This window comes from Diceros bicornis, chromosome 15, assembly GCF_020826845.1.
Source record: "Diceros bicornis minor isolate mBicDic1 chromosome 15, mDicBic1.mat.cur, whole genome shotgun sequence".
NCBI classification, from domain to species: Eukaryota; Metazoa; Chordata; class Mammalia; order Perissodactyla; family Rhinocerotidae; genus Diceros; species Diceros bicornis.
The window spans coordinates 14,976,871-15,040,807 of record NC_080754.1 but is presented as its reverse complement, the minus strand read 5'-3'; the positions used below and the strand labels follow the sequence as shown (position 1 = coordinate 15,040,807).

At 38.5% G+C, this 63,937-nt stretch overlaps 1 protein-coding gene across 1 annotated transcript; it reads left to right on the top strand.

Moving 5' to 3' along the window:
- The first annotated feature begins 6,174 nt into the window (after nt 1-6,174).
- Nucleotides 6,175-38,397, top strand: BTLA (B and T lymphocyte associated). The gene is made up of 6 exons (XM_058555779.1): nt 6,175-6,476; nt 21,526-21,849; nt 28,146-28,181; nt 29,328-29,468; nt 30,979-31,025; nt 34,023-38,397. The coding sequence occupies exons 1-6, from the start codon at nt 6,389-6,391 to the stop codon at nt 34,296-34,298; spliced, it is 912 nt and encodes a 303-aa protein (XP_058411762.1). The 5' UTR covers nt 6,175-6,388; the 3' UTR covers nt 34,299-38,397.
- The last annotated feature ends 25,540 nt before the right edge of the window (nt 38,398-63,937 follow it).

Here is a 63,937-nt window from a genome sequence, read left to right as displayed (position 1 = left end):
CAGAATAAATTTAATGTTTTACTTTTAAAATTCTGATGATCACAACAAGGTACTACTAACGGTGAGGGTGTGGTTAACCAGATCTGGATACTCTCACAACTTGTGTCCAGAAATGTTGGTCTTTCTTGGAAGTTATGTAGTACTGGGTATCAAGACTGCTAAAAATGTTCATATCTTCAATCCAGTAATTCCACTTTTGGGAAATCATCCAAAATACAGCAGAGCAAAAATGTTCATCTTTATGTGAAAAAATGGAAAACTCTAAATGTCCTATAATAGGAAAATGGCTAAATAAATAATGCTATAATTATAAGATGGAATATTATTCAGCTATTTAAAGATGTGTAGCTTGAGAGTATTTTTTCTAAATCTCTTGGAGGAATGCCTATTTGACAAGGGCGGGGAGAGCAGTCCCACAAGGCAGACAAGCAGAATCCTGAAAGTCTGCTCAAAGGTGGTGAGAACGTGCCTCCCCCAGACCTGAGATTTGTGAGTCCCGTTTCAAACCATTATGTTGCACAATTTAGATATATAGTTATTTGAGTTGATTAACACTGACTCCAATCAGCATTAAAGGAATAAACAGGACCAAGATTCAGTCAACTACCATTGGCGCGGCTCTACCAGATGTTAAAATATGAAATACCGCGCTTCTGAACTGGTTGGTGAATGGCAACTAGGTGCTGCCCTAGCCCTCGAGTGCCCGCTGATTCTCTGGCCTCCTGGGACCCTTCCTTGGAACTCCACATTTGGATCTCCTCATTATTGAGCAACTAAAATGACTGGTACAGTTGGGACCTCCAGGAAGCTGCTCTAGCTCTGTGGCCAGCATATGGCCTGACTGGTACTATACTGGTTACTAAATATATATATATATTTTATTTCAGGACAAACTTCTCCCAAGTTCTTTCTTAGATCTTTCTCTAAAATAAAGTTAACTCCATTTTGTTTTGCTTTGAATTACTATTTATTTCATTTTCATGTTCTTTTCCTCATAAAGCCATATAAATAAGGAGAGGATTCTACACTAAGACATGTGTGAGTGGATCCTGTGCACTGGGGCTCTGAAAAAGCCTTTCACTTTATTTGGTCCAACTCCCACTACGCTCTTAGCTACTTTCACTTTTATAGTTAAAACAATGTGGATTTTGCATGTTTCTGCCTGTTTTCTATGCCTGCGTTTTCACTATTTTTCCCATTGATTTGTTTGATCTTCACAGTTTCTCCCAAAATGACTAATTTAATCCTGAAATTTCTATTAACTAGCTTTCATGCCTTCCTACCTTCTACAAAACAGATTCCTCCTATGAAGAATATTATTCATTGAACAAGGGGTAATTGAAAGCAAAATAAAAAGTTGTATATTCAATATTGTCATAACTATGCAAAATTAATGTGTTAGACTGGGTTCTCCACAAAGCAGACTCTAAAACAGGATGAAATGTGCAAAGATTAGATTAGGAGAAATGCCTGTGAGAAAAAAATGGGGAGATGGTAGAGCTGGGAGAATGATTAGACCACAAAGCAAGCTTGACCCCAAGTGACTGAAAGCAGGAAGCAGGCTGGGAGGAAGCATGCTAGACTGCTGTGTACTCTAAGGAAGGTTTGGCAAGGCTGTAGGGAGTCCTTAAGCCAAAGGCTCCTCAGTCATTAGAGGAGTGTTGTGTCTCCCAGAAATGGACCTGCCTTGGTATTTCTGTTGTGCTAAGTCACTGTCTGGGAAGCACCAGCCTCATGGCACAAATGAATGGTGAATTTCAGAGAGCAGAACCTGAGGCTCCTGGTCAATTACACCCCTTGTAGTTGGGAATCTACAAGGTACGTCACTCTTCTTTTCCATATACCCCGCTAGTCCTTCCAGGAAGAAGAAGTTCATGGCTTCAGATCCTAACATTTTGCTGAGATCTGAAGCTGCAGGCACATCAAAGCAAGTGCACATCCACAAAAGTAAAAGATAAAACAATTTGCAAAGCAATGAGGCATGCTTAAGTTGGTTTCATGAGGAAATCAATGAGGTAAACACACACAGTGGCACAAAAATATACGCATGTACAAATATAGTACACACTGGTGCAGAGGATATAAGGGAAGTCAACTCTCTCTGTCCACGCTTCAAAGATACAAATAAATAAGACATAGGGATTCTGTACTTTTCTGAGTGAGAGGAAAGAAAAGAAAATGCATTTATCAGGATCCCTGTTTTGTGCCAGGCACTGTGGTACGTAGTTTCATGTATGTTAACTTAAAATATATAGTACTATTTATATCCCTTATTGAATACTAATAACAACCTTCCAGGAAGGTAGTAATGAAATTCAAAGAGGTAATAGATTTAAAGTTAAGTAACATGTCTAGGGTCATACATCTGGGTAAATAGTAGAACCAGAATATATTTCAAGCCTGCCAGTAGAGAAATAACGGGAAAAGGGCATTCTTGGGAATTCTCTGTATATACGTTTTTTATTGCAAAGAATTTTTTTTTCCTAAAGCATATTTAGTCTTCTAACTTCTGCAGCTGAGGGTATTTTTATACTATCTTTTTGGATCAGTCCAATCCATCTCACAGTATGGGACCAATTCTCTCACCAAAGGGAAACTTTAAGGACCCAAGGCGAGGAGCTCAATATCAAGTCAACATCCTCGTCCATCTCAGGTGTGGTGCCGTGCCAATGACTGTGATTCTTTTCGGTACCCCAGTTTCAATAGGTGGTCCCCACCTTGGTTAGCTACCCAGCCCTCCAGTCTTGTTGTGACTGCACAATGGCTTTGACTTCTTTGAGTCTTTTAGAAGATTAGAGCCTTTTCCCTGAGGGACAGTCCCGATGGCTGGGGCCTTTTTTAGATGTCCTATCCTCAGGCCTCTAATTCATTCTGCACTTTACTTCTGAAGCCTCCCTGCATGACTGATCCATCCTTGTGAATCTTTTTGGAATTCAGACCATCTTTAATCTGTTACATTTCTCTGTTAATCAAAGCTTTGTTACGACACTTACTTCAGAGTCTTGATCTCAATGCAACAATGACTCCTATTAGCAAATAAACATTTTCAACTTGCTCCACCATCATTATTTTTTGGCTTATTAATTCAGGGCTTCCTGGTGTCCATCTTGTCCAAAAGAAAGCCTTTGTTTCAAGCATAATTGTAGAAGCAATTTACTGATCACTGCATGCATTACCTCAGTTAACCAACACAGATAAATATTATTACCAATTGTTTTCTACAGCACAGGAAATTGAGTGTGGAGCAGATTTGGTTCTCTGGAAGCAGACGCTGAGATAGATTATGGATCAACACCTGTGAAAGGAAGGGGGCAGAAGCAAGACTGGGCAGTGGAAGGAGTCAAACTGTGATATAAGCCTGACATAACCTTGGTTGACTCAACTAGGAGCTCTGGGTCAAGTATTGCCCATCAGCACCCCATGCGAGGCAGAAATGGCCAGCCCTTGACACACTTCCCTTGCTCCATCACTGGATGCAGGCAGTCAAGGAAAAGCACGATCTTGGACAAGATGAGTTTCAACTGAGCAGACAGAGAAGGAATTTACACCTGGAAGCTATCTGCTAACTGCATTCTCCATAGCTAAGAGCAAAGCTGTCCTTGAAGGGGGATCTGAGTGGTGCATCTCTGTGTCTACCACAGACTCTAAGAATCTAGGAAACCTATGAAAGATTCTACAGCTTGTAAGTAGCAAAGATTTGATACCAAGTTTTTGTGACTCAAAAGTCTACCCTCCCCACCAATGCATAAGTGGTTTCCAAATAGCCATTCGAACCAGCTGTATCAGAATCACCTTGGGAGATTTCTTTAAAATAGGGATGTTTGACCCAATCTTGTGACATTCTCATTCAATGGATGTGGATGTGATCCAGGAATCCCATCCAGTTTATAAAAAGTTTCCAGGCTGATTCTAAAGTACAGTCATACACAGAAACCTTTGGTCTCAATAACATGGATGGGGAGAGGACACCAAGTAGAAGAATGGAAAGGTTGTAGACACTGGACTACACGAGTGGCAGAAGTTGTACAGTGTTTGTGGGGTGTTAAAAAATTCAGAACCAAGATTCATTCCTCTGGGCTGACGTTGTTTAATGTAAGTGGCAAGACCCCCCCAGGACACTTCATCTTGATTTGTAATTGCTGTTCCTCTGATCACCCTGGACTGAAAATACTGGAGGAAGTGCAGCTGCTTCATGATTCGTGAAAGCAACTGAGTCTGTAAGTGAATGGAAGAAGTTGCCCTCTGAGTAGCTCCTAAGATGTTCGCAAAAGAATTTGAAGATGCCAAATTCTATTTTGCTTTTTGTCTTTCACCATAAAATTGGAGATAGGTTCATGTTTTTAAAATTGTTTCTAAAATACCATACAATCACTTTTAAGAACGTAGTAAATTCTTTAAATTTAAACATTTAAATAAAGAGTATAATTTTCTGATCAAATAGTACATGATTATAACGGGACAAGGGTCAAGATAGAAGCTTAATTCTAGATGAGGTATAGATTTGAAGGAAAATTCGTTGCTGAGCTAACAAACTTCTGAGCCAGGCTTCTTTCAATTCTTATTTACTAGAATAAAGACAGGAGTCAGATTCTGAGGGAGGATTTGTCTACAGTGCTGCTCTCAGGACTCCAACTGTCGCAGAATAAAGGGCCAGTTATGCTGATAAAAGTAACAAAATAGATATCTTTTTAAAACTACATTAGATGTTACATAAAGTTTTTTTCCAGATTTTATCTAATTAGCATGGGCTTTTTTATATGAGAAAATCTTTAAAACAGTGAATCATAAGGGTTTTATGCTGAGATAAAGTTTATATGACTTTTCTCTGGTTTGGGACAATATCTATGAGAAAATCTTTAAAACAGTGAATCATAAGGGTTTTATGCTGAGATAAAGTTTATATGACTTTTTTCTGGTTTGGGACAATATCCTGAGATCCTTGGCTTATGGTTTATGGCTTTTGACCTCTGGAACTGCTTTAAAGGGACAATGAGCCTTGCGTCAGCTGCCGCGGGATGTTTGCACTCTACCTGGAGCACGGGAAAGAAAGTTGTATAAATGCTGCATAAATATTTCACAGGATGTTTACTTGATAATAATGGAAGTTCTAAGAAGCTATGTATAGTTACTCTATGTTAACGCTGTGGTGTTTGAAATGCATAAATATTTAAGTTCCAACACTAAGGGTTGATATGAGGAAATTATAGTACGGGTTGTTTGAGCTCTTTAAACTCAGGAAGAGTGGCTCATTCATCTTTTTGCCTCCAACCATTGCACAATGTCTATTTGAATCAATGAATACCTAATTGTTTTTTAACCTTAGGTATTTAAAACTATTGAAGTTTGGCCTTGGAAGAAAATCACCAACCTCTGAGAGAAAGACTTACAAAACAACTTCTGTCAATGACCACAGATATCACAAATTTCGATTTCTCATTTGGAATCTTAAATGTGCAAAGTTAGTTAGCTTCTATGATTAGAAGATAAGCTATTTATTAAAAGTAGCCTTGGAGAAAACAGTCCCACGTCGACCCTGAGCTATCTGATCTTGAACTTTTCCATTTCTTCCTTTATTGTTTCTATTCTATTTAATCCAGATAATAACCACATGAAGAATGTTGAAAACGGAAGTTTCCTTTAACTGCTATTCAAGATGTCATTTAGCTCGGAACTTTATTATTTAGAGAGAACATATAGCCAATACTAACGATGATCTTGTTCCACTGATATTTATCTACAGATTAAAGACACTTGCCCTTCCCTCATCTGTTGAGGAAGTGCTTCCTGTCACTCATATTCTCCATAACCTCAGACAAATCTCCACTGGTTTAATGACAATAAGCATTCATCTTACTGTGACATGATATTTGGGAAGAAAAATCTAAAATCTTTTACATAAAAGAAGTTTCGTAATCACAAGCTATGAGAAGGGAGAAAATGTATACTTACCATAGGTACTTTTTACCGTGAATTTCCTGACCTTGATTTGATTAAAATCTCAACCTAAAGATTGCAACAATAAAGATTTCTTTAGAGTTTAATTGCTCATTTCACTGAACTTTGAATGAGAAAAACCTCAGTGTGGGGCAAAAAAGGTGGTAAGCGGAAGGAGAAGTTAAGGACTGAGCTGCTTTGCAGATCAGAACACTTGAAAGTGAACAGCCAATGCGACAAGAAAGAAAACCACAGAGCAGAGTACCACGTAGTCTTTCTGTTCACTTTGTTTCAGAAACTCTTCAGGCTCTTCCTACTGTCCTCTTCCACCTCCTCTCTTCTCTATTTCACAGATGTCGCTGAGGCAGGTGACCTGATCCAAACCTGAAGAATTCAGGGGAGGAAGGGAAGCCTTCTGCTTGAGAAACTTTTCCATCCTTGATATACACAGGAAATGAAGACATCACCTGCCATGCTTGGAATTGGGAAATTGTTTTGGGTCCTCTTCCTGATCCCACATTTGGGCATCTGGAGTATCGACGGTAAGGCAGCTACTCAGATTATGTCTTGTTTTATTTCTCAGGGGTTGTAGGAGGCAATGTTTCCCTCTTTTGATCTCAGTAGGATGTAGTGTTTAGGTCAAGAGGATAACGGTAGATGAAACCAAGTAGTTAGATTTTTTCACTGAAGACGTTATAGGACATAAACCAAATTAGAACATGGTATTCAAATTATGGCTTGGCTGATTTTCTTAAAAAACATGTTCTGATGATAAGAAAAGAGAATTGGGTGGATATTATAAATAGTAAAGTACAAATTTATCACGACTACTAGCAAAAATACTCTGGATGCCGTACTGGTGGTGAATAAATAGCTTGTTCTTTCCAAACTGAGGCTAGCAGAGTGTTGTAGTGCTCAGTTGTGTAGGCTAGGTGTTGGATAACTGGGGTTATAGCTGACTCCATGGTTGCTCTTTAATAATGTCGCTAAGTAAAATCTCACGACTTGCTTCAGTGGGGTGTGTGCTTTGAGAATACTGAATGAGAAAATGCTGAGAAATACAGGATTGGAGCATTCCGCCATTGCTTCTATTATATTGAAAGAGAATGGTCCCTACTTGGGTGCCATTTGATGCAGAAAACAGCATGGATTCTGGATAGATGACGTTTGGCCACTTCTACAAAGATTTTATGCAGACAAAAAAGCAATTTCTTCCTTCTGGTGAGTTCACTTGCTCCCTTACATTGACACAGGGCCCTGCTTATCGTCAAGGGGGAAGGACTGCAAATAGCCAGCAGAAATTTCTGATTTTCCTCAGGTCTGGTTTCAAATACCCTGTCTTGTGATCCCCACAAGGACGCATAGTCGTATCAGTTTGTGTGCTATGGATTTAAATCAGAAAATATGGTTGCTGAAATCCTATAGAATGTCATCTTCAATTCTAGAAGTGTGTGGTTTTAAATTTGTCTTCGTGATGCCAAGATAGCACACAACTAGATACAAAGTAAAAATTCCCTCAATCATCTAAGCATTTTTATGTTTGCAAGTATTTGGTATTTCGTTGCTTAGGTGCTTAGATGGCTAACTGGATTTTTCACTTTCCATCAGATGCCTACAATCACACAGCTACAATTGGAGTCAGATATTATTAAACAGAATTCATACCAACTTGAAGAATATATAAACTATTCTCTGTGAAGTGAAGTAAAAGAATTTTCAGTGCTATATCACACTGGGAATGGGATACACCTTCTATTCCTCCTCCCAGAGTGCTTACAAAAATGGACTCGGGTGTTAGGATTGGGTTCATTTACTGGCTCTGCTGCTTACTGTGTGACTCTCGTTTATTATCCTTAGTTTTCTCATTTGTAACAGAGAGATAATAATTGTACCTAAATTATGGGCCTATTGTGAAGACGATAAATGTAGTAACACGGGTAAAGTTCTTGGCAGAGTAAGTGCATATACTGAAAGTTTGATAAGTGTTAATGGTATTTTTGCCAATATTCTTTTCACCAAGCAACTTCACAAAATTCAATTAAATGAGAAGTAAGTTTTAGCCTTATCATTTAAAATAGTTGAGTTTTTAAACAAAACAAAATGAATAAATCAAATAAATTGTGCAATATATTTAGCCCAAAATATAGTGAATCAAATTATTTGGAAAATGAAAATTCCTTTGTCCAAGGGAAGGCTTGGACAAAGTACTGGCCAGGTATCTTAGATAGTAGTTGATGGCTTGCCACACTACTTGCATTAAATTAAGGATACAGGTTGAGATAAATGTTTGGTGAGATTTGTTCTCCCAGACAGAGCTGATGGCTCTATCCCGTAAAACCACATTAATTTTAATCTTTATATCTTGGGGATTTTCTATGATTTACTCAATTATTGCATCATTTACACTGGCAAAGTTTCAAAATAGTTAAAAGAAAATTTTCCTGCCCCTCTTCAAAGCAATGTGAGGTCTGTGTGCCTCTTTTCAGGAATGAGGCTGCATCCATAATAAGGTTGGGAAAAATGTAATTTCTACAAACTCCCTGTTCCAGGTCCTTCTTTACAATGAAATTATGCTTGCTTGCTTTTTGTGTTTCTCAAAAAAATTAGAGGGAACTCTGCCCCTCAATATCTAGCCTAAGATTTCTGTCCTGAAGAAAGTAATAGAAGTGTCAGCACCTTCCCTTCGTGGACAGATGGACAGGCTATGCTGACAAGAATTAGGCTGCAGGAAGAGACATCCCTACCCAGTCGTCAATGAGCAGCTCCAGTTGTGAGGCTCTGGACCACTTGTTCAGTTGAGGATCAACCGAGGAGTCCACCTTCCATCAGGCGGGAGCATTGCAGTTAATGTCTGGATATTGCCTGGAACTATATATGATCCGGAATGAAGGCAGTAGGAAATATTTGATGGATCACTACTTATTGTGATAAAAAATAATCCTAATATGGTCTAGTACCGGAGGACACTTAGAGTTTGGCTCCCTGGAGAACACAGTAGTTAGAGCCAAGTGTCCATTTGGGTTTTGCCTGTGTCCTCTTTCCCCTTTATTGCGATGGTTCAGCATGGTCCATGGATCCACACCCCACCTCCCATGCAGATTGTGTTGCTCCACCCTGAACTGGCCACATCCTTGGGTCAGAGCACAAACATTAGGCCAGAAAGTGCTTTGCATCTGTCTATCATTCTGTGAAGTTCTAGTTTGTAGCACAATGTCTTTATCAGGCTTGTTTCTATGGCTCTAGCTATTTATTTCTATTGAAATGTGCGCATGGTATTCTAGAGATAGAGCTCTCTTTGTCTTTGCCAAATGCTTGTGCATTGTTATTACGAAAATGCCTGCCACAAAATATGACCCCCTTTTACGTTAATGTCTCGGAATACATTCTGCAGCTGCATGATTTCCTGGATTAAGGTGTGAAAAGACTAACCCCTGCGCTGATAATAACCTTGAATAGACTTTCCTCACACTGAGAAGCTCTTCAATTAATTGCTGCTTCCTCTGTCCCGCTATCAAAATTTCCTCTATTGTAATGTTGAAGTCAAATGTTGTTTATTTTGCTTCACTGGGACTTTCCTACTTAATTTCCACTATTTGTGAGTTTCACCTTTACTTAGAATTCAGAATTGTTGAAAGAAAAATGTTCACAGGCATCTGTAATCAGATCCAAAAATGAAATCAACCTTTTGCTTTGTTTCTTGGAGAGGCAGTCGTGGGGTGGTTAGGATCAGAGACTCCACAGCCAGACTGCCAGAGATCACTATCCCATCTCTGCCATTTACTGGTTGTGTGACTGTTACCTCTCTGGTTCAGTTTCCTCATCTAAACAATGAGGACATAGTGATATCGACTTTATAGGGTTATTGTATTAAGTGAATTAATTCTTTAAAGCACTTAAAAGAGTGCCTGACACATTAAGTTCTGTGTAAGTTTAGCTAATAATGTTTTTTTTTCCTTTTAGTCCAAAATTTAATTTGCTTAATAATTCCCTTAAAACAGTATTGGGAGACCATCTTTCCTTTGGGGTTGACAAAAGTAGTCTACAAATAACTCTTGATATCATTATCTGCTATCATCCCCAACCACCAAGAAATGATGATACTTTGGGAATCATGCGGTTTGAGTTATTGTGTCAGCGAATTGTTGTATCATATGCAATTTGCTTCACTTTTCTAATGTTCTCCATCCCCTTACCTCAAAATAAGCTCAATATTATTCACCTTTCTAGTATCCTGTCTTGGTTATAGGCTCTGATTTACATGCTTATCTCTATAGAAGAAATTGTGTGCGCATGTCTCTGTGTAGACATGCAGAGGTATCATTTTAGTATGCTCAGAATCTAAGCATGTAGCATTTCAGGTTCCCTTTAAACAGAGTCCAGGAGCGTGTTAGAAGGGCCTTCTAGGCCAGTCATAAGGAAACATCAAGTTTAGCTGGTGGAGCTCTCTAACTTCTCTTTTTCTCCTTCCTGATGGCCGTCTTTATCTAATGAGCACAACCTGGAACTCACATACGTCACAAACAGCCCATTGTCCAGAAGTGGCTATCAGGAAGGCTGGGGCATTTAGGTTCTAGCTGGTGGTAATGGCCCCGTTTAATTTTCTTCTACGATAGTAGAAGAGGAGAATTAATATTGGGGGACAATTGGCAGTTTCTACCCACATAGATATTGTTAATTATCTTCTACGGCTTTGAAAATGCTGGTGAACTTCAGCGTGATCTATGTAGTAGAATGTATTAGGAAGGCAAAGAAGTATCTATGAAAGAGGTGGGGATGGACTTTCTCTGTGTCTTTCCAATAACACATAACTTACACTTTACTGTGAGCATCATAAGTAACCACTCTATCACTGAAGGCAATATTTAGAAATACCCATGTTGGTTTCTGATAAAATGCCAAATGCTCTCTTTGATCCACAGCTTGTAAGAGATGCTCTAGGCTTTTACTGCCCTACTTTTCTTCCTTAAGGCACTGTGACCAAGGTGGAGGGCCTGGCATATCTGAAGGACAGGGCCCACCTGTAGTAGGCAGTCAAAGTCTCCTCTGGCCAGAACTAGTCTCTAAATTGTCAACACAGATCATCGTTCTTTAGGGCTCATTAAATTGGCTAAAAACTTTTGCTATTTTAGGGAGATAATTACACATTGGCCAGTGAACACCCCAATGGATGCTCATCCTTGTCACATAGGGTGGGCAGGACTCTGAAGGAATGGAACACATGTGAATTCTCTGGCCTGGGGAGACAAAGGCAGTGACCAATAGGGTAGAACTGCAAGGGGACATTTGTCACTTGGTAGAAATATAATTAAAAACTACTGAGAGAAAGCTTGGAAAAGTATCCAAAGACAAAGATTTTTTTATTTCCCAGTTTTGACCAAGGCCAGCCTTGCTGGTTAGTATAATTCTATAGAAATTCATCTCTCAGATAAAAGGACATTTTTCTATGAGATGTATTGCCTTTTCTCTATTATATTTGTTTGCCTGATGTACACACCAGTCATTATGCATCACTGCTGATCCCTGAATGCAGCTGGGAATAACTGTTCAGAGCAGAGGGACTTGGGGCAGACTTTCTGGGTTTCCATCTTGTCTCTGCCACCTACAGGCATTTCTCAACTGCTGTTCTCAATTCCCTAAATTCATCCTATCTAAGAAATAATAACACCTGGCATTTACTGTTGTTTATTATAAGCCAAGCATAGTGCTAAGAACTCTTCCTATATGTTCCATTTACTTTCACAATTACCCTGCCAGATAAGAGCTTGTGCTTTGGAGTTAGCCATGCCTGGGTTCACATCCTGGTCCTGGCTCTGCCTCCCACTGGCTGGTGATGTTGAGCAAGTGGCTTAGCTTGTCTAATACTTGGTTTCCCCAACTTAAAAATAAAGATGATAGAGCCAGCCACGGTTGCCTAGTGGTTAAGTTCCATGTGTTCTGCTTTGGTGGCCCAGGTTCAGCTCCCAGGTGTGGACCTACACCATTTGTCGCTCAGTGACCAGGCTGTGGCAGTGGCTCATATACAAAATAGAAGAAGATTGGCAACAGATGTTAGCTCAGGGCGACTCTTCCTCAGCAAAAATAAATAAATAAATAAAGATAATAATCGTAACTAACCTCGTAAAATTGTGAAGATCAAATGAAACAATATGTATGGTACCTAAAAGTAAATAGCACATAATAAGAACTCAAAAAATATTAGTCATATCCTGTAATTTCTTCCGGTCAGGAGGATCTAGAATGGATCTATAGCACTTGGATAACGCGAGATGCGGTGTACCTGTGAGCAAGTGGCAATGAATGTGAAGCAGTGATTCTGGAGGTGATCTCCCAAATGTGACAAACTACCCATGTGCTATCTGACCTGATGATCACTAAAGCTCTTGGCTTGTCCTGTTCTTTAATACCTCGAAGAGAGGAAATGGCACAGGTGTTTTGTAAGCTTTGCTAATTGTGAGACAAAACTATGGCAAACACTAGAATGACTGTTTCAAGGCAAAACAATTTCAGAATTATCCCAAACTAGATAAAACCAAGAGATATATGGTTTAAAGTCTTAAATTGCTCAATATAACTAGATTGAAAAGATAGTCTTCAAATTTTCCCTCCAAATAGTCATATCACACTGTGAGAAATTCCAGCCCTAGAATAAACTGCTTCAAAGTGTGCTAAATAAGTACTACATGAAAACGAACTTAAAGAACAGTTTCACATGCCATTAAAAGGAGATTTTTAAAGAGGAAATAGTAATAATATAGAAAATGATTGTGAAAATTCTCTCAATTTTCTTGTTTCGTGGTCTTTGTTTTTTAAGTGAAGGGAGTAAATATGGATTCATACCATGTGTATGCTTGGTGTGAAGTTAATTCTTCCCAGTTCTGTTTTTGCTAAAGGAACTTTACATTACATGAGTGTCTCTGTGTGTGTGTGTGTGTATGTTTGTGTGTATGTGTGCATGTGTGTGTGTGTTTAGACAAGGAGGAGATGCCTAACCCTGTCTAAAGACCAATATCAGACAATATCCACAGAGAAGAAGAAAAACTTAAACTATTATCTCACACTGCTTCTATATCTGTGATCTGTATTACATTTCATGTTGTCTGTCAGGTAGAGGTATGTGAATATCTTTCATCTCACAGTAGGGACTAAGGCACAGTCAGTTTTCATTGTACCCCTGATATCAAGTCACAGGGTTTTCTTTAAACTAACAATGGTCACCTTTTACAATAGAAGCTCTGATTTTAACATATATATGTGTGTATCAAATTTCCCCAGGAATTCCTAGCACCTCTGGGAATATCTGTCTTGTGTGGTGGGTTTGTTTACCACAGAGTTAGAGTAATAAGTTTAATCAATACTACATAATATGACATTAAATTAGTGGCGTCTGTATGAGTTGGAACTCCCCCACCCTCATCTCCTGTCACCACATTTCTGATTTTCTGAGTCTACGCCAGCTAGCTTATGATGGGAAGTGTGCCGTGTGGGCTCCTGCTGCTGTGCGTGTGATTCCCTAAGGCTGTGCAGGTGGATGTCCTTCCAGGATCTTTGATGTGTGATTACATGGATGCTGTTGCTGTGCGTGGAGTGGCCCTGGCTATACTCAAGTCACTGCCTCATGGGACCACTAAACCGGCACCAATTTGCAAGGGAAGAGGCACTTGTGTCCCTTCTTGCTGGTCATCATATCTCCCCTGCCCTTCATGCCAGCCCTGTGAAGTAAGACTCATTACACCATCAGCATCCTTGGAGGCCTGTTTTCCCCCTGAGTCTGAAGATTCTCTCCTTCTGTAGCCTCCCCACCACGTGTCTGAAGTTTTCGTTTGTTGTTTGTCTACCATAGTATCTTCTAATAGAAGCTGAAATCCAGGTTCACGTCGCAGAAAATTATTGGTATATCGTACCTTTCATAATCATTTTAGTTTTTTAGAAATTATTTGTTTACACTTTTATGTTCAACTCTAACTCTGTCTAGCTCAAGTTAAGGCAGTCTACATTCATTAGTCATTCATTTCTTTCAGAGACTGTAACTAACCATTTTGAACTTTTCATAAATATGGAAAGATTTTTCAGTGGAGAGTGAGTCTCAGTTGGGATTTTCCTCATGGTAATAGTTATAAACAAGGCATATGCTCTTTAAAATATGAAATAATTAGGGCTGGCCCAGTGGCGTAGCAGTTAAGTTTGCATGTTCCACTTCGGCGGCCCGGGGTTTGCCGGTTTGGATCCTGGGCGTGGACCTACTCACTGCTCATTAAGCCATGCTGGCGTCCCACATAGAAGAGCTACAACTCTACAGCTATGATATACAACTATGTACTGAGGCTTTGGGGAGGAAAAAAAAAAAAGAGGAAGATTGACAACAGATGTTAGCACAGGGCCGGTTGTCCTCAAAAAAAATGAAAGAATTGTATTTTATCTAAGATTCATAAACACAAACCCCTTTTTTTAAGAGCTAATAGGTTTCACAAGTTACCTACCCTCTTCAGCTCCTGATGGTATTTATACCTGCAGCTACCCTTGCTCAGCTGGAAGGTGCTAGATCGTGTAGTTGTTTGTGGCTGGCATGCCTTTCTGATTGACTGATCTGAGTGTCTGGGTGACCATGGAGTGTCGCTTGTTAAATTTTTTATTTTTTTTTGGTGAGAGAGATTCGCTCTGAACTAACATCTGTTGCCAATCTTCTTCTTCTTTTTTTTTTTTTTTGCTTGAGGAAGATTAGCCCTGAGCTAACGTCTGTGCCATTCTTCCTCTATTTTGTATGTGGGTCTCCACCACAGCATGGTGGACAAGTGGTGTAGGTCTGCACCTGGGATCTGAACTCATGAACTGGGGCCACGAAAGTGGAGCATGCCAGACCTAACCGCTGTGCCACGGGGCCGGCCCCTAAATATTTTGAATATCACACCTGAGTGGACATAAATCAGGCCTTCCCACACTGCATACTTGTGAGGTCTAGTTTTTCTTTAGTGGTTATAACTTAACCACTACCGGGTATGTTGAGGATACATACATTCTTCATCTCAGTGCCTGTTAGCCCATCTCTCTAAGAACTAGGCTGTGTCTGCTCTGTGCCCTCAGTGCACAGAGAGCATTAGTCAGAGTTGTGAACAGGACATTTTTCTCTTCATGTAGCTCTTTCTGTTTGGTCTCAGAGTGCTTCATACCTTCTCACTTTTATACCTTTTCTAAGGCTATCTCCTTCTGCAGAGATATGTATCATCCCATCAAGAAGGTCATAGACCAGATAGAAATACAGATGCACAAACAAATATTTAATTGTAATAGAATGACGCATGTCACATAAAATAGCACGGGACATTCGCCAGGGGGAATATCAAGAGGACTTGGGTTGCTGGAGCATGGGGGTGGAGTAAGTTTGCATAAGAAAGCAGGGGCTAAATGCCATTTGATGAAGTCTGGACATTTTCCTGCAGGCATTAAAGAGTCTCTGCAGGGTTTTAGGAAAAAAATCTTGCAATTAGATTTTCATTTTAAGAATGCAAACTGTGATAGTGACGTGGAGAATGGATTGGGGTGGGGGGAGGGGAGCAAGGCCACGTTTGGAATGTAGAAGACTAGTTGGTAGGCTGACAATAATCCACGTGAAATAGAATGAGTCCAAATTAAGGCAGTGGCATGGAAACAAATTTGAAAGATATTTTGGATGCTGAATGAACTTGGTGACTGATGGAACGGGGCAGTAAAGGGGAAAGAGACCAAGCTGGCTCCCAGGTTCTGCCCCCTGTGATTAGGTAGATGATGGTATTACACTGTGATCATGGGAGGAGAACTAGGTTTGCCCCAGGGTGGGGTTTGGGACAGAGAAGATTGAACCTCCTCCATGAAGCCTGTCCTGATTGACCCAGCCAGAAGGGCCCTCTCCCTTTTGGAGATTTGAAAGCTCTGAGAGATTGCATCTTATCCAAGATAATCAAAGAAAAATCTGATGGGAAAATTGAAGAGCAATGTAAGCCTCTTTCTGCATCCCCTTTGCACTAGAAACTGTCACATTACCAGCCATGGACAGTGGGATGTCCACACTCCAGGATGTGGACATTAAGGAAGTACATTGTCTGTACAGAATTTAAAAGCAATTAAACGTTGGTCTACTTTTAATTATCACCATGTACCAGCAATTCTGAACAATATTAGTGATAAAATACTCCTCCTCCTAAAAATATTTTTGGTCTAAGTTCTAAAAAATTACTACGGTTAGTGCTGCGTTTTAATAATATGTATGTAGGATTCAAATTTGCACATTTTTCAGTACTTCCCCTTTGATAAATGTCACATTCTGTATGAAACTTAACTCAGAAAACTTCCTAGTTTTAGAGTTGGCCCTGAACACATACAAATTCAGCTGCATATGTTCCATTTCAGAGCAAATTCATACTGTTCAGAATCACTCGAGCTTGTCCCAGGCAGTTAGTGCCCCCTCTCCCTGTGGTCGTACATGTTCCTGCATTTAAACAATAGATTTTAAAAAAACAACACCACCACAGTGCTTGTAGAAACAAAGAAACAGAATGTGAGCAGTTTTATTGCTTTCATTCTATGCAATCATTTTGAATATTTACTTGTTCAAAATTTAGAACAGTGCAACAGTATCAACTGCGAGGTGTAATTTTTTATTGATTAGTATCTTTGCAATCGAAATAGAAATACATTCTTCTCTTTAAAGTGTTAATTGTTTTAAAATTGAAGAATGAATCCAGAGAATAAAATTTACATCAGTGGCACAACTTAGTAGTTGCCTAAATTGTATCTTTTGTATAATTTCAGTTTTAATAAAATTTACTTGTTGGTTACTAGAAAATTATTTATGTAAATTAGTATTTCAGACTTTAACTAAAGGATCAAAGTTCATACTGTTTAGGTAGATATAAAAATTATTAAATAAATAGCTGTGAATTTTTCCTTTTTTTTTTTAACTTACATGGGTTTATATATGGAGTTCAATGAAAGAAAATATCCACAGTCTGTGTTTCTTTTCTGGCCATTTTATTGCTTGTATCACTTCATGGTTATTTCTGAAAATATTTTTCTGTATAAAGAAGAGAGTTGTTAAAAATGATGTAGTCTGGGCACCAAATATGCTAGGTACATCCTGACCGTGAAATATACATACGGTAATAATACAGTAGTGATTTTCATAAGCATTTTTAAAATGAGAGACTTCCTAAACCTACAGTCAGTGACTTAAAAAGGGATGCTTCATTGTATGAGAGCCTGGGGATAGTGGACGTGTCGTCCTTTTACTGCACGTATTTATTTAATTATTTTTAGCATTAAAATTCCCTACCGTTAGATATGAATGTTTAAGAAAAACAACAGGAACAATAACAGCAGGGACAACAATAACTAATGTAGGCTGATAAGTCCCAGCCCAAAACAGGTGTGATCTTCATCCCTCTTCAAAAAGTGTTTATTTGGCAAGACAAATCCCTTGGGGACAGCTTTGGCTGTCCTGAGTGTCATGAGATGGATATACATAATTTAGGATAAGCAACAAATTGTCAACTGGCTTGTCAGATGGAAAATTAGAATTGTGCCATTTAGCTGAGTGCATCATTCCTGCACTCTAAACATTAGTTTTAGTCTGAGGGAGATGGTAAGTGTTAATAACTTCTTTGTACAAAGAGAGGGTACTCTTGATGACTTTTAATGCCTGCTGACAAGCCTGCATTCATCTATTCAGTCCTCTGTTCAAGAAAAATTCCTAGGGGCCGGCCCCATGGCTTAGTGGTTAAGCGCGCCAGCTCCGCTGCTGGCAGCCCGGGTTCAGATCCCGGGCACGCACCGCTTCTCCAGCCATGCTGAGGCCGCGTCACACATACAGCAACTGGAAGGATGTGCGGCTATGACATACAACTATCTACTGGGACTTTGGGGGAAAAAAATAAATAAATAAAATCTTTAAAAAAAGAAAAATTCCTATGCCAGTGAATGTGACAGTCAATGATCCTCACCCTGCTGATAGGAATATGCGAGAACCACAGTGATGTTTCTATAATCCTATCGCAAGTCAGTGATGTGGCCAGGACTAACAGCTAGCTCTCTTCTCCACTCCTAACCCATTTTGCGCACTTCTCCCAGGCATATAGTCATAAAATGCTGAAACTAGAAGGGATGCTCAGTTGTGCTATTAGCATTGCGTAACAGCTCAATGGCTAAATGAAAAGGTATCACATTGTAATAGTAAGACTCAGAAGTGGTTTTATAGTGTCGGTCACACACTGAGGGAAGTTTCTTGTGTAAGAAACTGAGGGCCAGTGAGACTGGGTGGCTATCTCAACATCACACAACGAGCTAGCATTTGAACAATCGTGTTCAAATGAATATTCTCATTTTCAGCTATTTACATGACCTTTATAAATATCCCCAAAGAATCAGGCTCTGTTTTCTCATGGAGAATCAAAGCTTAAATTTCTCCCACCTAATACTTATTCATTTATTCTGAAACAACCAGTGGTCTCCATGTCACTATTTCAGAAAACCATGATCCATGTGTGTATCAATTCCCTAATCTGCCATGAGATGCCTGGCCTCTCTGCATTTGATCTTCTATTACCTCAGTCTTAAAATACCTTCCCTGTCCCATTCACTGCTCTGATTATCAAAAAGCTACTCATTCATTAATGTTCAGCTCAAATATATCCTTTCCATTAAGACTTGCACCAACAGTCTCAGCTGAAGTTAATCTTCTGCAAACCCAAGCAGAGTTTGCACCTATTTCTAGCGTTATTTCCTTCTCCCATTTGTCAAGCATCTTTATTTCCCATTAGAAGGCAAGTCCCTTGAAAGGAGGCATCTTGTCTTATTTATTCCTAACAACTGGCGTACAAGAATCCCTCTGAGCCTTGCTTTAGGTTCAGATAAACTTGAAGAAAAAAAGAGTGGTAGATAGTAAATTTATTCCAGAAAAGTGGACTTGTTAGTTAATTTTGTCTCACCAATTTAATGGTAAGCTCCCTGAGGGCAAGAAGGTCTTTGTCTGTAATGATCTTGTTGTTTTTCACAATGCTGGCGCAGAGTTATAGGCTCTATAAACTATGATTGACTTATCCAAGTAAGTGAAAGTGAAGTTAGGAGGCTAAGACAGTCTACTAACTTTTGGTAGAAAAATAGACTTCTGGAAACCAGAGTTTCACTTGGCCTATCCAACTCCAATCTTATTGCTTTTTTGTGATTAGTCTAACCACATCCAGGTGTCATATTGTTAGGCACTTCCTTTTAGTAAGTTACCTCATCCTTTCTCTTCAATTTTTTGAAAACCTCATCCTCATAACTTGGCTTTTCATTTGCTTTCATTTTTATTCCGAATCTTCAGATGCAACTGAATTAGGAAGTCTTAAAGTGAACTTGTTTGAGATCTCAAAGCAGTTATAAATATATAAATACACAGAGATTCTAACATTTTTCTGCAAGTCTCTTGTCTCCATCTAATTCCTGAAGACTCAATCAGGTTATAATTATTCTGAGCAGGGATTGATGAGATGTAAGCAGAAATTATAGTGAGAGGTTTATTGGGTGTTAGGAAATAGTTAAAAATGAGAATATTCATGCTGGCAAGGATGCAGAAATCAAGTGGAACATTATAAGTAGAGCAGTGTGTGGAATACAAGGCTAAAAGTTGTCTCCTGGTTTAACATCTGACTAGCCCTTAGCCCTCTTTGCCTTTAAGAGCGAGTTTTGTCTATAATCTCAATTATGCTTATGTCATTATAACCTATGATACTATGAATCTATTAAGAAGACTGCTTGAAGATTATTGAAAGAAATGAATGAAGGGGATTGCTTGGATATATTGCTGAAAGAGCAGATCAAAATAGAGGAAGACAGAGCCAAGAAAGAACTATAAGGATGTACGAAAAGAAACTTAAAGAGAAAACATTCTTAAGACTATGTGCTTAGCCTTAACTCTACTGGAAAAATAAAAAGATATAAATCACTACAAAGTCCTTAACTAAGGGGAATCTTGGTCTATTTTAGTTATTTTGTTTTCCCAGTTCCTGAGTAGAATATTCCATGATTTATATACACTCATGATGTAACTGATGCAAAAAGGTTAAGTGGTTGTCAAAATGGCACCATTTCTCACGCTCACGTGCATGAGTCTCAAAAGAGGCAATACAGACCAGCAATTATCAGAGAGTGAATAACTCCACATAAATGTACATTCCAAGTAACTGAAGTTTTCTCCTTTGGAGGCCAAAACATTTTTTGAAGTATAACCATTTCTGATGAAATTCTTTGTAAGACATATTGAACACTTCCTTGTTTTTAAAAGTGGATGATATTAAACATAATTTAAAGTTTTATTGTTGATTCAATCTTATCATTATGAATGTAGATATTACTCTGTATAACACGCTTATGCCCTCTGGGCTAATTAGGAAGAGATAATGGAATTGTAAAAATTATGTACAAAAAATGAGATAAAATTTGGATCTTGCGATACTTATTTTGTTTGCTTTTTCATGTATCTTGGTTCTCAGTTATACTCCAGATGTTGAAGTTACCAGGTACATACATTCATGATAAGTTAACAGTAACAGAACTTATTCAATAATATAGAGAATTAAATTTTTTTCTATGCTGCACATTTTACATACAAAGATAATTACTAACTGGAGGTGCGTAGAAGATAATAGAAAAATCTGTTTCCAGGAAAATCTCTCCCTACCAAAGCAAAGAAAGGCGTATTTCCTGTATGTTGGGCCAGTAGGCAGAACTTCAAGAACTGGTGGATCGCTGCTTCTCCTCCCACTGGGAAAACATAAAAAATTCATGTTATCTCAGAACATCTTATCTTCAGAAAGTTATCTTGAGTTGCCTGTCTCCCGTGGAAAAAGTCATGGAAAAAATTGCAAGGCAATGTTAAAGCCATTGAAAAACAAGTAAAGAAAAATTTTAATGCCAAGTATTATAGAGAAATAGTTGTCTACAAAATTTCTCTCTCTCACTTATTGGAATATACCAGAGCTAGTAATAGAAAATGTGATTACTACTCAAGAAACATTACAGAGGAATGGTTAATGAATTATAGAGTAATGGACTCTAGTACAAGTTTAAATCTTGATTCTCCTAATTATTAGTGTATAACTTTAGGCAAATTCTTTATTACTTCAGTTTTCTTATCTGTAAAAAAGCATTCATAATAACACATATTTTTTTGTTGTGAGGATTAAATGAGTTAAAATATTTAATATGCTTTACACAACCCTTGGAATGTAATAAGTAATTAAAAACAAATTGTTATTATTATTTGCTGCCTATTGGGCTAGTTACAGAATAATAAAATAAAATGAATAAAAATAAAACAAAATATAATTTTATAATAAAAATATCAGTAATGTTTTGGAAATTGAGGAAATTATTGAACAATTGGGGAAATTATTTATTTTAGTTTTTTCCAACAAATATTTATTTTGTGCCACTATGTGCTAGATATTCTGTTAGCAAGGGTTAATTACTGAAAAATGTTATCTGGGAAAATTATAGAATCATGCTTGAAAAATCTTTGTTGAAGTGGCAAATATCTGTTCCTTCTAGATCAGATTTGATTTTAATTTTGTTTTCATCTTTCAGGGGAAAAACCATGTGATGTACAGCTTTACATTAAGAGATATTCCATACACACTGTGTCAGCAGGGAATCCATTGCAACTGGAATGTCCTGTAAAATACTGTGCGAACAGACCTAACGTGACCTGGTGCAAGCTCGAAGGAAAAAGCTGTTCATATCTGGGGAATACACCTCAGAGACACACGAGTTGGGAAGTAAGGAACAATAGTTCCATTTTTGTTCTTCATTTTGATCAAGTGCTTGTTAGTGACAATGGATCATACCGCTGTTCTGTGAATATTCCATCTGGACTCATTGCAAGCCACTCAGTAACCATTAATGTGACAGGTGAGTTCTCGACACCAAGACTATCTAATGTTTTTCTCACTATGTTTCAAGGAAAAAGAGGACCCAGATTCTCAAGTGATTACGTTAGACACTGAACTCATAAAACATCAGAACGTTGCCATACCACACAGACTGTGATGTATGTGCACATATGTGTGTGTGTGTGTAAGTGTTTTAGGGGTGAGTGAATTAGAAAGGAGTAGAGAAAAATATAATAAAAGCTATTGTTCTTGCCTTTATGGGGTATACAATTTATTTGATAAGCCCAAAAGTAGACCACTGAAATGTGGAAAAAATTACAAAGTGAATACCAATAGTAGTAGACGGCTTTCTATTCTGTTTTTGTTTTCTTTTCTTTTTTCTTCCATTTTTATGTCTTTGACTTTTACTGAAAATAATTCCTTGAAGTTATGTTCGTGGAGCTCAGACAATTATACACTTATTAATAGTTCACAGCTTGCACAGAAGGCAAACAGCACACAAATAACCTGACTCCCTGATGAGTTTTGGGAATATTCATAGCGTTAGCTGCCTCACCAGTCCCCCTCTAGAGGCCCTCAATAGGCTCAAACAGCAGAGGAAGGACCGACTGAGGTTTAGCTAGGCAAAACCAAGCTGAATGCAACATGGAAAAAAAAGAGAGAGAAGTAGAGGAGAGTAAAAAAATGTTTGGTTTATGAAAATCCCACAGCAAACATCATACTCGATGGTGCAAGATTGAAAGCTTTCCCCCTAAGAACAAGAACAAGACAAGGATATATGCTTTTGCCACTTCTGTTCAACATTGAACTGGAAGTTCTAGCCAGAGCAATTAGGCAAGAAAAAAGAAATAAGAGGCATCCAAAATGACAAGGAAAAAGTAAAATTATCTCTAGTCACAGATGACATCATCTTATATATAGAAAATCCTTAAAAATCCACGAAAATTATTAGAACTAATAAATGAATTCAACAAAGTTGTTATATGGTCAACAGAAAAATCAGTGTTTTTTTTTTTTTTTTGTGAGGAAGATCAGCCCTGAGCTAACATCCTATGCCAATCCTCCTCTTTTTTGCTGAGGAAGATTGACCCTGGGCTAACATCCATGCCCATCTTCCTCTACTTTATATGGGACGTGCCACAGCATGGCTTGACAAGCGGTGCATCTGTGCGAGCCCGGGATCCAAACCTGCGAACCCTGGGCTGCAGAAGCAGAGCGTGTGCACTTAACTGCTGCACCACCGGGCCGGCCCCTCAGTGGTATTTCTATATGCTAGCAATGAACAATCTCAAAAGTAAATTAAGAAAATAATTCAATTTATAATAGCATCAAAAAAGAATAAAATACTTAGGAATAAATTTAACCTAAGAGCTGCAAGACTTGTAGACTGAACAAAACATGGCTGAAACAAATTAAGGAAAACGTAAATAAATAGAAAGACATCTTGTGTTCATGGATTGGAAAATTTAATATTGTTAACATGGCAATATTTCCCAAAGTGATTTACAGATTCAATACGATCCCCATCAAAATCCCACCAACCTTTTTTTCAGAAATGGAAAAGCTGACCCTAAAATTCATATGGAACTGCAACAGACCCAGAAGGGCCAAAAAAAATCTTGAAAAAGAAGAACCATGTTGGAGGACCCAACACTTCCCTATTTCAAAACTTACTACAAAACTACAATAATCGAAACTGTGGTACCGGCATCAGGATAAATATACAGATCAATAGAATAGAATTGAGAATCCAGAATAAATCCATACATCCTTGGTCAATTGATTTTTAACAAGAGTGTCAAGACCATTCAATGGGAAAAGAATAATTTCTTCAATAAATGGTGCTGGGACAATTGGATATCCACATGCAAAAAAATGATTTGGACCTCTACCTCACACAATATACAAAAAAATAAGTAAAAATGGATCAGATATTTAAATATAAGAGATAAAACTATAAAATCTATGTTTATGTAAAACTATAATACTATGTTTCCTTAGAAGAAAACATAGGAGTAAATCTTCATGATCTTAGGTTTGTCAATGGTTTCTTAGATACGATGTCAAAAGCATAAGCAATAAAAGAAAAAAATAGATAAATTGTACTTCATCGAAGTTAAAAACTTTTGAGAATCAAAGGACACTACCAAGACAGTAAAATGACAACCCACAGAATGTGAGAAAATATTTGCAAATCACATGTCTGATAAGGAACTAGTACCCAGAATACATCAAGAATTCTTACAACTTGATAACAAACAGACAAGCAACCAATTAAAAAAAGGGGAAAAGATTTGAATAGACATTTATTCAAAGAAGATACAAATGGCCAATAAGCACATGAAAAATGCTCCATGTCAATACTTATTAGGGAAATGTAAATCAAAACCATAAGATACCACTTCCCATCCACTAGAATTTCTTAAAAATGGAAAATAACAAGTGCTGGCAAGGATGTGGACAAATCAAAACCCTCACACATTGCCAGTAGGAATGTAAAAGGGTGCAACTGCTTTGGAAAACAGTTTGACAGTTCTTGAAAAGGTTAAGCATAGTTGCCCCAGACCCAGTAATTCCATTCCTAGGTAAATACCGCAAGTGAAATGAAAATATATATCCACACAAAAACTTGTACATGAATGTTTATAGCAGCACTATTTACAGCAACCAAAAAATGGAAACAACCCAAATGTCCATCAACTGATACACTGATAAAGGAAATGTGGTATATCCACACAATGGAATATTATTCAGCCGTAAAAAGGAATGAGGTACTAATACATGCTACAACATAGATGAACCTCAGAAACGTTATTCTAAGTAAAAGAAGCCAGACACAAAAGATCACATATTGTATGATTCTGTTTATATGAAACACCCAGAAAAGGAAAATTCATAGAGATTGAAAGTGATTAACAGTTAACAGGGGCTGGGGGAAAGGGAGAATAGCAAGTGACTACTTAACGGGTACAGTGTATCTTTCTGGAGTGATGAAAATGTTCTGACACTAGACAGTGGTGATGGTTGCACAACACTGTGAATGTCTTAAATACCACTGAATTGTACACTTTAAATTATTAAAATAGTAATTTTCACGTTATATGTATTTTACCACAACAAAAAATATATTTGGATCAAAAAAGATCACCTTTTAATTATAAGAAATGAGGTGGAGTTTCTTTTGTGGCTTGTAAACTGACCTCGAAGGTTATTACAAAAGAGAAATATCAAAGAAGTTTGGGGCAGTGGTAGCATGTCTGAATCTATATGCAGCCTCATATCATTACTCCTATGTACACCATTTACTTGAATGCAAACATTTTGTGTTTCTTAGAAACTAATTTATTATTTTATACTCACACTTTGGAGTCAGTTTTTAAACTCTCTTCAAGTAGCCCCATGAAGGAACCCATTTAAATCCCTTTAAAATGCTTTAAATCACTTTAAAATCTCTGAAAGCAGCCCCCTGAGGGAATGCTCAGTACTCCAGTGCTAGCTGCAAACCTCTGCTATGAGGCACAGAAATCTAGAAGGGATTTATGGCAGAGTTGGAGACTCTGCTTTTGCAAATTTGCGGTCAAACTCAATGCTATTGCCTATAACCATCCGTGCACTGACTTATAAAGCTCTCTAGAATAGAGGCTCTGTCTTAAACATCTTTGCTTCTCTACAAATAGATGGCATAGTGTCTGGCACATAGTGGATGCTCAATAAATATTTCTTTGTAAATGAATTAAAGAACACAATCTATGCAAAGTGAAAAAGTTGCCTTTAACAATCTGGAGAAGCCCATATTGAGCATGTATGGAATGAATGCTTTCTGGAGAGAATTGCAAGATTAATTCACATAATGAGATAGAATACTGATTTTTTTAAGTATTATTTCTTTTAACTGGAAAAATAAATGATAAAAATAAGCAAAACCTACAAAACATTACTTCCAGGATGATATTAGTTATCCTATTAAATATAAAATAATTAAGTGCCCTTCAATAATTTATATAATGTACATTAATATAATGCATAATAAAATTAAATGCAGTGGCATTGAGTCCACCTCCCTTGGAAGACAATTCTTCTTGTGTAATGTAGTCTTTCTTCATGGGAACCAAACCGCTTCTGTACAAGAGGGAGGAATTTAGCTGGGATCAGAGGCACGCTAATAATCACTTATGACACAGAAGATTGCCAGGAGTATTATGGTTTCTCTTCTGTTACATATTTGGGTTCTTCCATGACGACTACAGATAGTTGCAGAGTTTATAAAGTTTGCATAAAAGTGCACGTTCTTGTGATCAAGTCAGGGCTGGAATTAGGATTAACCATGTTTCCTTTGGGGAGGAGGGGGCCTAACTTCAAGGGAAAGGGAACCGGTGTTCCCTCTTAAGCCTGTGCCCTGAGGGAATGTGCTTATTAGGATCTGAACGGAACAGAGTGTGAGAGGGAAAGTCTAAGAGCTCAGTGGGAGACATTAAGGGCCTTTGAAGTTTTCCTTTGAAGATTTCTACTCTCCTAATTTTATACTCTCACATCTTTGTTATCACTTTGTTAGTCAATGCTCCTGCCTCCCATTGGGAATTCCCCAGGACTTGGCTTTGGCCTTCTACTCTTGTCTGTCAAAGGCCTTCCACTCTGTGATTTGTTCCCTCCTACATCTTCTATGAGCATCTTAGACCTTCATTATCTCCTTCTATATATTCCAATTAATTGTATGGACGCCTTGTTTTTAGTGTTTCGCCATTTTGGTCTATTTCAGCCAAAAACCTTCCTAATACACTTAACATGCCTAATAAAATTCTTTCATAATGTCACTCTTTTATTGGGTCTCCTGCAGAAACTCCTCAGTGCTTATAATATTGGTCTCCTATTTGTTAACCAGCATTCAAGGCCTTCCACACTCCATCTTCACCTGGCTTTCTGGATTGTTTCCAGATTCTGGATAGAACTCCTCAACTCCAGCTTAACAGCCCTACTTGCCATTGCCAAACCTCCAGCATGGTCCTTCCTGTGTTGCTCTTACCCCTTGTAGGGCACTCATTCATATGCCTACACCTATCAAAATTCCACCTCTCCTGTCAAGCCCAGCTCATTTTGCAAGTTCTTAATGAAGACTTCCATGTTAACCCTAGCAAGAAGTGACATCTCTTTTCTATCAATTTTTATACCATTTAAGGTCTCTGCCTCTCATTCATCACTTACTGTAGTAGTGTGTGAAAATGTCTTTATGAAGGATTATAACGTCCTGGCAAGCAGGAACTGTGTCATATTTCCTGGTCATTGCTTTTTCCTTCACAAAATTCAAATGAGTTATTTCGGAAGTGGCTTTGAACTAGGTGTGGATTTTCCTTTCATGAAGTGATGAAAACAAACATAACAAGGGAAGGGTCGAAGAAAACTTCTTTTTCCTTCTGTACCTGGGAGTACTCAGTGAACCGAATGTGAGGTGAGGAGAAAAATATACTCCTAAATTATGGACAGTGCTTTCCGTAAATCAGTTTTGGAGGTGTGATAAAAAAATATTTCATTTTCTCCCCTTGAAATATCTTTCACAGGGCATATTGGAAATTTTTCTGTTTTGTATCTGACTCTCCTTCACTTTTTTATGTTCAAGAATTTATCCATGTAAGAACAGAGCTGTAACAGAGTGGGGGCTTGGATGCTGTTGGGAAAGCAATATTCTCCCAGAATGAAGAAAAGCACTTTGCAAAGCAAAGTCCCAGGGGAAAAGCTGACAGAGCTGGGAACAGTCACTGGAACATACATTGGCCTGCAACTCGGTCCTCCCCAACCTGCGCTTGGTCAGTCCCTGATTAGGAACTTCACAAAGGCAGGTGGTCATCATCTTAGCAGGAAAGTGGGGGCGGTATGAATGGGCAGGGAGTGAGAGGCACAATCTTTGTTTCCACATGTCGTTTAAAGCATCCTTTCCTCCTGGCCTTTCACATTCAATTGGAGCACCTGCTGAACGTGCGTCTCATTCCAAGTGCCGGAAGGTGTCATACAGGCTGTATTATGTCCTTGTACTCAAAGAATGGGGAAGAGGGAACGAAAGCAGACAGATAAAGGTTGTGTTGTAATTATATGCTCTTTCTCTGAGCCTCAAAATAAACCCAGGATATATGTTGTGTCCATCATCTTGAGGTGGTGATCTACAAATTATGCAAATTGCCTTTGAGCTGGATTGTTGGATTCTCGGTTAGTGTGCAAAGGCAGGCGATCTCTCAGAGACTGGCTCTGATTTTGGACATACCTGAGTATATACCTTCATTATCTCCACAACCAATTTCAATTCTTTACCTTATTTTTCTATTTCAGAATGGACTCAAAATAGTTCAGAGCATCCTCTAATAAGTAAGTATCAAACTAGTCAAATAAAATTAAGGGCACTAGATTGTTTGCTGACTGGAGAAGTAATAAAAGTTGGATCTTCTTAATTAGGTGGATTTGTTTGTATCACGTTGTCAGTTGTGGGAACCTTACCACAGCATACCCCTCCCCCAGACAGCTGTGTCTGTCATTCCTGACAATGACTTGGCTGCTCCTCCAACATAAGCAACAGCTGCAGCATGAATAATGCAACATTTGTTACCGCTCTGAATTACCAAACCCCTTTACGCCTGGCTCCTGTAGCTCCTAACCACCTTTACCCTAAAACCAAGCGTATGGAGAAGTGAATATATATATGTTAATATATTTATAAATAAAGATTTCTTGCATTAAAAAAATTAATGCAAGTATAAAATTAAAGATGTGGTGCTTTCTAATATTTTCTATTCTGTTATCTTTCATTTTTTTCAACGTTATTTGAGACCTATTAAATTGTTTCATGACCCACTAATAACTTTCAACCTACCATGGACAAACAGTACCTTAATGCACATAAACATTGATCAATAATAATGAGCACCACCTGTATGCCCAGCAAAGCATATCTTGAGATACTAAAGTTATTTGGAGATCTCAAAAGTATTTGGTATTTGGAGATACCAAAGAGTTATGAGACAACAAAAAAGCATTGTGTTAAAGGAATTTTAATTTAGTAGCAGAAACATGTTGACTTGAGTCCCAGTTGCCACTCACTAAGCTGGCTGATTTTGGGCAAATCTTGGAACAATAATACCCTTCTCAAGGCAGGGGACTGGATAAAAATAACGGCTTCCTTACTTTTCTTAAGTGGTAAATAAAAGAGTTAAATAAAAAAATGTAAGTGAAAGGGCTTGGTGAAGTGCTTTCTGAGAGCTGTTATGGATATTGTTTTACAGAATAAAGAATTTTTGCAAAAGATAAATTATAACCCAGAGCCACCCACACATGCTCAGGAAGAAAGCAAGAGATGGTTGAGAGTGCTGAGGGTGGGGTTCTTGGGGAAGGCCTGGAAGGGAAATGGAAGCATCAGCTAGAGGTCTCCTTCATTCAAGTTCTGACAATGCGGAGCATTTTGCCAATCCTAATATATCTCAAATTTCCTAATGTCTTTAGAATTGACTAACATTTCAGATACAACCAGTGCCTCAGGACCACCCTTCGTGGAAGAGATCGTGGACAGACGATGGATCCTCTATGGTTTTCTTCCTTTGGGGGCATTGCCTTTGCTCATTACCTGTTTCTACCTGGTCTGCTGCCTGAGAAGGCACCAAGGTGGGTTCCATCTTCCCTCTGCTGTTCTGGGCCACACATTTGGGGTTAAATTACTAGGGATGATAGATTTTTAGTCTGTTCCTATTGTTTTCTTTCCCAATATTGTGCGACAAACCATGGATAATGATTTCCTGGGGGGTAACTCATCCTTCTACCACAAAGCCAAATGGATTAATTCAGGTCCCCTCTAGTCATGGTGAGGCATGCTCACCACAGCATAGTGCTCCAGCCAAGGGTTGTGGTAAGAAGGGCACATTGCTGGGACTTACTCATTCTAATTGTGTCAATCAGGTGTGCTTGACAAGAAGCTCTTCTAAACTTTAACGGTATTGAAAGGGAGGTGGAAATAATCTCAGATCAACATGTCTGATTTGAGTTAGTCTGTCTCATCCTCTTTTTCACAGCCACACCACATCATGCCAGTCGTACACACCCTTGTTTAAATGAAGACTCAATGTGCCCGGAGGAAACTCATACGTCTGTACTTTCTGTTGCCATCACAAACACACGCTTTAACCGAACCCTCACCCAACAATAACGCATTTGAAAAATGTGGGTTTGGCTATGATGGGAGAGGTGTGATATTTTGAAAACAATTCCTTTCTGCTTTTGTAAGAATCCCCTCAACGTCATGAGCGAACACTTAAACACAGTAAGAGAGAGATGTATGGAGAATTCTGACCTAGCTCTGGTCTAAATCACCTCAGTTCTCTGTTTTTTTCTTCTTCTCTGCCATCTTCTCCCATCCCTTTTCCCACAATAGCAGCCACAGTGTAGCTATAAAAACTAAGCTAGACAGAGCAACCCTTGTTTTTGCCACAAGAGAAAACTTTGTCTGGGCAAAAGTGCTTCTGGTGTTTTGTGGTGAGGACTTCCAGACCTTCTCAGAATACTGAGGGAACATTCTGTAACCCCAACTCCACATCTGCAACTCCAAGGCTCTTTCCATGGTCCCTCTCCACGTTTTACCACCTTTCTTAAGGCTGCTGGAACTTCTCTCAGAACTTCAGAGAAAGAGGCAGGAATAATACTTTGATTCACCACATCCAAAGTGAACTGGCAGTAGGAGATCCTGGCTATGTAGGTGATAGGACAGCAGTTTGTCTAGCACTGAGTATAGAATGTCCCCAGAACAAGGATTTCCAGCCTTTTTAAAATGATGTGCTGGATTCTGCCCCTTCTTGGATGTGCTGTAGGTCTCTCTGGAGTGAGATGTGAAGAACCAGTGAATAGAATGGGCAGCATAATTCTCACAAACTGAGGTGTATGTGCCATGCTAGTCATAGCAAATAGACAAGCCGAAACTAATAACAACGCTGTCTCTCTCATGCAAGTGGGTGAACGTGGGCGAGGAGGCATCCCACCTCTGCTCTAGGGACTGAATTTCAACCAAGCAATCTGATTTCATAACCCATATTCTTACCACAACTCTAAGCTACAGGAAATTGGGGAAGAATTTTGTGTTTTTCTTTACTTCTTTTGGTTTCTTATTTTTCTTTTTGAATTCCAGGGAAACAAAAGGAGCCTTCTGATACAACAGGAAGGGAAATTAACCTGGTATGTTCAATGTATCTGTTAGAACAAATGCAATCTGTGTTACACCATGTGAATATTTATATATTTTTTAATTTAATGAGTCTATGTAACACTCACCATGTGCCAGGCACTGTTCTAAGTGCTGCATTTCTTGACTTACTTTAAAAATGTGTTTATTTTACATTCACCTCCATTTGCAACAAAGATTCTTCAGGATTAACAATAAGTGGTCCATGGGTGTCATGGGTGGCAGTGTAGATTCTAAGCAGAAAATTCAGAGACTGAATCATATAACCTTGGCTCTACTCTTGGCCTGTTATGTGACCAGGTTATTCATCTATTTTCACAAAAATATCTTAAAGTGTTTCAAGAAGAGAGTTGGGAGTTAATGAGAGAATAAGCTATAAATAACCTCGTAATACAAGGTGTGATTTCTTCATAGATCACACCAGCAGATGAAGAGGCAGGATCACAGGTCCAGTTACTACACAAAGTCCCTCGGAATGTGTGTGGGCTCATCAAGGAAGAGACCTCCCAGACAAAGGAAAGGGCGTTTTGGAGACAGTGCCAAGTTTTCCTACAAGTTCTTGAAATATAAACTTAGGCCTTTCTTTTAGGTTTAATGTTGCGTAAATATTGGAACTCAAAAAAGAATGCAAGATGAGGCAACATATTTCTGAAAAAGATTTTATGAAGCTCTTTCATTAAAAACAAATAGTTGTAAACGAGGTACTGCAGAGGAACTTGGTGTGTGTGTGGGTGTTTCAATAAGGAAGAGTAGAGATCAAGTTGCAGTAACCTTCTTGAAAGTTCCAGAAATGCCAGAGGCAGATACAGCCAATAATTCTGCAAATAATATTAAATGGCATTCAGCATTCACCGCCAGGTTGCCTAATTTTAAATCAAACCAAATTCATTCAACTTGATACACTTGTATTAAGTTTTTAGTAAGAATCAGTAGGCATCACTGCATTAGATGCTAAGGTTTTGTTTCCTTAAGCAGGGAAATGTTCTTAAATATTATTTCCTTTCTTTTTATAGTGAAAAACAACAAACTACATGTTGTTAGAGTCAGGCCTGAGAGCTTTGAAACCATTTAAAACAATAATTTAAATAATTTACTGTGCAAGCAAAGCCCAGGTTGGTTAAAATATAACCATATTTCTTCCTGTGTAAGCTGGACAAATTATTTATGATTTGAAGTTGAATTCAAGAGGGATTTTTCTGTGTGTGCAATTATTTGAGAATTTTGTTTTAAGATGTTCACGTTTTTCACAGGAATTCACAGTTTTGCCTTCATTTGAATTGTCAAACATTTCAGAAAATAATCAGAGGTGACATATTAGATATTTGAGACCAAAGATTTCTTAAGAAGGAACTTGTATGGAAACCAGTGGAAAAGAAATCCAAAGCAGAGAAAGGAACTGGTAAAAACATGGCAGGTACATATAAAAGCCAAAGTTCCCAACTTATTCCAGAATAGCCCTTCAAGGGTATAAAAGTGCTCATATACTAAAAACCACTGAATTGTATATATCTTTTAAAAAGTGCTTTGTAAACTGTAAAGCGCCAAACAAATGTAAAGTAGGATAGTGCCTCGGTGTCTGTCATCTGTACCCACCACAGCATGGTGCACTAGCCATGTGGCACTCACTCACTTTGACGAGATGCCACAGGATAGGTTCACCCACAGAGCACCATGTTTTCCTTCACTCCATTCATTCTAAGAATGTTTTCCATGGAAACGAGCCATTTTTGGGGATGGGAGCCAGGAACTTGAGTTGACAGACTTATCTAGATTGAAAAGTATGACAGGGACCTTGTTGATATATTGAGGATTTATGGCTATGTGTTAGGTCACATGACAGTCTTCTTCACTGCTCCTCCAGAGACATTAATCAGGCCCCTTCAAGTGGAAGTGGGGGCACTTTCCATCTGAGTCAAGAGCCTGGGTAGGTTAAAGCAATCCCTGCCTCTTTCAATTATCCAGCCTTAGTGTTATTTCCTGGGCAGTCAACTCATTGGAGAGAGGCAGTGTACTCTGCAGTTAATACCTAGTTTCTCAGGATAGAACCAGATGTGCTTGTGTGGTAGAACTCTGCCAAGGAGGTGTGATAGATGTACTACTGCACACATCACAGTGAGGATGACAAAGGACCAGATAAAGCATGTAGACTATCAAAGACTGTGGACCTGATACCTTAAAGGAGTTAGACTTAACTTCAAGAACATAAATTGACTGGCAAAATTGGGATTAAAAAATTTCAAATAACAACCCTTAGCACTAACGTGATATCTTCATTTTTATCAGGTGGATCCCTTGTTTAGCTTGGAATGGCTAACAAATAACTAAAAAGAGTGAAAAACATCAAGACTCATTTTATTTTTACTTTCCATAAATTCACCTCTTTCTCAGAAGCGTTAAGATATATGACTCTCTTTGGAAATATAAGAATTTTCTTGTGATAGAAATAACAGTTGGAATATTTTAGAACTTTTTCTAAGCTTTGGCTGCCCCTTCCTCAAAACTGACAGCAATTTTCCAATTCCAGGTTTCAAATCATAATAACACATCTTGGATAACTCATAATATTTATTCTTTCTGCCCCTTAGAGGGTATCTGTTCTGCTTTATCTTTAATTGTTTTATTTTAAACAATATTAATACTATCCATTATATTATAAGCTGCTTGAAGTTCTTGTGGAATATTTTATGCTTTTCTCATTAATTTGGGCTGTGTTTTTGATCCTGAAGAGGGATTGAAAAGTGTGATCTCAAAAGTGACTAATAATACAGCACAAAATAACATTCAGGAGGAACATGGTGGTCTTTAGCCTTCTATCCTTTAATCAGTAAGAATCTGCTAAAAAAGTACATGTCAGAAGCATATGCGAGGAGGAGTAGATTATTTCTCTTGCTGTGCAATGACTCGGTTTAGCCTACACTCATAGTTCACTAACAGATATGCACTATTACATCCTTAAGTGGGACTTAAAACACTCTTTTCTTCTCTTATAGGTTGATGTTCCCCAGCCCTTTAGGAGTGAACACACTGAAGTGGGCACCAGGCAAAACTCCCAAACACTGCAATCAGAAACTGGAATTTACGATAATGACCCCTGGTTCAGAGTCCAGGAAGAGCCTGGGGTTTATTCTAACCCGTGTCTGGAGGAAAACAAACAGGGCATCGTTTATGCTTCCCTGAACCATTCCATCATTGGAATGAACCCAAGACAGGCAAGAAATGTGAATGAAGCACCTACAGAATATGCAGCTATATGTGTGAGGAGTTAAATTTGGTCCTGCTCTCCACCCAGTAACCATCAGCATGGCAGCACCATTGTCTGAGCCCACAGAGTGTCAAAGAATATTCCTTGACCTGAGAAGTTTCACTTTAAGAAGGTTCATGTTGGTGCTTGGGTCTTAAGGGTCCATAGGACAAATGACTAAAATTTCTCCCAGAAACTTCTTTGGGAGGCTTTTATACTATAGTCTTAACAAAATCTTCTCTCAAAAACTGAGTGATATCCTGAGTAGCAGAGTAGTAGAACATTTAAACTTAGCTACATTTTACCCAATATACAAACTCAATATTTTCTTTGGAGCTATCAGAGACACATGTAGGGAAGTGAAGTTTGTGTTATCTGGGTCAGTTCACTACACTCTCTTGAAAAAGAAAGAATGTCCCGATTAACTAACTAACCATAAATATAGTAATGGTAGTATGTTTATTTCTAGTCAATCTTCCATAATAAGAAATTTTCTTCTGTCAATCTAATACCGGGGTTTCTTAAATGTAAAGGGGAAATAACTTTAGATCTGATGATATTAGAAAAGAATGGAAAGGATAAATGGTGCAATAAATATGTGGAATACACCAACTGGATGTGAGGTAGATGTTCCCCATATCTGACAAACAAATGCCTATATCTATCCTATTAGATTGCTAAGCAAATATAGATAGTAGTGGAGCAATTAACGTATGGTGCACTTATAAACAAAATGGTGACTCAGTGTTTGGGTCACATAGACTAACGTATATGAATGTGACATAATGCTGCTGAATTAATATACTCGTGGGTGTCAGAATAAATGCAAAAATCAGTGAGAATAGTTAGTGTCAGGCAAGGGAAGGTTGATGGCTTAAACTGTTTCATAGTTAACCTGATAGCAAACTAAAGGCACAATTAATGGAATGGAGAAAGTCCAGAATATTTAATTGGCCAGTATGGGTCATCATACTTTCATTCACCACATCCGTACCTTGCTGTTCTTCTTACTAAGGAATCAGAGAAAATCATACATAGTGAAGTAGTACAGTTTGGTAAACATTCCTTTAAAAATATTAAGGTTGCAGCCACTTATGAGTATAGCGAGAAGAGATGGCTTCAGATTTTCTGAATTTCCAGTGTACTTGAGTCTATTCCAAAAACAGCCTACAACTTTTTTAAACAGCTTGAGGCTATTAGCGTTCTCGGGTGCTGCTACAAAATAATGCAATAGACTTCATACAGAGTGGATAGCAAAGGTTAGGACTCATTTGAACAAATATGTGAACTCCTGCACAAACGTATGTGGGGTGTGTGTGTGTGAGTTAGTATATAGAAGGATGGGTAGGTGACTTACAGAAATGGTAAAAGAGAAACTGACAAGTTGACATTCCATTTCAGCTTGCTAAACGAGCTCAAAATACTAGAGTAAATGAATCATTAAGGAAAATATATGAAAATATTGTATGAAATTACGGAGACGGGAGTATGACATCCCATAAAATTTTTGTCCTAAAAGATAAAATTTGAGATTTTGTGGCAGAGCTTTTCTTATGTAACATTGGCATTAAGATTTTGCCCCTTAGATTGGGGCTGTGAGTGCTGTTTTAGAGTCATTGTTATCTAGTCAGTGTGATATCATTACACCTAGAGTTTTGAGTAACCAATTCTATGTAGGCTCTTTTAGCCAAGCTGCATTTATGGGCAACTTAGATACAAAAGATGTATTAGAATAGCTTCTTGTGGTATTCTTAAAAATAGAAACAGGAAGTATGGGGAGGATCCATTTTGCTGTCCTTATCAGATAAACACACAAAGCTGAACAGTTCCTTCAGAATTTTCTTGAATTTAAAAAAACAAGAAAATTTTCTGTCTATTGTTTAGAATATTCTTTTTTTTCTTTTTTTGGGGGGAAGATCAGCCCTGAGCTAACATTCATGCTAATCCTCCTCTTTTTGCTGAGGAAGACCGGCTCTGAACTAACATCTATTGCCAATCCTCCTCCTTTTTTTCCCCAAAGCTCCAGTAGATAGCTGTATGTCATAGTTGCACATCCTTCTAGTTGCTGCATGTGGGACACGGCCTCAGCATGGCAGGAGAAGCGGTGCGTCGATGTGTGCCCGGGATCCGAACCCGGGCCACCAGCAGTGGAGCTCACGCACTTAACTGCTAAGCCATGGGGCCGGCCCTAGAATATTCTTAACATGTCTTATAGTAAATACAATGTTGATAATGATTCACCTCTGTAAATGATTTATATATATATATTTGTACCATGCTGCCAAAATCACAAATCATTTATGTTTTTATTCCTTCTTAAAAAAAGGTGTCAGGATTATATATGTATTTCCCAAATAAATCTATTTCGGTATTATTTATGTGGTTTATTTCACTAATGAAATGTATGAAAAAGAATATGTAGATAATTTAATGATTTTCCATGGATTTTAAGATTGTTGATTGTTCCTAATAGGAAGGTACAGTTATTAGAACTTATTTAGAATCAATTTGGTATTGGCTTTTGTTCCAAAAAATGCATGGACATGAAATAGAAGAGTGATTCTCAAACCTTATGGCACATAAAAACAGCCTGAAAAGCTTGCTAGATTACCAACCTATAGATTATCAACTCCCAGCACTAAGGAGTTCTAATTCAGGAGACCTGGGATATAGCTCTATAATCTTCACTGTTAAAAGACACTCCCGCCCCCGATAATTTTGATATGGGTTTTCCAATGTAGAGGCTACTTTGGTATATGTGGTTTATTCAGTTTTGCCCACCAATCAAGACTTTCTAGCCCCCAGAATAGATTCTCTAGACTGAGCATATCTCTATCTATCTATCTATCTATCTATCTATCTATCTATCTATCTATCTATCTATACTTTTTTAAAGAGCAGGTTTAGATTCAGCAAAGTTGAGTGCAAGGTACAAAGAGTTTCCATTTACCCCGCCCCCCCCACACACAGCGTCCCCCATCATCAACATCCTGCACCAGGATGGTACATTTGTTACAATCAATGAACCAACATTCACACATCATTATCAACCAAAGCCTATAGTTTACATTAGGGTTTACCCTTGGTGTTGTAATTCTGTGAGTTTTGACAAACATATAGTGACATGTATGCTTTATCACAGTAACCTACAGAATAGTTTCACTACTCTAAAAAATCTCCTGTGCTTCATCTATTCATCCTTCCCTCCTTCCCAAGTCCTGGCAACAACTGATCCTTTTACTGTCTCCATAGTTTTGCCTTTTCCAGAATATGATATAGTTGGAACTATACAGTATGTAGCCTTTTCCAATTAGCTTCTTTCACTTAATAATATGCATTTAAGGTTCTTCCATGTCTTTTTGTGGCTTGATAGTTCATTTGTTTTTAGTACTGAATAATATGCCATTGTATGGATATATCACAGTTTATCCAATCACCTACTGAAGGACATCTTCCTTGTTTCCAAATGTTGGCAATTATGAATAAAAGTGCATAATCATCCATGTACAGGTTTTTGTTAGACATCAGTTTTCAACTCATTTGAGAAAATACCAAGGAACATGATTGCAGGATCGTATGGTAAGAGTATGTTTAGTTTTGTAAGAAACTGCCAAAGTATCTTCCAAAGTGGCTGTACCATTTTTCATTCCCACCAGCAATGAATGAGAGTTCCTTTTGCTCCACATCCTCATCAACATTTAGTGTTGTCAGTGCTCTGTATTTTATCCATTCTAATAGGTATGTAAGGGTATCTCATTGTCCTAATTTGCAATTTCCTAATGACATATGATGTTGATCATCTTTTCATATACTTGCCATCTTGTGTATCTTCTCGGTGAGATGTCTCTTTAGATCTTTTGCCCATTTTTAAATCGAGTTTTTTTTTTCTTATTGTTAAGTTTTAAGAGTTCTCTGTGTAGTTTGGGTAACAATCCTTTATCAAATATGTCTTTTGCAAATGTTTTCTCCCATCTGTGGCTTGTCTTCCTATTCTGCTAGTGGTCATGTCATTATGTTAATGGTCATATCAACACGTATTTGTTATTATGTTTGCTGCTACATTAGATTGTGGGCTTCTTATGGGTGAGGATTATGTCACACTCCTCTTTAGTTTCTTAGCCCAATGCTTGGCACACAGTAGAAGTAAAGAATGTTTAAAGAATGAATGACTGTGTTTGTGAAGTGAGTTATCTACTCCTTTGTTACTCAAAGGATGGCCCTCAAATCAGTAGCATGGGCATCCACGGGAGTTGTTAGAAATGTAGAATCTCAGGCTTTACCTACTAAATAAGAATCTGCATTTTCATAAGATCCCTCAAGTGATTTGTGAAGCTTATGATCCATTTAGCCTTTATGAACTCGTATCTCCCCACCCGGAGTCAGGTGTGGCAGGAAGCCAAGTCACATTCATAAGACAGACTCATTTGGAAAGTCCTATTTTAGGTAGAAACAGGAAGGGCCTCACCACCCAGCCCAGAAAGTAAAAATGGCAAGTGTAAAAGAAAACATTACTGCTTTATAGAATGTTTGTGCTGAACTTGAGAACACAGGAACTGAAAATCCTGTGCTAGAAATCAAGTTACAGGTTCAAAAGCAAGTTCTGGGGGATTATCTTTAAAATCAGGCCCTATTCTGAAGCTAGTCAGGGTAAACATTCCATGAAAATCACTTTATCTGCAAACAACCTACGACCACATGCTAGGCACCCAGGTTTGTTAGGTTCTAAGGTGACATGGTTGCGAGATTCCCTTCCTGCCTATCACTGCTTGCAGTACAGATGAAGAGGTAGAAACTAAACCAAAAATTACAACCCCCTGATTGAATTCTATCTTACAGATAGGTGCAAAGTGCTGTGGAAACACCATAACTGTAACTTCCTTGCGTGTAAGGACAATGTCTTATTCTCTTTAGTAGAATCGTGTTCCTAGTTCTACTAAAGGGGTTTTTGAGGGAATCTAATGAATCACAGTCCTCTGTGTCTACAGGTTCTTAACCAATTGAAAAATAAAGGAGTCAAGTTGGGGGAAATATTAATATTAACAGGAAAGGTTAATTGGCAAGTATGTCTTGGGTCCAAAGACAAAATAAGTTTCCTACCAATTTCTCCACCTAAATCCTATCTGACTTTGGGTCCCATTTATAGGAAGAGTTAGGTCAAAAGAGAGATACCCAATCAGGCATGTGGGAGATGTCAGTCTGCCTCAAATCTCTCAAATGAGAGCCAGGGATGTGAGGACAGCCTCCTTTGCCTTTAATGCAATGGCTCCTTCCTGGGGTTAATGTGGTTAAAAGGGTGAGAGGCTGTTGTTGTGCAACCTAGGGGGCTTCCTGGGTGTAATCTGAAACCAGTTTCCCTTACTCAGAGGGCAGAGAGAGACGGAGGAAAGAGTCAGACCATGGCAGGTTGGTAGGTGGCAGGTTTAATAAGCAAGAGAACTTACTTATGAGGCTTATCTTGGGCACCACAAGCTAAGTAGATTTCCACACCTGCCTGCCAGAATCTTAAAAGTTTATATACAGGACTTGCCTGGGTTCAGTCACACATACAGTCCAGATAGTCTCATCACCACATTACTATCTCAAGACTGTATCTTTGGGGCAGCTTCTGGGAGTGGATAAGTCTAGCAAAATTTACATTCCAAGGGCAGGGGAAGAGGTGAGGAACCTCCAATTGCCTGGGTCCAGTTGGTGGGTCAACTAGCAGTCACATCTTTTTGATGACCTCCTCCAACACTTTAGCCCTTGTGACCGGCTCTTAGAATCTTATCCACCACCCTTTTCAATCTTGTACCGTCCCCTTTTTGTAATGTGCCCGGAGCAGTCAGCAAAGGGTATTACTAGCATGGAGGTCGCTCATTAGGCAGATATCTGGCTGCATTTGGAGGCAGATGCCACAGCAACAATAGAGACACATGTAAGAGAAAACAGATTAAGAATGATTTCCAAAATTAGTGACTACTTTGTTCACCAAGAGCCCTATGATCCAAACCACTGATTTATCAAGTCCCCTAGGCTAGGAGTTAAATCACTTAGGGCATTCACTTGTGTTTTTATGTGATTTAATAAAGATAATACATTAGCAGACTCATCAGGTATGGATACACAACAATCTGGATAATGGCATGGGTGCCTCCTTGTGAGGCAGTGATAATGCCTAAGGCCAGCCTATTTTGGAGGACAGCTTTTCTCACTAGAGACATTTCAGTGTTCGGTAAGGACAAGCTTTGTTGGCTATCATTTAAGGGTGCTGGGTGAATTTAATAAGGGCTTCTATGTGTGCTATGACGTCTCCCAGGCCAATGGAGGGAAAAAGACAGTGGCTGAATGATAATACCAGTGGAAAACAGAATGTGCCCATCTGGCTTTGAGGAGACGGAGGTTGGCAGCTTTAACAACTTGACCTGGTTGTGCATGCCATACATGTTGGCTGGGGAGGCAACACTGGCAGATGTTAGGAGATGGACTGGGGGTGGAATATACCAGACCAGGACCCCCACCTTTTCCCCTCTTTCAATGTGCGTGTTCCATTCCAGGTATAGTGAGTTTCCACAGGTCTGGTTTGCAGCAAGACAATGAGATTCTAGTGGAGATTGAGTAGTTCCCCTTCACTCAGGGGTTTGAAGTAATTCACCCATCTTGCCAGGACATCCCATTGCAAATTCCAATAGATAATTCCTTTCCCAGGTGTGATGGGGCTTGGTGTTTTCAGCAGCACAGCCGTTGATCCACGGTGAAAGTTGGAGCAATGGCTGTTTCCCGAGACTTCTATATCCTTATGGTATTGAGTACATCGGCTGGGGTCCCCAGACTGATATATGGAGAAACAGGCCCTACTGGTTGATCATTCAAATGCATTAAAGCCTGGGACAGTACTTTAGTCCACCCAGCCAAGGTGATTTTACTTGTTAGTAATTTAATTTTCTGCTTTCTTTTTTCTTCTTCTTCTTTTTTTTTTTTGTGAGGAAGATCAGCCCTGAGCTAACATCCATGCTAGTCCTCCTCTTTTTGCTGAGGAAGACCGGCTATGAGCTAACATCTATTGCCAATCTTCCTCCTTTTTTTCCCCCAAAGCCCCAGCAGATAGTTGTATGTCATAGTTGCACATCCTGCTAGTTGCTGTATGGGGGACGCGGCCTCAGCATGGCCGGAGAAGCGGTGCGACGGTGTGCGCCCGGGATACAAACCCAGGCCGCCAGTAGCTGAGCGCGCACTAAACCGCTAAGCCATGGGGCCAGCCCTAATTTTCTGCTTTAACATTCCATTTTTTGTTTCTACCAACCCTGCTGCTTGCAAGTTATAGGAGAGATGGAACCTCCATTCAGTGTCACCTTCTTTTGCCCAGTCTTGCACATCATGACCTTTGAAATATGATCCCCAATCACTGCCTATTTGATGAGAATATACATACATGGTACTCAGCTTCTCTCATTCCCTAATGGTGGCAGCCTGGTTTGCACAATGACAAGAGAAAGCTTGGGTTAAGCCAGACCTGGTGCCTACATAAACCAAGGCATATTTAGAACCCCATTTGGAGGGAGGGGGCCAATATAATCAATTTGCCAATTCCTTGCTGGTTGGGAACTCCAGTGGATGACCCCAGGCTCCTTTGGCAATTGTCTTGGATGTTGTTTAGAACATACAAGACATGCTGTTACTGCATTAACCAAGTCATTGTATTTCAAGGGCAATTGAGCATCCTTGGCAATACACCATCCCATCTGGGCGCTACAGTGACCGCTCTTCCTATGCACCCAATCTGCTGCATCTACTGGAGGGTCAGTTGCTAGGGCTCGTACCTGGGCTAGGGTATCAGCTTCCTGATAGCCGGGGGGTGTCAGTGCCTTATGAGCTGGGACATGAAAGACAGTGAGGACTTCCTCAAGCCCTTGCAGGCAGACTCAAATGTCTTTCCACACACCCTGACCCCACAGGGGCTTATTCATGATCATCCACCCCTCGGCTTCTTATTGTCCAAGCCGTAGGGTTAATCCCTTTAGAACAGCTCAACTGTCAGTGCAAAGGGTTAACAGCCAGGGTTCATGAGCCATCACCAGCCAAACAGCTCTGAGTTCAGCCCACTGGCTGCTGTGGCTTGTTTCCGTTTCCATTCAGACAGTGTCAGTATTGGGCTGAATAGCAACTGCAGTCCATGTAGGTGAGTTACCTTGACCAGATCCGTCTGTATGCCAGGCATCAGTGGGAATTTCCCCAACTCCTCATCTACAGGCCACAGGCTCCACCACAGGAATAGGGGCAGGGGTATCTGGAGGATCTACATACTCTAAAAGGCCTAGTATCCCCGCATTTCTAGAGATAGTAGGCTGGTAGACAGGATACTGCTCTGCTACAAATAGGCATGCTGCTTAGTCAAAGCAGGAGTTTGAGCTATGGCAGAGGTGGGTTGATGGAACATATTCTCAATCTACCCCTTGATAGGAAGGGAAGTTCTTACTATGATATGCTGTTCCTTTGTGAGAGGCTTCACCTGGAGGAGCACTGTGGACACTGCTAGGAGCTATCTCTCTATGGGGATATATCAGATTTCTACCTCCTTCCAGAGCTGGGACCAAAATCCTAGGAGTACTCTCTCCTTTTGTTGTCTCTGCCACAGTGCCCAACCCATAACTTCCAGAGTCACAGACACATCTAACTCAAATGTAGCCCTACTTGGGAGATGCCCAGAGCTTTAATCTGCTTCACTAGCATTTTCGCCTTCTCAGGCAAGGTGGCTTGCTGCTCTGGTCCCCAGTCCCACACGTGCCCCTTCTTTACAAGGCGGTATAAGGGACAGAGCACTGTGCCAGGTGGGGAATAAATGTCCTCTAAACCCCCAAAATCTCCGCAAAGGCTTCCATCTCTTTCATGTTCTTAGAGATTGGGTAAGCTTGCGCTTTATCAATCACAGCTTTGGGACAATGCACGTGTTACACAACCAAATAATTCCCAAAAACTTTATGGCAGTGCCTGGGCTTTGAGTTTTCTATGGGTTCACAGGCAAACACTCAATAAATGGTAGATTATGGTAGATGTCTGTTATTATAAACATTATTTTATTATTGTCAAGACTTCATCAAGAGCCATGAAAGGTAAAGTATTATGGAGTGATTATTAACACCTGGTTATAAACCATAGGAAGCCCTAAAGCATAGGACTTTAAAAATAACACACAAAAAACTCAAAAAACATCACTACCACTACCCCCAAACCTGTTAGTATTTTTATTAGTCTGGCATTGTTTGCAATAGGTTGATTTAGGAGAGCTGAGATTTTGTAACAATTTTGTTTCTTGTTTTGTCATTTCCATTTACTCTTTGTAATTTTGTTTCTGATACTCTTTGCTGTTTAAGGTTTCTAAATTCTATGCAGTTAAAATTAATTTTTTCTTTAAAAAATATTACATAGAATTTAAACCTAATTGTACGTGTTATATACTATTACAAAGTCCTCATCATTATGCATATTATCTCCAATGTAATTATTTAATAACTAAGTATCAAGAAACAAGCAAACCATTCACATAAGATCCTTCTCCTCGATTCCATAATGAAAAGTGGCATCTGGTTTGTTCTTCAGGGACTTATTTAAAATTTCCCATTTTTCCTCTTAACTACAACATAACAATGGACTAATGACAATCAGTTCATGATCACACTTAATGGCAGTGGCTTAATTTGATATATTTAAAATTAGGATGGGCAATCTCAGCCATGGCCTTTTCATGGCTTTAACACAGTTCAACATCTGTAGGACTTTAATTAAACATTTTTTATTAGCAACATTTGGTGTAAGATGTTATTTAATTAATGCCTAATGGCACATGATTTTTATGTATGTTTCTTCCAATAATACACATGCACACATACCATTATTCATGTGCATATGTAATATACATACACATGCAAATACAAATGTAATAATCTTGGATACACGTTTTCACTGAATGTTACATGTGCATGTACACATGTAACACACATATACATTCAAATACACAGGTGATACATACACTCATAAATATATATACACATATAATAAGAAACAAGTAGACAATTACAAGTTGAAATACTAGTATATTTTAATACAAATTAATATTTAAAACTTAATTACCTTTAACTAGATTTAACATCTTTAATTTAAAATAGCATTCACAAATTTTTTTAAAAAGGCTTAATAAGACACATTTTCTTGACACTTTAATATTAGAATTTATATCCCAAATATGACAACTAGTTGCTAGCACTTAATAATATAAGGAGTGATATAAGTATTTAATATAATATTTTTTTCCTATGGCAATTATTCAAATTTCATCATTAATTTTTTTTTCTAATTCAAAAGCTTCAATTTTTTTTCCAAAACACTTTTAAACGTATAAAGACTAAATATTTTATTATGTCATTGTTGCCATACCACTTAAAGTCCTGAAAAGCCCTCATAAGAGATATTTTCTGTAATTAAAAAAAATGAGTTAATATAGCTTAATCTGCAACTAGGTGCTGAAAATGCTATTTTATATCTATAAACATAGAAGCCTGGTCTTGGCCCTTTTATTAATAATGTTATGACTTTTCAGTGTCCATCACCTTTAAAAATACCCTTGGGTTTACGAAAGGTCAAATGGAGCTGGCCTCATGCCCTCTTTGAAGTGGTTCACCACACTTGACTCAACCACATCCCCACGGGGTACCGCAGTGACGGAAATTAGGAAACAAACGAAAATTTGACCAAGTTATACCAAATAAGGACTTGGTAAATTTTGGGCCAGGCACCAGAATCATATGATAAATTTTAATTAACAGATCTAGTCTACTAATACTAAGAATATCAACAAATATGTTTACAATATATGAATAATGAAAAGACATTAATTATTGTCATTGCTCTACAGGAGTTTGTGTAATGTAGCTACAAATCTATAAATACTTAAAACACCATTCCACCATTTCCAGTGGTATGTATGGCTTAACATTTTTTGAGAGATGAGATTTTGTGGTTTTATATAATAGGAGCAACATTTCTAACATACACTTAAATAATTAAGGATAATTAAATTATAATTAAATTCATATAATTAAAATTCATATATATATGAATTCATATATATATCCCATTTTGGTTTGGAAGTTATTTAATATTGACATTTTGAGGATTTAATATGCATCAACCTATTATTGAGATTATATTCTTCTAGTTTAATAGAGCTATGATGTCATCATGATTAATTTTGTGTGGACTTGACTGGGCCATGGGGTGTGTAGATATTTCGTCAAACATTATTCTGGGTGTTTCTGTGAGGGTGTTTTTGGATGAGATTAACATTTAAATTGATAGGTTAAGTAAAGCAGATTGGCCTCCCTAATGCAGGTGGGCCTCATCCAATCAGTTGAGGGCCTGAATAGAACAAACATGATGATCCTCTCTTGAATTCTTCCTAATGGCCTTCAGATCGTGACATTGGCTTTTTTTCCTATATTCAGACTCGGAACTGAATATTGGCTCTTCCTGATTCTCAAGCCTTCCAGCCTTCGTACTAGAACTACACCATTGGCTCTCCTGTTTCTCAGGCCTTCAGATGCAGACTGGAACTGAACTATCAGTTCTCTTGGGTCTCTGGCTTGCTGACTCACCTTGCAGATCTGGGACTTACCAACCTCCAGAATCGTGTGAGCCAATTCCTTATAATAAATCTCTATCTATATATCTAGATTCTATCTATTATATCATATATAATAAATATTAGAGTATATTATATGTACTATACATCATACATAATATCTTATTGGTCTATTTCTCTGGAGAACTCTATTAATTACACAACAAACTTGCAATTAATTATTTTCAGGTTAATTCAGAAAAAGAATAAACTTACAAGTAGTATCACTATCACTCATGAACTATTAGCCTCAATGTTAGTCCTTATTGTATTCTGACTATCACAGTTAAATGCATATACAGAAGAAAACACTGAACGTAGATTTGATTAGGATCTACATAACATTTATTTCCAACAATTTTTTTCCTAGTACCGATCACATTTCTGCCCTTTAACCCAGAAATTGCCTTTTTATTATCACTACCTTGAGCACCCCGGGCATCCTCATTTTATTGCACTTTGCTTTATCATGCTTCACAGATACTGCATTTTTTGCAGGCCCTCCACCAGCAAAAAGATTATGACTCACTGAAGGCTCAGATGATGGTTAGCAATAAAGTTTTTCAAAATTAAGGTATGCATATTGTGTTTTTTTAAACATAATGCTATTTCACACTTAATAGACTACAGTATAGTGTAAACATAACTTTTATATTCACTGGGAAACCAAAAAATTTGTGTAACTCACGTTATTGCAATAGTCACTTTATTGCGATGGTCTGAAACCAAACCCACATATCTGCGAGGAATGCTTGTATATAATTTACAAATTGTGCTTGCTCTGCTATCTGCTCTTATAGTATTAACCAAGAGCTGGTTCTTCAAAAGACTTAAATGAATAAAATAAAGTAGTATAACAACAAGCAAATGATACTGACTGATATGGCCTAATGCATCCCCCCCACATATACCATTTAAATGAACTTCTCACTAGTTTTGTAGTAGCTATACTGTGACTTTTAATCTACCAGTCCCAAATATTATCTTCACTATTAAGTTTAGAATGCATAACATTATCTCTATATAACTTTGCTTGCCCTAAATAAACATTTAATATCATTAACTTCAATATCACTCATGTTATTAGCATTTGTATCTTGAGATTCTAGTGTAGGTTTTGCATTACTGGTAATAATGTCAAATGTATACAATCTTATATGTCCAAAATTTTAATCTACTTCAATGTTAATCGTTTTTATACCCACACTCATATTATTAACAATAAAATGATCTATCAAAATACTTAAGTTCTATATTAGTTATTGTTTATATAGCCTCATAATTAGCTTAAATAGCCCTTAATTATTTAAAAATTAATTGAAATAAGTCTACATTTCTAATTGATTTTGACAGTTTTATCTTCAACACCATTGTCAACGTTAATGACCTAATCTCATTTATTAAAAAATTTAAAAATAAAATATTTTATCTCAATACTATTTATATTACAAATATTTCTAATTATAACAAATATAGCCATAAACTTATTTTATATTATATTCTTCCAGCATTTAACTTTATCAGGATTAATTATAGCAGCATCCATAAAACCAGCTGAAATTGGCCTCCATTCATAATTTCCTTTCTTCATAGATGATCTAATTCCAGTTATAGTATTATTTCCTCTTAAGTAACAGCAGTCTTCCTACTGATTGGATTTTACTGTATGTTGGAAAACAATGCTACTGTCCAAACTATGACATCATGCCTACTCCCATAGCAACACAATTTCCCACTATCTATATTTGATCACAAATTGGCACAAAAATTGTTACCTTCTCAGGGGCCAGCCCAGTGGCATAGTGGTTAAGTTCACATGCTTCACTTCTGGCTGCCTGGGGTTCACAGATTCTGATCCCGGGTGTGGACCTACTCACAGCTCATCAAACCATGCTGTGGCAGGAGTCCCACATAAAGTAGAGGAAGACAGGCATGTATGCTAGCCCAGGGCCAATCTTCCTCAGCAAAACAGAGGAGGATTGGCAATAGGTGTTAACTCAGGGCTAATCTTCCTCACAAAAAAAAAAAATTGTGACTTTCTCAATTTCTAGATAATTAGAACTAGTGATAGTACAATAAGAATTAACCATTGACATCTGGCATTTTTACATATCTGCATTAATGCATTCTTCATGGCTAACTTATTCATGTATTCAAGATTCATTATTGGGGCTGGCCAGGTGGCATAGCGGTTAAGTTCGCATGTTCCACTTCTGTGGCCTGTAGTTCACCAGTTCGGATTCTGGGCATGGACCTACTCACCGCTCATCAAGCCATGCTGAGGTGGCGTCTCACATAGAAGAACTAGAAGGACTTACAACTAGGATATAGAAAAATGTACTGAGGCTTTGGGGAGAAAAAAAGAAAAAGAAGCAGATTGGCAACAGATGTTAGCTCAGGGCCAATCTTCCCCTCCCAAAAAAAAGATTCATTATTCACAGTCTAATTAATGAACAAGCTATCCCATAAAAAAGTGGTCTTTTAGAGGAGATATTTACCATATCATCATTATTAATTGGAAATTTGATGTTAATAAGAACACCATTCTTTGCACACTTTTGTTCCTAAAATCTAATCTGGAAGCCACAAACACATATTAATGGTGGCATCCAATTATTCACATTACTTGCCACATCTGTTTACAGCACTAAAAATATTTTTTTTACTTTCTTGGATGAGCTACAATTTCTAATATTAATTTTAATTTATGGGAATCACTCACTATTTTATAAACTCAATCAAATATATTCCAGAAGTATTTTTCTGGGATTTTTATTAACAATATTATTCTAACATTGGTCAAGTCATTCCCACAACTATGCAAGATTACATAAACATAACATTCCTCACTATGAACGTTCTTAGTTTCACTCTAACCTTGGTTTCACATCTAAGACCAAAAATTACTCATAAATCTTACTGAAAGTTCCATAATTTCTCTTACTGACTTGGATATTTTTCAATAATTAAGCATCAATTTTCATACTTAGTACATCTCAAAACAGGTCAAAGCTTGATCACAAAAAATTTGTTCATTTCAATCTAATTTACTTACTGAATTTTATTCCTGTCTTTTCTCAATGCTTGTCTCTTGGATTCTCATTAATTATTTAATATCCACAGTAATATCAAGAATATCAAACAAGGGGCCGGCCTGGTGGCATAGCAGTTAAATTCATGCTTTCCACTTCGGCAGCCCGGGGTTCACTGGTTCGGATCCTGGGCGCAGACCTACTCACCACTTATCAAGGCATGCTGAGGCAGTGTCCCATATAAAAGAACTAGGAGGACCTACAACTAGGATATACAACCATGTACTTGGGCTTTGGGGATAAAAAAGAAAGAGGAAGGTTGGCAACAGATGTTAGCACAGGGCCAGTCTTCCCTCCCCCCCACCCCCAAAAAAGAATATCAAACACGCTGACAAACTTGACTTGAAAATACAATAATTAACCATCCCACCCACACAATAAAGGTCAAACAGCAAAATTATCAAAGAAAGCCAATTTTTCAAAGTAGGATAAACTTTCTAAATCCTCTAAATCCTACTACAACAAAGTTTTAACCCCTCGTAGTGACTGAATTATTCAAACAAGGAATCTCTAAAATTAAGCCTAAAAACACAATTCTCCAAATAGCTATGCTTCAACCATAAAACTTCCAGAAACTCTTCAGTAGCCATAAAAGGAGTATAACTAAAGAATACAAGCATCACACATACACACATACATAGCTATTAACATGAAATGAATCCCCCCAAATTCATTACAATATCTCACCCAAGTCTATCACTCATAATTAACATGAAATGAATCCCCCAAAATTCATTACAATATCTCATCCAAGTCTATCACTCCTAATTAACACAGGGTACCAGAAGCAGGGGGTTGAAGGGAAAAAAAAACTAAAACCAAGAATAATGTTTAATAAAAATATGAGATAGTTCCTAAACTTTAACCATAACCAATAATATGAAAAACTATGATTGTTCTTCAAGAGCTAATAGCGACTAAAATAGTAACTCTAAGAGCTAATAGTGACTAAAATCTTAAGAAGTTTTCCCTGTTCCCAATCATTAACTACTCCTTCATTGACTCCCATGCCCTGTGTAAAATTTTAGCCTGATGAAACATAGACTCTCTACCAGGGGTAGACTTAATATAATAAATCTTACAGGATTCTGCCTAGCTAAATGTTCTTACAGAAACAATCATAGATTTCTCAGAGTGACATTAGCAAACGGCAGAATAGGTGGTCCTTGGCTCTATTTCCCTTCTCAAAAATACTGATTAGCAACTATCCACAGACAAGAATGCTTTTGTGAAAATCCCAAAACCTGGTGGTGAGGCTGAGCTCACATGAGGGGCGCAAAGAACAAGAAAAGCCACACCGTAATTGTAAGATGGGTGGTTTCACTTTGACCACATATACCTTCACCTGGCTGGCACAGCACCATGCCAAGCAGAATCGCCTGGGCTTATGGTTTCTCCAGTGAGGAAAAGAGAGCCTGAGGCAGATACCTAGTTTCCCTTGGGTTCCAGAGAACTTTATGGGAAGTCCACTTCTGTCCTGCCTCATGAGAAACACTGTAGGAATTGGCAGAGATAGACAACCTAGGGTCAGCTAGGAATAAAGAAGGGGGTATGGGGCTCACAGTGACCAGTACATGGATCTTAGAGGTCACATCACATCTCTGCTGGTGACCTTGTCTGACCAGAGTGCCCAGCCAGTGGCTCTGCCCACCTGTGAAGCTTAACAGGGACCTCTTCTGGCCAGGGAGCATGATCAGCAGTTCTGCCTGGCTGAAGTCCCAAGCTAGGAGTCTGGCCCAGCTGAAGAGACCAGCCTGTGGTTCCACCTAATCACAAAGCACAGCCAGCAACCCCACCCAACTGTGGAACACAGCCTGCAGCCCTGCCTGACTAGGGAACCCAGCCAGAGGTCTTACCCAACCAGAAAGCCCAGTCGGTGGCCTCACCTGAACATGGAGCTCAGCCAGTAGCCCTGCCCAAACAGGGAGCACAGCCAATGGCACTGCCTGACCAATTCACCAAGAACTTATAACAATTGTAAATATTTATGTACCCAACATTGGAGCACCTAAATATATGAAGTAAATATTAACAGAACTGAAAACAAAAATAAACAGCAATACTTTAATCATGGAGAATTTTAATACCCCACTCTCAACAGTGGATAGATTATCCAGACAGAAAATAAATGAGGAGATAAAAGACTTGAACAACACTACAGACCAAGTAGACCTAACAGACCTATACAGAACATTCTATCCAACAGCATCAGAGTACACATTTTTCTCAAGTGCACACGAAACATTCTCCAAGATAGATTATATGTTAGGCCATAAAACAAGTCTTAACAAACTCAAAAAGATTGAAATCATGTCAAGTATCTCTTCCAAACACAACAGTATGAAAATTAGAAATCACAAACAAGAAGAAAGCTGGAAAATTAACAAATATATGGAAATTAAACAACATACTCCTGAACAGCAATCAATAGGTCAAAGAAGAAATCAAGAGAGAAAAAAATATTTTGAGACAAATGAAAATGGAAACACAACTTACTAAAACTTATGAGATGCAGCAAAAGCAATTCTAAGAGGGAATTTTATAAAGATAAGTGCTACATTATGAAAATAAGAAGATTTCAGATAAACAACCTAACTATATCACTCAAAGAACTAGAAAAAGAGAAACAAATTAAGCCCAAAGTTATCATAAGGAAGGAAATAACAAAGATAGCAGAAATAAATGAAATAGGGAATTGAAAAACAATAGAAAAAGATCAATGAAACTAAGAGCTGGTTTTTGGAAAACATAAACAAAATTGACAAAACTTTAGCTATACTAACCAAGAAAAAATGAGAGAAGACTCAAATAAATAAAATTATAAATGAAAAAGGAGACAGTACGACTGCTATCACAGAAATATAAAGAACCATAAGTGGATTACTATCTACAATTATATGCCAAAAAATTGGATAACCTAGAAGAAATGGGTAAATTCCTAGAAACATACAACCTACCAACAATGAATCATTAAGAATAGAAAATATGAACAGACCAATAACAAGTAAGGAGATTGGAGCAGTAATCAAAAACCTCCCCAACAAAGAACAGCCCAGGACCAGATGGATTTATGAGTGAATTCTATCAAACATATAAGGAAGAATTAATGCCAATCATTTTCAAACTCTTCCAAATTGAAGACGAGAAACATTTCCAAACTCATTTGATGAGGCCAGCATTACCCTGATACCAAAGCTAGACAAGAACACTACAAGAAAAGAAAATTACAAGCCAATATCCCTGATGCACATAGATGCAAAAATCCTCAAGAAAATACTAGCAAATCAAATTCAAACACACATTAGAAGGACCATACCTCTTGATCAAGTAGGAATTATCCCTGGGATGCAAGAATGGCTCAACACACACAAATAGATCAATGTGGTAGACCACACTAAAAGGAAGGACAAAACCATCATTTCAATACATGCAGAGAAAGCATCTGACAAAATTCAACTTCCTTTCATTATGAAACTCTCAACTCATTAGATATAGAAAGAATGTACATCAACATAATAAAAGCCATATATGACAAGCCTACAGTTAACATCATACTAAACAGTGAAAAGCTGAAATTTCTTCTCCTCTATGATCAAGAAAAAGATAAGGATGTCCAAGATGCTCACCACTTCTATTCAGCATAGTACTAGAAATCCTAGTCAGAACAATTAGACAAGAAAAAGAAACAAAATACATCCCAATCAGAAGGGAAGAAGTTAAATGGTCTCTGTAGATGACATGATCTTATATACAGAAAACCCTAAAGTATGCACCAAAAAACTGATAGAACTAATAAACAAATTTAGTAAAGTTGCAAGATACTAAATCATTACACAAAAATCAGTTGAATTGCTGTACACTAATGATGAACTATCTGAAACAGAAATTAAAAAGACAAATCCCATTTATAATAGCATCAAAAAGACTAAAATATTTAGAAATAAATTTAATGAAGGAGGTGAAAGAGCTATACACTGAAAAGGATAAGACATTTATGAAAGAAAATGAAGAAAATATAAATAAATGCAAAGATATCCAGTGTTTATGGATTTGAAGAATCCATTGTTGTTAAAATGTCCATAGTACCCAAAGTGATCTACAGATTCAGTGCAATCCCTATCAAAATTCTAGTGGCATTTTTCACGGAAATAGAAAAAAAAGTCCTAAAATTCATGTGGAACTACAAAAGACCCCAAATAGTCAAAGTAATCTAGAGAAAGAACAAAGCTAGAGGCATCACATTTCCTGATTTCAAACTATATTACAAAGCTATAGTAATCAAAACAGTATAGTACTTGTGTAAAAACCAACACATAGACAAATAGAACAGATTAGGAAGTCTAGCCATAAACCTATGAAATGGGAGAAAATATTTGCAAACTATATGTCTTATAATAGGTTAATATCCAAAATATATAAGAAACTCAGACAACTCAATAGCAAAAAACCAAGTAACCCAATTAAAAAACAGGTGAACTACCCGAGTAGACATTTCTCAAAGGAAGACATACAAATGGCCAACTGGTACATGAAAAGGTGCTCGGCATCGCTGATTATCAGGGAAATGCAAATCAAAACCACAGTGAGATATTACCCCACCCCTGTTAGAATAGCTATTATCAAAAAGACAAGAGATAGGAAATGCTGGCAAGGATGTGGAGAAAAGGGAATTCTTGTGCACTGTTGGTGGGAATGTAAATTGGTGCAACCACTATGGAAAACAGTATGGAGGTTCCTCAAAAAATTAAAAACAGAGCTACCATATGATCCAGTAAGTCCACTTCTGGGTATATATCTGAAGGAAATGAAATCAATGTCTTGAAGTGATACCTGCACTCCCACGTTCATTGCATTATTATTTATAATAGCCAAGATATAGAAACAATCTAAATGTCCATCGATATGTGAATGGATAAAGAGAGTGTGATATAAATATATATAGTGGAATATTATTCAACCAAAAAAAAGAGGAATCCTGCCATTTGCAACATGGGTGAACCTAGAAGGCATTATGCTAAATGAAAGAAGCCAGACAGAGAGAGACAAATACTGTATAATATCACTTATATGGAATCTAAAAAATAAGAACTCATAGAAATGGAGAGTATAATGGCAGTTGCCAGGGGCTAGGGGACAGGGGAAATGGAGAGATGTTGGTCAAAGGGTACAAAGTTTCAGTTATAAGATGAATAAGTTCTGGGAATCTGATGTACAGCGTGGTGACTAAGTTAATAATACTGTATTGTATACTTGAAATTTGCTAGGAGAGTAGATCTTAAGTATTCTCGTCACACGACACAAAAAAAGTTAGTCTTGTAAGGTGATGGTTATTTTGATTAACTTGATTGTGGTAATCTTTTCACAAATTCTACATATATTAAATCAACACATTGTACCCCTTAAGTATAGACAATTTTATTTGCAATTACGCCTCAATGAAGCTGGGAGGGGGGGAGTATTATCATCAATAACCTCAATTTTATTTGCCCAGACGTTAAAAACAGATGACTGATCACACTCACAAGATATCACTTTATTTTGCCTTTTTTTTCCATGCTGGATTGTTGGATGAAGTTTTATACTTTGAATCATACGTATATGTAGAAACCCGAACAACAAGAGAAATTTTACTAGTCACAGTAATAGAAACAGCATTTAAAGGACATTTATTCCATAGGGCAAAATGTCTTCCTGAGAAGCTCCATACTTTTGACTATTCCTTTTGTCTACATTGAGAACTGCAGACCTCCTGGCATATAACAACCCCGTCCAAACCTCTGATTTAAGGGACTTGGTCAAACTTTAACATGGCTTCTGCGTCTTAAGGCCATGTCCCTAGCATGACCCCAGCCCGACTTCAAATGCCGGCCTGAGAAAGCTCAACATTTACTGTTTGTTCCAGGCAAAACCTGGTGATAAACTGATAGGCCCCCAAACCTCCTCTTAGAGCAGTTACTTTAGAAGACTTGTAATTATAAATCCTTTCTCTTTCCTTAGAGATGTAAATTTACCACCCAAAACTATTTCCTCAAGAACCCTAGAGCCATCTCTTTGGAATGCAAACATTCAGAGAGGTAACTGGGAGGGAGATAACTCCCAGTTCCTGTGGAAAGATAAGGACCTGACTTTGGTGGGGACCTTGTTCTGACTTGCACATCTGCCTCCTGTCGTGAAGATGGGAGTTTATCTCTCCTCTGGCTAAGCGCCAATTAAGAAACACAGGTGGCCTAGCCACGTGGACCGATCTCCCTTAATATCCTTCAGAGTCTTTCCCTTAGCATATCCTAGCCTTTAAAATGTCTCCAGCCTTTTGTTTCAGTGAAGGCTGAATCTTCTTCACTGGATCCTCTTCCCTAGTGCAGTAGTTATTGAATAAAATCTATCTTTACTGCTTTAACTAGTGTCTGGGTTTATCTTTGACAGCATCATCCTTGTAGAATAAATTTAATGTGGATTCTCAGTTGATAAAGCCAGTCTCACACAATCTTGTCTTTCTTTCTTTTTCTTTCTTTCTTTCTTTCTTCCTTCCTTCCTTCCTTCCTTCCTTCCTTCCTTCCTTCCTTCCTTTCTTTCTTTCTTTCTCTCTCTCTCTTTCTTTCTTTCTTTCGTCTCTCTCTCTCTCTTTCTTTTCCTTCCTTCCTTCCCTCCTTCCTTCCTTCCTTCCTTCCTTCCTTCCTTCCTTCCTTCCTTCCTTCCTTCCTTCCTTTCTTTCTCTCTCTCTCTCTCTCTTTCTTTCTCTCTCTCTCTTTCTTTCTCTCTCTCTCTTTCTTTCTTTCCCTTCCTTCCTTTCTCTCTTTCTCTCTCTTTCTCTTTCTTTCTCTCTCTGTCTTTCCTTCCTTCCTTCCTTCTTTCTCTTCCTTCCTTCCTTCTCTTTCTTTCCTTCTTTCTTTCTCTCTCTCTTTCTTTCTTTCCCTTCCTTCCTTTCTCTCTTTCTCTCTCTTTCTCTTTCTTTCTCTCTCTGTCTTTCCTTCCTTCCTTCCTTCTTTCTCTTCCTTCCTTCCTTCTCTTTCTTTCCTTCTTTCTTTCTCTCTCTCTCTTTCTTTCTTTCCCTTCCTTCCTTTCTCTCTTTCTCTCTCTTTCTCTTTCTTTCTCTCTCTGTCTTTCCTTCCTTCCTTCCTTCTTTCTCTTCCTTCCTTCCTTCTCTTTCTTTCCTTCTTTCTTTCTCTCTCTCTCCTTCTTCCTTTTTTTTTCTCTCTCTCTCTTTTCTTTATTCCTTCCTTCATTCCTTTCATTCTTTCATTCATTCATTCATTCTCTCATTCTTTCATTTTTTTCTTTCTCTTTCTCTCTCTCCTCCTTCCTTTCTTTCTTTCCTTCCTTCCCTCCTTTCTTTTTCTCTTTCTTTCTCTCTTTTTTCCTTTCTTCTTGTCTCTCTCTTTCTGTCTGTTTCATTTTTTAATGCCTTGATGGAGGGGATTGGAATTTGGCATGTGGAAGTTCAGGTTAAGAAGAAGAATGATCCAAGGTGTGAAGCAAGAGAGCTCTGAGCATGCTCACAGTTCATCATTTGTCTAGTTTGGGTGGACTATTTAGTGGAATAGAAACATTTATTTTCCTAAATCATTTATTTTCTTCATATTATATCTTTTTAAAAGCCTCCAAACCCCTAAACCAATGCAATCGACTCAAATTAAACTTTTGGAATGGGGAAAACATTGAAATTATATACCAAAGAAATTTCTGACTATTTCCCTTGATTAGTGTTCTGTGGTAACGCATGGTGTGAACTTTATCCTGTGAATCATTTATTTGCAATATCAGAGGAGTTGATGACTGCTAATTCATTGTTATTTTTTATTGCTATGATCTTAATCTTAGCATTCTTGAAACACAATTCTCCACATAGCTATGCTATGCTGTAACTATAGAGACTGCAGAAGTCCAGAAACTTTTTCTTCCAACTGATTCAGGGGAAAATGTGATAGACATGTGAAATACACTGAAGCAACCAGGAAAATTTAAGAATAGGAATTAAATGGTGACCTGGTGAATAAATGCACAGGGCTCAGACCGGAAGAAATTATACTATGAAATATGAGAGAAAAAAGGAGCAGAATACTTGACAGGTTTGTAAATATAGGGGCAATATGATGATTAATTTCATGTGTCAATTTATCTAGGCCGTGGTACCTAGGTATTTGGTCAAACATTACTCTAGAAGTTTCTATGAGGGTATGTGTAGATGAGATTAATTAAATCAGTAGACTTCAAGTTAAGCAGATTGTCCTCCATAACTTGAGGGTGGGCCTTATCGAATCAGTTGAAGGCCTTACTAGAAAAAGACTGGTCTCCCCAGAAGAAGATGGATTCCACTACCAGACTGCCTTTGGACTAGAACTGCAACATCAACTCTTCCTTCCTCTAGCCTGACAGCCCACCCTGCAGATTTTGGACTTGCCAGCCTCCACAATCATGTGAGCCAATTCCTTAAAATCAATGAATCAATCTTTCTTTATATAGAACACCAATAAGAGATATACATATATCTTCTATTGGTTCTTTCTCTCTGGAGAACCCTGACTAATACAGGCAAATTTCCAAAAATAAATCACTGTGGCATTTTAATAAAGTTCCTGTTTCACCCAAGGAAAAACATAGTTTATTGTCAAAAAGAAAAACAGTCAATATTGCTACTTAATTTCTGAAGCTGAGAGATTAAAATCTCTGATTTTTTAGGCTCTACTCAACTGTAATGCAATGTCAATAACCCTAAAAACTATTCCATCATAGTTATATAAGCAGGTTTACTTTCACATATTCTTTCAGTCAAAGAAAAAATTAAATGTTGTTTATTTTTCCAAAGAATTTATTTTTTCCTGAGCTGAGAAGTCTCATTGACTGGTTATTTCCTGGCTTTAACCTTGTTTTTTGCATTTTAGAATCCAGCCGTAATTAGAACTCAACCTTGCCCTAATAATCCTGAGGGAGTGAAAATGCAGTAAGCCAACAAACTTGAAAACTGAAACACATTCATGAATTATGACAGATAGTTACTGGAAGAAAAGGGATCCCTCCCTGAGAAACCTAAAAGTATCCTAGGACCTCCCACAGTAATGATGACTCTTCTGCCAAAGAAACTTGTGGATTCTAAGAACATTTCCTCTGTACTCCGTATATTTTTTCGTCTATGCAACAAAAGTATAGTGACTTCAATTGAGAATAAAGTAGAAAGATGTGTAAGACATACCCTTTACCTTAAAGGAGGTTAGAGTCCAAGGGAGGAGGGGAGATATAGAGACAAATTAGTACAAGAGCATTAGAAGCATAGAGATGGAAGTACTTATATAACAAATGTATATATTAGAGATCAACTTTCTCAACTTTATATACAAACAAAGAAATATTGGCTCCAGATTTTATTCCAAGATCACCTCTGATTGGGCACAGGTAATGATTATTTGAAAGGAATGGCTGCTAAAAAGTTCAAATTATATAAGTTCCTTGTGACAACTTTTCTGCCACCAGAATTTTTAAAATTCTGCTCTAAGTGGTGAGCTCCCATACTTTCCAGTATGTTTGCCCTTACTAAATCTCTGTGCAGCCACTTGTCGGAGGGGACCCAGAGTGTAGTCTATTTCATTTTACAAAGCACACCATCAATTTCCCTCATCTTATACACTTGTCACTTCATCAACGACATTTCTAAACTATTTTCAGATTCCTCTTTAATACATTTTTAGAGTTCTCAAGCCAATTATGTGTCTGAGAAGTAGACGGAATAGAGCCTGTGTGCTAGATGGTGTTGCCGCCCCTCCCAAATCACCTTTACCAGCAGTTATGCCTATTTCCAAGCTGTTGTAAGTATGGACTGCTAATGGCTCCCAGCTGCCTACCTGCCCACTTCCTTGGGGAACTGCCCTCAGATGATGGCAGTCAGCTCTCAGGGAGATTACCAACTCCCTCACCACAGCCTATAGCCAGTGACTGACTGACTGACTGGTTGATACGAGGTATGGTAGACCAACCCCTTACCTCAAGGGAGAACAACTCTGTGGTGCAACTTATGTTCCAGCACGCCCCCACCCCTAGGGATCTGGACAAGGCTACTCTGCATCTGAGCTCACATCCTGTTCACCTCTTTCCACTTCCTTCTTCTGGCTCACTCTTAGAGATTCCTCCTGAAGAGCACTCCATCAGTAAATCTTGTATATACAAATCCTCTTCTTAGGCTCCATTCCTAGGAAATCAAACCTAACCCAGTTAATCTCATAATTGATGGTTATGTGTTTTGTTTGTCTTATAGAGAAGCAGGCTGAGGGGGAGGAGCAGCTCATGACTGTTTGCAGCTTGGGAAGGAAACAATTAAGCAACGGGACTGTAATCCATATTCTCTCTTTACTGGTGGACCCCCAACGGAGAAAGAAAGTAGGCAGGACAAGTCCCCTGATAAACACGGGAGACAAAGAAGGAGCACTAACAGGCCTGAAGGTAAAACTGGGAGGGTATAAAGATACCATAGATGCAGGGAACCAAGGCGGGGTAGTTGAACATCAGAAAGTATGACTGGAGAGATCGTTGGCGGTTATCTCCTTAACCTAAGTATGTAACTGGGATGATATTATACATAAACGGGGCATGGTGCTCTCAACCTTTGCCCAGTTTTAATTGGCTGCGCCGCATGGGAACTTCTGGAATTATCTTAGCCCTTTTTTCTAGTAAACATTAAGCAACTCAGAATTCTGAGAAGCATGAAGAGATAACTACTCTGATAAAGAAAAATAGCTGAGATGGGAGTTTTGATTCCTATTAGCTCCCTTAACAGTCCTGTCTGTCCCCGGTATATAAAGTAGATGGTTCTTGGAGGTTAATACTAGACTGTGGAAGAGTAAAAAACTCTGGTTTCTCTGGTAGCTTTAGCAATATCTGAAATCATAAAGACTATGCAGAAAGGCTACAGAGGATTGGTACGCCATTTTAGGTCTTGCTAATTCAATCTAAATTTCCAAGACCAGCTGAGCACAGATCATTCTCATGGAATGAAACTCAGTATGCATTTACTGTTTTGGCACAGAAATGTTTGAATTTGCTGACATGTTATCATAATCTAATAAGATGAGATTAGACTTGATAACCACTAAGAGCAAGTTAGAGCACCACACTCCTGACATCATGAGAATTGCCACCTTAGAGAACACTAGGGACGTCCTATGGTCACCCTTATGATAAGTAGATGATAAGTAGATGGTGGCTGATAGCTGCAGCTGAAATTCAAGGCCCAGCCCAGCCTGGGAATTATGTGGGCTGCAGCAACTAGCAACATTCCTGAAACTATTATCTCTCAGAAATAAGTTATCTCTCAGACACACTGCCAATAAGCCAGGATATCAGAGGTAAGCAGGGCTGGCTACTCAGATTTGGGCAAAACTTACATTCCTCATCTAGAAATCTTGTTGGACCTAATTCACAAATTACCAGAAAGAAATCTGAAATTCCGTGAGTTTCTGAGCAGAAAAAATATTTAAAAATGCACAAAACTCAGTGGCACAGGTAGTCTCATTCTGTTCTTATGAACCAACTGCTCAGATGATATTAGAAGTATCTATAATCACAATATATGCATAATTGGAGCTTCTGGCAAAAATCAAATACGTTCCTCAATGGACATCTCTCAGGTTTTGGACTCAAAAACTGCCCATTTGAAAAATAATTGCCTTGTTACTTGCCTTGGTCAAAACTGCCATCACCGTAGAAAAGATCCAGTAATATGGATCATGTCTTGGGTGATGCCAGGAGACAGTCCAACAGGGAGGAAGCAGCCCAGCGGACTCTCTCATAAAGTGGAAGTAGTATACTCAAGAGCATGCCAAAGGGCGATACCTGGGAGTGTACAGCATGTGTAAGAGCAGGTTAAGTTACTGTCACTAGGGACATTGATAGAGGCCTCCCAGGACCTCCCTAGCACCATCTGTGCCTGAACCTTGTGATTTTTCTCTCAGCTGAGGCAAAGCCTGATTCTCCGGCCTTGTTCACTGTTCACTGATTAGAGTTCCTGGATTGAGGGCCATGTTGCTGTGTGGAAATCAGCAACACCCGGAAGAGGGTAACCCTTAAGGGAAGAAGGCAACATAAATCTGCACGATAGCCAGAGCTAAGGGTTCTCTATTTAACACTGCAAGTGGAGGAAGGCTCCTACCCTCAGGTAGTCTCTTGGACACTTACACACTCTGTGGCTGCAGCCTGTGGCCTTGCTTTATGGTCAGGCAAACAGACCCAGATAATTGAACGTAAAGGACATCCCTGTATGAGGAACTCAGTTTTAGAATTCCCTGCAGAAATTCAGAGGAAAAGTTAAAGTGAGTCATGTAGATGCATCAAAAAAACCCAGTTGCTGACTCAGAAGGGGATTAGAAGACTAAGGCCTAGTCATATCCCTAGATAGAAGCTACTTCGGACCCTGAAATGAATAGGCATGAAGAAACTCAGGTCACGCACTGATGGGCTTACAGACGACGCATTCATTTTGTACCTGCTGACTAATGTGATAAGAAGCTACACCTGTGTCTACAGGCAAGCAATCTCTTGAAACGGCTTAAGTAAGACTGCCTGAGGGCAAGGACCCGTGTGTAGCTGGCAAATGGATTGCATGCTACCATTACTGTTAGTCCCAGGGGCTACAAGTGGGTTTTAACTGGGATTGAAACTATTGTATAATGCGTTTGCTTATTCTATGACAGAAGCAACCTCAGGGAATACCACTAAAGGTCTAGGAGAGCAAATTATTTACCAGTTTGGCTCAGTCGGATATATTTCTTCTGATTAATGTACATGCTTTTCTTCTGCCAATGTACAGAAATGAACAAAAAAAGTTAATATTGCATGGCTATACTACATTTCTTTTCACTCTTAGAGCAGTGGTTTCATTGAAAAATTGGAATGGAATTTGAAACCCTTGTTTCTCAAAAGTTGCTGAAAAAAAGATTTTAAGCGTTGAATTAGTTATTCAAATGATTGAATATGAAGGGAAGTAAAGTGAGGACTCTGCTGGAACTATTTCTAAGATCCGGAGATGGGAATGATGGGTGGTGCAGGATGTAATTACAAGGCTTTATAGATTTCCCATCTCACAAAATTTTTCTATTTTGCTGATCTGGTGATACCAGGCCTGGGTTTAAATTTACCTGTGCCCAAGAAAGGTGACAAAAATAAACAAGACACAATACCTATGCTGTCACTTTTGACAGTGTGTTTTGCCAAAAGTGCTTCTGGGTAGGTCATAACTTCACCCTATGTAACCAAATTTGGCCTAACTGAAAATATGATTCCATTTCCAAGCAGCAGGGCTAGGCTTACATTTCTTTACCTTTCAAATACTATGGTTTTGGGAACAGATGTCAAGAAGTTGGTGACATAAGTCATTCCCATCTTCAGTCCCCCTCACAAGAAGACCAGCTAGCAACTATCCATAGGCAAGACAACACTGAAAAAATTCCAGAACCCCAGGATAAGGCCAAAGCACCTCCCTGAACCATAGAGACCCAGAAGGCCTGCAATAGAAGGCTAAGAGGAGCGGCTACGCTCTGACTGCATCCCCCCTCCCCCAGGCCAGCACTGTGACACACCAAGAGGAACTCCCTGGCGGTATGGTTTCTCCAGCGGGAAAAAGAGAGGCCATCGTGGACACATAGCTCGCCCAATGTTGAGGGACACTTCCTGCGAGGCCCACTCGGGTCTTGCCTCATAGAGATCCCTGGAGAATTTGCGGGGCTTGATCACTGGAAATCAGGTAGAGACAGAGAAGAGGGGCAAGGCTTACAGCAACCAGCATTCAGGTCTTAGAGGACTGCATTCTTCCTTGCAGCCGTACCTGAGCAGAGATCCCAGCCCATCTGCAGAGCCAAGCCAGTGGCCCCATCTGGCCGTGGAGCTTGGTGGGTAGTTCTGCCTAATTCAGGTCCCCAGCCAAAAAAGCTATATCAGCAATAGCCCTGTCCGGGAGGAAGCAAATTTCACAGCCCTGCCTAACTGCTGAGTAGCCTCTAGTACCACCCAACCAGGAAGCTTGACCAGAGAATCTGGGCAGCTGCAGAGCCCATCCTGCAACTGTGTTTGGTCAGGGAGCCAGGCCAGCAGTACTGTCCCAGGGGTAAGTATAGCCTGTGGCCCTGCATAACAAGAGAGCTTGAACAGTGACCTACGTATCCAAAACATATAAGGAACTCATACAACTCAGTAGCAAAAAACCAAATAATCAGATTTAAAAAGTGGGCAATGGACCTGAATAGATATTTTCCCAAAGAAGACGTACAAATGGCCAACAGATATGCAAAAAGATGCTCAACATCACTAATCATCAGGGAAATGCAAATCAAAACCACATTGAGATATCACCTCACACTTGTCAGAATGGCTATTACCAAAAAGACAAGAGATAAGTACTGGCGAGGATGTGGAGAAAATGGAACCCTGGTGCACTGTTGGTGGGAATGTAAATTGGTACAGCCATTATGGAAAACAGTACGGAGGTTCCTCAAAAAGTTAAAAATAGAATTACCATATGATCCATCAATTCCCCTTCTGAGTATATATCTGAAAGAAATGAAGTCAGTATCTTGAGGAGATATCTGCACCCCCATGTTCATTGCAGCATTACTTGCAATAGCCAAGACACGGAAACAACCTAAGTGTCCACCAATGGATGAACGGATAAAGAAGATGTGTTAGATATATACAACGGAATATTATTCAGCCATGAAAAAGAAGGGCATCTTGCCATTTGCAACAATATGGATGAAACTTGAGGGTATTATGCTAAGTGAAATAAGTCAAGAAAGATAAATATTGTATGATCTCACTTATATGTGAAATCTGAAAAAACCAAACTCATAGAAACAGAGAGCAGATGGGTGGTTGCCAGGGGTGGCAGGTGGGTGAGGAAATGGTTGAAGGTAGTCAAAGGGTACGAACTTTCAGTTATAAGATGAA

Excerpts from the sequence above, each read along its gene's own strand:
- BTLA (XM_058555779.1), top strand. The coding sequence starts at position 6,389 with ATGAAGACATCACCTGCCATGCTTGGAATTGGGAAATTGTTTTGGGTC. Across the intron at positions 21,850-28,145 it reads AGTAACCATTAATGTGACAG|AATGGACTCAAAATAGTTCA; the intron begins GTGAGTTCTCGA and ends TTTCTATTTCAG. Across the intron at positions 29,469-30,978 it reads CTGCCTGAGAAGGCACCAAG|GGAAACAAAAGGAGCCTTCT; the intron begins GTGGGTTCCATC and ends TTTGAATTCCAG.